We start from the raw sequence: 60,948 nt of genomic DNA, 5'->3' as shown, positions 1-60,948 counted from the left end.
AACGGAGGATGAGAGGCGACTTGATAGAGGTGTATAAGATTATGAGAGGTATAGAAAGAGTAGACAGCCAGCACCAGCACAATGGCCAATACCAGAGGACATCCATTTAAGGTAAGTGGAGGAAAGTTTAGGGGAGATGTCAGGTAGGTTTTTTACATACGAGTGTGGTGGGTGCCTGGAACGCATTGCCAGTGGTGGTGGTAGAGGCTGATACAATAGGGATATTTAAAAGACTCCTAAGAGCATGGATATAAGAAAAGTGGAGAGTTATGGGCTGTGTAGGAGGGAAGAGTTAGATTGATTGTGGAGTAGGTTTATAAAGGTCAGCACAACATCATGGGCCGAAGGGCCTGTGCTGTACTGTTCTTTGTTCCTAACAAAGTTCCCAGAAAATATTTCTTAATATTATTTTTCTATTTTCTTTAATAAAGTGATTCATTAAGGTGTGTGTTTTTTCTTCCCCCAATGATACAGCAAATATCGGTATGTAAACTGAACTCCAGTGAAATCTTTTTGCTGAGGTGTTGTTTTTTCTTGTAGTTTGCATAGATTTGCAATATAGCTATTGAGAGTTCTTTGATCTGATTGAATAGATGGGAAAATAACTATTGAAACTGTATGATGGCCAGCTGAACCATTTCTCGTGATTTCACACTCAATTACTATTAAGGGCTCTTGTTAATTTATTTATCACTGTAATGACAGCAAAGTTTCCAATAATCAGAAAGCTCGCTGTTACTGAAGCCAATTCCATTGAAAAGGATAGCACTTGTTAATTTTCTTTTGTGGTTTGCAAGATCATTTTTAAAACCAGAATTGTCAATAATGAGATTCTGATAAGCTGTCAATTTCTAATTTGGCAAGATTAGTGAACTAGCATCCTACTGTTCCAAGTTAGTAAGGTGCTTGGCCATTTAGTAGGACCGATTTACCTCAAACACCATTTTCTTGCCCTTTCCCTTTTTCCTTAATGTCTTCAATGTCCAGAGCCCTTGTTTTGAATGCAAATAATGTCTGACCCTCCATACTCTCTGGGCGTGGAGAATTCTAAAGACTCCTTGCCCTTTGAGTGAAGAAATTTCTCCTTATTTTAGTCCTAGATCACCCGCCCCTTATTTTAAGACTGTGGCCCTAGTTCTAGACTCCTTAACCAGAGGGAAGCATCTACCCTGTCAAGCCCACCAAGAGTTTAATGTTTCAATGAGTTCAAGCAAAATCAATTATATATAACTGCATATAGAACTTATGAGACATAAGTTATTCAGTTCATCCTTGTGTAGCACAAAATAGATCATTGAATGTTTTCTAAATATGGGCTCTTGCATTAAATAATATTTAGGATTAAAATAAATTTTCAAAAATCCTTTTAAAGTATATGTAGAATTTAGGAGAGCCAAATTCAAGAACCAGACCTCTCTCTGGTGCACATGAAAATGTGGTCTCTATTAAGTGGTTAACATTAATAGCACTGAAGACGGTTGTATTAATGAACCAAAAATCTTGTGTCTGAGGAGACATCAAATGTAGCTAAAATAAATTCTGAAAATCAAATGAACAAACAAAAATTTTATACAAGCACTGCTCACTGAAGAGGATTCAATTATTTGAACCCAAAAAGTAAATAGTTATAAGTAAATAAAAGGGAAAATGTGTAAAAGTATCTCAAAATGTGTTTCTTAACATTTAGCACAAGGAGGAATTCTTCCACCATTATTCTTGTGTTGTCTTAATGAATCATTCAGTGTCAGCAGTTATAGTAACAGCTACTGCAGTACAAATGACACTAGAAGTGTTTCATATTCCTTATTTATTACCAGTCTCCTTTCAAACATAGTGGAAATATAAAAATAGTCACAACTCAGTGCCTACACCATCAGAGGTAACCTGTATCTCCAACACAATTCATATGTTTCTCATATGTTTCACACACTTTATTCTTTGTATTGTTGTTAATCAAGTACAAAAGATGGGCCTTTATCAGGATTGACACAAAGAGCACTGCAATTTAGTGATGAACATAAAGGGCACCAAATCTACTCTGCCCCATGTTGGTATCTTAGAAGCCTACAACCAAAACATTCTTCAGAATCCCAAGATCTGGATGAGTTAAAAGTTACTCATGCCTAATGACTGTAATAGTGAAGCTGACTTCAGCTATGACCAACATTAACATGTCTGGTCTGTAAATCAAACCAATGAGTAGGCCACCTGACCCCTCATGCCTGTTCAACCATTCAATATGATCACTGCTGATTTACCCCAGGCATCAATTCCTATTCTGTGCCAATACCCCATAACCTGGTCTTTCAGAAATGCTTCTGTTTCCTCTTTAAATACCTCCAATAATCCAGCCTCTCCAACCCTCTGGACGAGAGAATTCCAGAAAATTCACCACACTGTGATAATTCCTATGCTCTTCAAATTTTAAATGATTGCCCTGACTCTTTTAACTATGTCCCCTCATTCTAGACTTTTCCACAGCATCTACCCTGTCATTGGCTCTTTATGAATCTTGCATGTTTCAATATGATCATCCCTCAATCTTTTAAACTCCAAAGAATACAGATCCAACTTTAGCCACGTAATAGGCTAATTCCTGGGATGAACCTCCAATGCCTCTAATGCTAGTGTATTTTTGCTCGTTAGGGGACCAAAACTGCACAGTCCTCCAGGTGTACTTTCATCAATACCTTGTACAATTGTTGAAAGCACACCTTTCTCATTTCTAAACTCCAAACCCCTTGCAATAAAGACCAACATTCCATTTGCCTTCGAAACCACTTGCTGCACCTGCCTGCTAACATTTTGTGATTCATGCACAAAAACACATAATCAGTACTCCACTCATCAGCAATTTCTCAACATTTAGATAATAGTCTGCCTTTCGATTCCTCTAACTGAAGTGAATGACCTCATAGTTTCCCACATTAAACTCATTTGCCAAGTTTTTGACGACTCAGTCTATCTATAACCTAATTATCCTCATGTAGCATGTCCTCCGCCTATTTTTGTGTCATTGGTAAACTTACACTCTGCCACCTCCTACAGGACATTAAATGAATAGTAAATAATTGACGGCCACAACCTAATCCTGAAGCACTTCACCAGTTATATACTTCCAGCCTGAAAAAGACCTATTTATTTCCGGAAAACCATAACTTCAGATTGAGGTACAAATTTTGGAATTTTACTGGCCTCAAATTCAGCTTCATCCCTAAACATCCATTAACAAAGTAACTTCAACAGTTATAATTATCTCATCCCTGTACTTTCTATATTTGTGCTTTATTACTTAAGACTTAGTTTTCCTAAATTTATGCCAATTGATCTTGTTTTCACCTATTATAAAGGTTCCCTCATCAGCAATAACTCCCCCTTCTTCCATCACCAACATACTTTACATAGGTCAGTAGTTTTTCTTGACCACTAAATTTCAAGTTTCCGATCCTTGCTCTCAAAGTTTAGTAAATTACTTGGGCTTACACTGTAAAAATACCCTCTGGAGCACCTCATCCTGCATGTTATCTTTGAGCATACCCAATCCTCTGGAACTGCTGGCTGATTCCTTGTGTCTAGGTACCCACCTTTCTTTTCAGCTATGTCTTTGGACTCCTGTCTTAACTTTCTCTTTATTTTTCCTTATTTTTATATTGCTTTTTCTTTTTGAAACACATAATGGCACAATTTATAATGCCAGAAGAATATCATTATTCTTTACTTTTGCTAATAAAATTACAATTTTATATTAAATGTTAGACTATAAGATATAGGAGCCGAATTAGGCTATTTGGTCTGCTCCACCATTCAATCATAGTTTTTTTTTCTCACAATACCATTCTCCCCATAACCCTTAAGCTGCCTGAAATATACCCAGTGACTTGGCCTTCACAGCCCTCCATGGCAACGAACTCCACAGATTCACCACTCTCTGGCTCCACAGATTCACCTCCTCATCTTGGTTTTAAAGGGACATCGCTTTATTCTGAGGCTTGGATCTTCCCTACTAATGAAAACTTCCCCTCCACATTCACTCCATCCAGGCCTTTCAGTATTTGATGGGTTTCAATGCGATTCTCCCTCATCCTTCTGAACTCCATCGAGTACAGGCTCGGAGACATCAAATGCTCCTCATACATAAAGCCTTTCATTCCAGGATCATTCTTATGAACCTCCTCTGAAACCTCTCCAGAGCCAGCACATCTTTTCTTAGATACGGGGCCCAAAATTGCTCACAATATTCTAAATGCGGTCTGACCAATGCCTTATAAAGCCTCAGTAGTCCATCCTTGCTTTTATATTTCTTGTCCTCTCAAAATTAATGCTAACATTGCATTTGCCTGCCTGACTACCAAGTCACCTGGAAGTTAACCTGAAGGGAATCCTGAACTAGGACTCCCTTTGCACCTCCGATTTCTCAATTCTCTCCCCATTTAGGAAATAGTCTACACCCTTATTCTTCCTACCAAAGTACATAACCCCACACTTCCCTACGCTGTATTCCATCTGCAACTTCTTTACCCATTCTCCTAACCTGTCCAAGTCCTTCTGCAGACTCCCTGTCAGAATTGTTTTTGTCTGAAATATTTCTGTAAATATTTAGAGCACTTTAAAAATCTTGAAACATAAAAACAAAAAAACCCCGCAGATACTGGAAATCTGAAATAAAAGCTAAAAGATGCTCAAAACAGTCAGTGGGTCAGGCAGCACCTGTGGAAAGAGAAACAGTTAACATTTCAGGTCCCAGACCGTTTGTCAGAACTGGGAAAGAGAGAAAGTGTAAGAGGGATGGGTAAAACAAAGGGACCATCTCCAATGAGACCAAATGAGTTAAAGTGGCAGTTAAAAGCACATTATGCTTCTTTGCCTATGCCCTGCACACTAATAGAAAGAGGAAAACGGAGGCAAAATGATGGCAAGCGGAAAGAATGAGCTACATAACGTCGGAGAATTCAAATATTGAATGTGGAAGGTTGCAAAGTACCCAGATGGAAGCTGAGGTGTTATTCCTCAAGCTTGTGTTGGCGTCATTGCAACAGTGCAGGAGGCCACAGATAGTTCAGAGTGGGAGAATTATCTGCACTGAAAATTAGAAATAGAAAATGTTGGAGATACTCAGCAATTCAGGCAGCTTCTGCAGAGAGAGAAACGTTTTAGGTGGATGACCCTTCATCAGAACTGGGGAAAAAAGATGTGCATTAAACTGGAGGGTGGTACTGGGCACGGTGATAGAGGATGGCTCGACCACAGTGCAGAGCCAGCTGGATGGGGGTGTGCTGGAGCCCACAGCACTGGGACCACTCTGCAGGAGGAGGGTTGTCCCTCCTCCGTCCGCCTCCCGCAGCTCCCCTCCCACCCAGGGGAGGCGCCAGCGCTGGGGACCAGCCGGCCGGAAGGCGACCGGATGCACTTCCGGTTCGGCGGGGGACGGCGCCGCGGAGCTGGGTGAGTGGCGGACATCTTGGAGCTGCGGTCGGAGGGAGAGGGTCTGGGGCGGCCTCGGGCACAGCGGCTCCTTCCTTCCTGCGTTCCACACGGCCGGCTGAACGGGTGAGTGTTCTCCCGGACCGGCTGCAGCACCTGCTCTGGCCGCTGTCACAGCTGGGAACCCCCTCCCTCTGCTCCAGGACCACCCCCCCCCCCGGCCCGCAGGTGGAAGCCGGGATCAGCTGGTTGTTGGGCTGGGGAGCGGGTGAGGGGTCCCGGGGGGGGGGGGGGGGAAGGTGGTCGGGGACAGGGGAGGAGGAGAGGGAGGGCGGATGAGGGGCCGGGGAGGAGGAGAGGGAGGGCGAATGAGGGGCCAGGGAGGAGGAGAGGGAGGGCGGATGAGGGGCCGGGGAGGAGGAGAGGGAGGGCGGATGAGGGGCCGGGGAGGAGGAGAGGGAGGGCGGATGAGGGGCCGGGGAGGAGGAGAGGGAGGGCGGATGAGGGGCCGGGGCAGGGGAGGAGGAGGAGAGGGAGGGGGGGGTGAGGGGCCGGGGCAGGGGAGGAGGAGGAGAGGGAGGGGGGGTGAGGGGCCGGGGCAGGGGAGGAGGAGGAGAGGGAGGGGGGGTGAGGGGCCGGGGCAGGGGAGGAGGAGGCCCAGGGTGAGAGGGGCTCATGGGGGGGGAAGAAGGGAGGGAGACTTGAAGGTATGGACAGGGTGGTTTGGTGAGAGTTCAGGAGTTGGTGGGAGAAGAGAGTCTGGAGGTACCAACAGAGATCGAGAGCAGGGTACTGGGGGAGAGAGAGGATCATTTGATGGCACTGTGGAAATGGGGGTGGGGGGAGGATTAGGTCAAAGGTTTTGAAGCAGGGATCTGGTTGTCATTGCGTAGCTAGGCTCTGGCTAGACTAGAGTAGCTTTGCTGTGACTGAGTGAGGGCTGCTTAGTTTACCAGATCTGTTAGTATACATTGCTCTTTTCCCCTCTAATCTTAAACGTGATTATTACATTCCCCCTACTTGATAGCCATAACCCACTTTAGGAATGAAACCTGCCAAGTTACTCCATGGTCATGTCTCAGCCCCTCATTGAAAGAATGGTTATGAATCGCTGCCTTGTCGACAAGGTGCACAGAAAGTTCATGGCTGATTGATTTGTGGGGATGGGGTTGTGAGATAAATGTTGAGAGTCAATGGTTCATTGGCTGTTCAACATTGAAATTCAACTGATATTCAAGCACAGATAAAATTGAGATATATAGGTACTTGCAAGTACAAGCTCTTTCTTCTGATTAGGTAGTTACACAAAATTTATGGTCTGCTGACCCTGCAAACAGTATTGGATATTAGATTCAATTGGTGTTCATGGTATTATGCCATCTCTTATCTTGGCAATGCATTTTGCTTTGCTTTCAGAAAGCCTGTAAATCTTCATTATACATTTTTTGAAAAGGCCAGAAGTTTAAATGGCTATCATGCACACTAAAATACTAAGGCTATACATGATTATACTTCATCTTTATGTAAAAACAAAACATTGCCAAAGAAGTTTCATACTTTGATATAATTGGCTGGCTCATTAAAAGAGCTAAGAGAGGCATGTTGGGGTGTGGACATTATGAATTTTATGTGATTCTATTAAGTGCAACATTTGTTGCACAGAAGCAGGTCATTCCACCTGGTGCACTTATGTCAGTATAATGCTACTTCTGATCCTTTTCCTAACTTCAACTCATTCCATGAAAATAAACTATTCTTTTCACTTGTGCTATTATCCAACTTCTGTGCATCTACATACTACAAGCTTCAGCTTCTCAGCTGTATTGGGTTATCATTTTCAGCACTCTGGCCTGAAATTATGATCAAATGGATTGGATGTATTAATGACTGTCAGGATTTTGGGCTCTTCCTTGAGTGTAAATATACTGTCTATATCATTAAACGATTTCATAATTCTAAAGCTCTCGGTCAGATGTTTAGAATGCTCTCTTTTAGATGCTTGTGGTTCTGGCATCAAGCATAATCGTTTTTTTACACTAGTATCTCTGTAGTAAAGTCATTACCAGAACTCTGCACAATATTGGGTGAATATTACCTAACCAAAATTCCAATATAATATGAATGATCCATTTGGGAATTCTTCTGAAAATAAAATGGTCCCTTGTACTTTGTTTTCCATTTTTATAGTGTTGTTGACAAGCATTGTTACAAGTAACTGTGTGTAACTGGTTTCCTATGTGCTACTACATCATTTCAAATCTACATCCCAGAAATGTGTGTTCTCCTTATTTCTCCTACCAAATGATAATATTTTGTGACCCATCTGAAATGAAATTACTTTGGCTGGTTCCAGAGTAGCCATATATAAAGGTAATTGCTCAGTTCGAAGTCTTTGAAATTTCTCGTTATAGTTGTCTATAGTATAATCTGAAGGGCTGGCTGGTTGCAGAACAAATTTCACAATGGCTCATGCAGCTCAAAGCTGATTAATCAGTAACCATGTTTTCCTGTTGGGAATGCCCATGTTGCTGGTTCAGCAGAAAAAAAATACGTTTTTTTTCTTTTTCAGGAAACTTGTTCCAGGATCACCATGACGGATTCTAAATATTTTACAACAACCAAGAAAGGTAGCTACTTTTGTTTTTTAATTGTAACAACTGTAAAATAGTTAAAGGACTATGAGTAAACTAACAGCTTTTCAACTTATTTACTATAATTGTTGCAAAGATCAATGTGCTTTTAAAAATCAGACTTCTTCCCCTTTGCCATCAGATTTCTGAACGGTTCATAAACACTACTTCGTTTTTCCTTTCTTTTACATATTTATTTATTTTCGTAATTTAGAGATTTTTATGTCTTTGCATTATACACCTGCCGCAAAACAACAAATTTCACGTCATATGTCTGATAATAAATTTGATTCTGATTTAGTTCTATATGGTGATGTTATGCCTGCTAAATATCCAAATTCCATGTTCTCTTGTCCCTTTTGCTCATCTGTACTTTTGTTTTGCAATGTTTCTTGCATTTAAGTGCAGGTACTTTCACTCTTGGAGAGGAGCGATTAAAACTACGTGACAGTTTTATGACTTCTTCTGCTATCAGTTTCTGACATATTAAGATTCCTACCATTGAATATCCAGGTTCAGAAATAGACAGTTCAGCCCTGTGAGTCTGTTATGCTGTTGATTTAGATTATGACTGATTTTTGCTTCATTTCCAATTATCTATCCTTGCTAGATTCTCTTAACACCCTTAGCGAAAACCAGTATAACTCGATGTGAGAAAAGTTTATATTGAACAGACCTTTTGAATGAGATAATTCTGCATTTCCAGTGGCCTTCGTGTTTAATAGTGTCTCCTGATTTCACTGATATGACTTGACTCATGTTTTAAGATTGTGTCTCCATATTCTGGACTTCTTTCATCAGAGGAAGTATTTTCTCTTTATACATCATATTTAATTCCTTTCTCAATTTAAACACCTCAGTCAGATCCCCTTTCAACTGAACGCAAGAGAAACAAATCAAGTTTATGCCCCTTATCCAGATATAAGGTGCATGTAAAGCCTGTTTAAGCATTGGCTCAAAAAGGTCTCTTCAGTGACCCAAGATGTTTGTGATTGCCAAATTATTTGGGAAATGCCAAATCTTTTGTGTTTGCTTTCGGTAGACAACCACAATGTTCAGAATGAAAATAATTATTAGAATTAGTTAGCCATAGTTACATTTAAAATATAATTACTGAGCAGTCATTTTTAAAACTATTAATCCACCTCAATTGTAACATCTTGGGGTCTGCATTGAGTATCACATTTGCGATCTTCGTAAGAAAAGCTACACTTTTTAAAGAAAAAGTTTTTAAAGACCAGAATTGCACACACTACTCCAAATGCAACCTAACCAAAGTTTTATTTAGCTATGACATAACTTCCTTGCTCTTATACTCAATGCCCTGACCAATGAAGGCAAGCATGCCATGTATCTTCTTTACCAACCTATCTACTTGTGTGGCCACTCTCAGGGAGCTGTGGACTTGGACCTCAAGATCCCTCTGTACATTAATGCTCTTAAGAGTCCTGCTATTAACTGTATTCTTTCCTCTTGCGTTTGACCTCCCAAAGTGCAAGACGTCACATCTGCCATTTCTCCACCGATATCTGTAACTGATCTATATTCTGCTGCATCCTTTGACAACCTTCTTCACTGTCCACAACTCTTGGTGTTGTCTGCAATTGTATCCACCTATATTTGCTTTCCTTCCGGCTGAAATCTTCAACACCACCCTCTGGTTTAAGTCCTCATCTCTAATCTTTCTTTGCCCTTAAGCCTCTGCTCCCTCCACTGTGGCAAATTGATTTTACCAGCACTTTATCCAGACAATATTAAAAGCATCTATTTGCAACTATTCCTAGAAAAAAGTTTTGTGAAATTTTGTATATCAAAAAGACTGGAGAAATAAGTTGAAATTATTTTGATGCTGCCTATTCCTAAGGGCTGAGGGTGGTGTGCTCTTTGTTATAGCAACATTAGATTTGTACCTCAAAGAATCAATATCATTATAGCAAAAATTCATAAATTTAATGTTAGTCAATTGAAGAATACCTCATCTCCAAAATAAAATGTCCTTGTATAGCCTGTTCTCCAGTACCAGCAAGGTTCTTGTAAACCTCCCCTGCACCATCTCTTACCCTTTCTTAGTTGTGTCAGTTATCCCTTCAAAGTCGAAAATTTGAACAAGTATTGCTTTTGATATTGAATGCTGTAATATAGAGTTTGTCTAAGAATTTAATCCGAGAAGATCAAAATTGAAGCAGAAGTCTTATGACTCTCCTGCATCTGGAAAAGTAAGTTCTGATGAGTTCTTTTTGTAAATCTCATTTCCTGATGCATGGATCATCCTCATGTAATTGGCAGACCAGAAGGTTTTGTGTGGTCTGCTTCTTACCACAATTTTGTGTATTGCATCACAGCTCTATTTCACCATGTCAGCTCTTGATTTACTGATGGGTACAGAGGTGATATATCTGTTGGCTTATTTCTTCACAGCAAGGGTCTCTGTTTGCTGTTTCATTTCTCCTTGACTGGTGACAACTCTCCTGCTGTTTGCTGGTGCTATTCTTGCAAAAATGGGCAAACTATTGGTATTTTTTAGGTTATGGTTGGCTTTATAATTCTACAGTTGTCGTTCAGCACCAGATTGTGTTTTATTCTGTGTGGGCAAAGTTTTCCCATTTCAGCAAAACTTACTTGACACTGGCTTTGCTTCTCATCATCTTAACTTGAGTCTTGCAAGGGAGTGCAGTCTAGGTTTACTCCAGTCATAATAGGAAAGACATGCCATGCCCTTGAATCTTTCTAACTGCTGATACTATCACCTTTCACTGAGTATCCCCAGCAATATTGCTAGAACAGATGTAGCTAAAGTTTCAGTTAAGCTGCTGTGACAGTATTCAATTTCAGTGTATGTTGACTGGAGATAAGGTTACTCCTTGTATGTGGCATATTTTACATTGTAAAATGTGGCACATTTTACATTGTAAAATGCTTAATCAACTACACTTGCTGAGATATGATAAAGTGCCCAACTTGGTGTTTTTGCCTTTTTTAAAGTGTTTCCTTTGAAGCTGCTAGATACACTCCATTAAATTATCAGAAGTTTGCTTGCCAAATTCTTTTCATGAGCGCAGTTTTGGTAATATTTCCTAATGTACTTGGGCTAATCTCCACTAACCAGATGTGTAGAATATTAAGGAACACAAATGAAATTGCAGTGTGAACTTTTACGTCATAATTAGATTGAAAAAAATGAGATGCTGGAGGAACTCAGCATGCCAGGCAGCATCCGTGGAGAAAAGCAGACGGTCAACGTTTCGGGTCAGAACCCTTTTTCATCTAGATTCCAGCTTCTGTGGTCCTTTGTTTCTCTATCATAATTAGATTGGGTTTAACTGTAGTGCACTTATTGCTTTTATATCTGCAAATTCCAGTTCTGTCACTGTTTAGTTTCCCAACTGTTAGGTTTGTCTACTGTTATTTGGTTATGAGCTTGTAGCAACCTCATTCCCTTCTATAGTCTATATTTAATGGCTATTTTTGTATTTTATCTGAAAGCGTAGAGTGCTCTTTATGCTCGAGGCCTGCAGTGTTTGTTAAACAGTACATGTCAGTCAATTTATACAGTGCCAAGGGCATTCAGTAGATTTATGATATGTTTTTGTGGGTGTATGATTTAGAGAACTCTTAAGGTATGATCTAATTACAAACTTGTGCTATGAAATCTTTTGCTGTGACTTTAACCTTTTGTGATGTTTGGTCTGCTTAAAAATTATACTGGCAAATGAATTAGTTCTCTATTCACTCCAGGATCTGCCTGGTAAGTGCATGCAAGGTGCACTGGTAGCTCTTGTAAGGAGAAAGAACAGTTTGGTGGGAGGGTTCGAAAAATTATTCTGGCAGACACATTTTTGGTGAGAACTCAACCTTTCATTCAGTGTATTAACATGTGCATTTCAATTGGGTAGTTAAGCTTGCCGTGGCTGTTTTATTTGAACATCATTAAAACCTAATATAATAGAAATGGCTTTCCATAAATAATGTTGCAATTTCTTTTGGGTAGTCAATGTCTTAATTTGCATATCCTTGATTTAGTCATTGCTCAGGTCATTGTTCATTGCTGAAGGTGTCTTTGATAGTATGCTCCATTTTGATTATCATTTTATTTCCCTTTTTTTGTGAGGATGCTGTATTTACTAGTTTGTTCTTTACCTGTATTTCTGCTACACAAACAGCCATAATGTGAGGATCACCTGTGTCATGCTCAACACATTGTAAAAATCAATGTAGAATAAACAGATACAGTGTTGCTAACAGTTTCTTGGTGAAAGAGGAGGTGCCTTCACCATCTAGAGAATATTGATATTACTGAATATTATGGACATCACAGTTTAGCTAGGATAACTACTGCTGCTGTGAAAATTTAGTCGATTCTAGTTTTCTAATTCCTGCATGTCTGGGACTCCAGTGATTCAATGTGGATGTTCCCCCATACAAAAGCAAAATTCAAGATTCTGGAAATCTGAAATAAAGTAAATTAGTAGATTTCTAATTTTTGCCAGTTCTGCTGAAGGGTCCATGGCTTAGAACGCTGACAGTTTCTCTGTACACACGCTTCCTGATAGGAGTATTTCCAGCAATTTGTTTTATTTAGGCCTTCACCTGTGTCCATTGTCACAATCAAACCAACATTGATGCTGAAGTTGATGCAGGCACAAGCCCTTTTCATTATGGCATATTGATCTTTACAATCTGTGTTGAGTATGATATACTGTATTTGACCCCCACATTACGGCTGTTCGTGTAACATAACTTCAGCCTTACAGAATTCACAAATCTCTACCCAAAAATTTGAGATGTGGAATAAAATTCACTCTCATGGAATTTACGTAGAGGGAAAACACGTAAATAAATAATTTTTTTTCAATTTGCATTTCTTGATGCATGCGCAGGTAATGTGGCTTCGCGTCACGGGGAAAATCACAATATGGACTATTTTCTAGGAATGCAACCCCCACCCCGATAACACCTGTAATGGGAAATCAAAGTGTGGCTAAAAGTAGAACTTTTCATGGTGAATTGTAATGAACAATTAACAATTTTCCACAGAGAGGACATAAAATATTCCAATTGGCTAACACTTCAAATGGAAGCAAACAAATATTCTAATTTGATGGCAATCACTAATGTTATAACTATTTCTGATATAATGAATATTTGTGAACCACTGATTGGAATTATAAAGTATATTTTTCTGAAAAAGGGATAACCATTAGGCACCATTTCACTTTGATCGTGGTGTATCTTTTCTTCAATTAAATAGTGCCATGTTTTATCAACTATAGGAGAAATCTTTGAACTCAAAGCAGAACTCAACAGTGACAAGAAGGAGAAAAAGAAGGAAGCAGTGAAGAAAGTGATTGCATCGATGACTGTTGGGAAAGATGTCAGGTAAGTCCAATATTATGAGTCTTAACAAATCAGCATTATGAAATTGGGCAGGAGAAAGTAAGTATGTATTGAAATTGTGCACTTAAATTGTTTTTCCAATAGTTCTTATCATAAAAGTGACAATGTTAACTGAATATTCTCCACTTTTGAAGCTTTTAAGGCTGGCTACCTAAGCACTAGTGTTACTCCTATTCAAAATTGCAAGAATCCTCTTAAAGCTTTGTATCTAGCTTTAAAATTCAAGATGTTTCAAATATTTTATGTTTTGGCATATTACATTGTTTGTGCTCTTGAGAGTTTTGTGAATATAAACCAATCAAAATAACAACTACAGTTCATAACTGTTTATTAAATCTACTCAAAATCTTGTCCGTGTGCTGTAAATTTGATGTGGTTTTCTTTCAGAATGGTGGTGGAATTTTCAGGTTGCTTTTTACATTGTATTAGCAACTGGTGACGAGTTTGATGCATTATTTCTTAATACACAGGGTGTTTAACTGCAGATAGGTGGTGTAGTGGAGTTAAAAATGGATTCAGGAAAATAACTAGCAATAGGTAAAGGAGGGAGAAAGTGCTGTATTATTGCTATTGTTAGGCTAACTGGCTTGCAGTTCCCAGGTTTATCCCTATTTGTATTTTTTTTGAACAAAACTGAAGCATTTGCAGTTCCTCCGATCCCCAGCACCATTTGCACTTTTGCATCTAAATGGACTGGTTTCCTTTTCCACTGAGACCTACCAGTTTTTTTAGTACTTCCTCTTTATTTTTATCTTATCCAATTTTTCTAATTTTTTTTGTGATATTAGCAGCATTCTCCTCAAAGGACATGCACAATACATATTTAATGATTCAATAATGTGCTTTGCTCAGAGTACCCCCTTTGGTTCATAATTGGCTCTATCCTGCTCTGAATACACTTTATGTATGTATAAAAAAGATGTTTGGGTTCCTTTTTGAATTACTAGTTATTCTGAAAGATTTGCAGCATTCTGTGCATTAAACTATCCCTTCCTATTCAAGCAGCCTTTCCTTAATTCGAGATTTTACCGCAAGATAAAACGTCCTTTCACCCTCTATTAATGATATCATCCCTCAGTCTAATAAACTCCACGGAGTACATCTCTTCACATTCTAAATAGTACTGAAAAAGCAGTTTTTGGTGATGTTTTGTGTAAAATAAGCAGACATCAAAAAGATAATCTGTCTGATCTTCAGAAGCACTTTTTCCATAAATGGAGGCAAGTATCTGGAGTAGCCTTTCGGGACAATATTTGAAATGTAATTCCAGATATGTTCCAAAGCTACCTCAACATTGTGCTTGTGGAGGAACTTTAATTTCTCTGCAAGGTGAAGGCATGAGATACCTGTTTTTGGTTTTGAGGGATTTATCAGCAATTGTGCAGTTGTAAAGCTTAGACAGTTTTCTCCAGGTAACATGGTAATTTTGGTTTAGAATATTGAATTATCCAATTATTTTATAGCAGCAAGATTACATATGCATCGAAGTGAGAGCTTAAAGTTTCAGTTATCAGATCATTTTGAATTAATCATAGATATTATGCTGCTGATTGTTATTGCAACTAACGTAATGTTCATCACTGGAAAATATAGAAAACTTTTTTGTCCAAATTGCTTCCCTTCTGCTTTTGTGGCAAACAGCTTTAAATCCAATGAAACTAAAGAGAATAACTCTTGCCAATCAAAGATAAAGATTGTGACCACAAATTTGATAAGTATTCATGATAAAGTATATAATTTGCATTCAGATTTTGAAAGCCCTGAAGTGCAGATTGTAATTTATTCATCAAGATCCATGACTTATTAACAGTTAGTGTGAAAATGCCTTCAATGCAATCTAATCTTTCTTGGGCTTTTTCTTTAAAAAATGATTGAATATGCTTACCTTTCATATGGTATAACCTTTCATATGGTATAACCTTTCATTGACTAAGAATTGTATGTTCCCTTCAGTACTAACAAATTACAAGAAAATTGTTGTCATTTGATGGATCTGAACACAGAAATAAAAATGAAGTAATTGAAATATGTCGCTTAGAACTATGGACAGAAACTTGCTGGGACATATTTCAGTTCTGCATTGGGCTGCCAACACTTAATCAGTATAAGTGCCACTAAATTTGGGATTTATACAGGACCAAGATGATCCAAACTTGTTGGCCACTCTTTGTCAGTTCCCTGACTGACTGCCATTAGACTCTTCATGGAGTCTGTTTGCAGAGTGTAAATTAGCTGCTGTTTCTCAATAGTCATGCTGGGAAATCTGCCCTTTGACCCTGAGCCAGATTAGAACTGGCACAAGGGGCATTGTGTTTACTCGTACAGATGGAGGGGAATAATTGCAAGGGACCTAGGTAAGCGTTAGACAATTTGCAATATTTTGAATTTTGAAGACTGGCAGGGTGGATTTGCCACCTGCTGTGAGGCTGCAGGCATCATCTGCCGCGTGGAAAATCGGTTCATGGCTGCATTTCCAACTTGTGAACTGTCAGGGTAACGAGCGGTTCATAGGAACAGAACCCTACCGTAAACTGTGGAGAATTGTTTTTTGTAGGTAGGACTAGTTCTTGACCACCCACATGACACTGTGTTAAGCACCCACTGCATAGGGCTTTCATACTGGGGATCAGGGTGATTTTGGACAACTGTTTGACCATGTAGATCTGGAAATATGTCCTTACTTGCCATATCCTGAGCCATTAAGCACACTTTGATTTCTGATGTATAGACATTGCTCAGATAATTGCATGTGGGCATTCTAGAGATGTATTCCTATGACCGTAGTTACAATGCAAGGATATAGATTGTTCATTGTCTCAACTTCTATAGTTCATTAGGAAGTTCTTTTTATATTTTCTACTTTGTCTTTTATTTTGTTCAATGCAGTGCCCTCTTTCCTGATGTTGTCAACTGCATGCAGACGGACAATTTGGAGTTGAAGAAGCTGGTGTACCTCTACCTAATGAACTATGCAAAGAGCCAACCAGATATGGCAATAATGGCTGTCAACACTTTTGTTAAGGTATATATTCTGAAGTGTTATATTTTTAATATATGTACAAAATGTTTTTCAGGCATCAAAAGTAAACAATTTAGTTACTGTCTGAAAAGAGATCTTAAGTGTAAGAGGGCAATCTATTATTTTTCCATCAAACTGGACCTCACATTTTTACACATTCCATTAACCCCATCTTTGCCCATTTGCTTAACTTAGCTGAAAAGTCTCTACATTCTCCCTCACAGAACACGCTGCAACCTAACTTTGACAGCAACACTTCCCTCCTAACAACAATACATTTCAAAAGTAAATTCTCGTGTAAAATTTATTTAGGCAACTGAAAAATGTGCAATTATTCAAGTTTTTTTTTCTCCAGAGTATTATGCATAATTCAGCACCAATTGACTGAAATTCTACCTCGGCTTGCTCGTACGGAAGTGGAAAATACATTGCTTAGACAAATTAGAGGGATCTTGACAGGGGCAAATAGTCATTATGATGCCTGCAAATCCTTTGACATTTATATGTGTATCCACATGGAAGTCCTGGAGTGCAGTGATAACTCCAATCTCTTTGCTACCAACTGTCCCTATTTTGTTGTTCTGGATTCTCCATAAGGTCCTGTGCAGAAATGGAGATTTCCCTGCTGGCTGCCTTTGCCGTGTAATTCTCCCTGTGCTGGTTAGAGTTGGTGCAGAAGACTTCTCCGGCAATGTGCAAGTGATTTACAAGCTCCTGAGGGATGAATAAGTTGTTAGGAGTGGGGTCAAGTTGACTGGGCTGTCAGAAAAGCAGCTGGGAAGGGAACTGCTCCCAGAAGGCACAGCTACAATACTTAGTCCAGCCCCACAAGGAGGTGATGTGGGAGTGGGTGGGATTTGGGAAATAAAATAATTTGTCATAAATTGTATTAAGTAGGAAACAATTCAATTCACCACAGTCCTTACAGATCCTATGTAGCATATGTGCTCTCTCAATACGAATAATCAGACGTGCCTCCTTTTGCACAGTTTCTCTTAAAGTTGTTGACCAGAGTTTAAAAAGGAACATTTTGAAGCAGCAAAACATAGTGTCTATACTGATGGCTACCAACCACTTAACTAGCAACTACAGTGCATTTAAATGACATTTGAGGCAGCTATGGCTACTATTACACAATGAGCAAGCATCAAAGCTTTTATAAGTGCAGCTAACTTGAAGTCCCATGCCTGTGCTGGAGTGAGGAGTAATCAGTGGGCAATCATACTGGAGAGCAGCATTTACTGGAGGCTTGTTTAAGATGCCAACAGAAGATTTGGTCCATTGTTTCTGAGGTATGCTTGATGTTACTTGTAGGTACCAAATGGGAATAGTTTCCATTTCTCAGCCTAGAGAATGTTCAACTGGAGTACCAAAATACTTTGCCAATGAATCCAATATTTTTAATGGTTACTGCCACTATTTTGGAGAGAATGAAAGTTAATAAGTGTTTGTAAGATTTTATAAATGATTTCACAGACTGAAAGGGAGAGTAGAGCCCACTGCTCTACTCTCTCTACACTCATGACTGTGTGGCTCGGCACAGCTCAAACGTCATCTATAAATTCGCCGATGACACCACTGTTGTTGGCAGAATCTCAGATGGCGATGAGGAGGCATACAGGAGCGAGATAGATTGGCTGGTTGAGTGGTGTAACAACAATAACCTCGCACTCAATGTCAGCAAGATCAAGGAATTGATTGTGGACTTTAGGAAGGGGAAGTAGGGAGGACACACACCAGTCTTCATTTAGGGGTCAGCAGTGGAAAGGGTGAGCAGCTTCAAGTTCCAGGGTGTCAACATCTCAGAGGATCTATCTTGGGCCCAACACGTTGATGCAATCATGAAGAAGGCATGCCAGTGGCTCTACTTCATTAGGAGTTTGAGGAGATTTGGTATGTCACCAAAGACTCTTGCAAATTTCTACAGATGTACAGTGGAGAGCATTCTGACTGGTTGCATCACCGCCTGGTATGGAGGTTCCAATGCTCGGGATCGAAAGAGGCTGCAGAGGGTTGTAGATTTAGCCAGCTCCATCACAGGCACAACCCTACCCTACCCTCCATCGAGGACATCTTCAAGAGGCGGTGCCTCAAGAAGGTGGCATCCATCATTAAGGACCCTCACCAACCTGGACATGCCTTCTTCTCATTACTACCATCAGGGAGGAGATACAGGAGCCTGAAGACCCACACTCAATGTTTCAGGAACATTGTTCCCCTCTGCCATCAGATTTCTGAATGATCCATGAACACTACCTCATTATTTCCTCTTTTGCACTATTTATTTTTTGTAACGTATAGTAATTTTTATGTTTTTGTCTTGCACTGTACTGCAGCCACAAAACGAGTTTCACGATGTATGTCAGTGATAATAAACCCAATTCTGATTCATGTCTGCAGCCTTAAGCATTTTCACATTTACAAAACTGATTGTAGTCTTCCCATTGGGAACTTAAATAATCTTGTTTGTTGAGATCAATAAGTACAGACAAAACACCAAAGAAACTTCTAAGCAAGCCATTACCTTATGATTTGAAACTGAAATTAATATTTCATTTGTTAGGTTGCAAACTTTAGTGTTGGGCTGACTATTGTACAGAGTGTCTGTGTTAAAAAGCCATAATCGTATTGAAACAAGAATTTATGGTTCGTTGGTTTATTTGGTGAATTAGACTCTCAATTTATTGCCTCCAGTAGCATTATGTTATGCTATACTACTGTGCATCCTGCAAGGTTATTTGGATTTTAGAAATCAAAAGTTGTTGCTTTACTAAGAAAAAATCTTCCTGAGGCAAATGTTGAGTTGAATATTGAATGAAAGTAGATGTCAATTAGTTCAAATGTGTTAGTGTTTTAATATGACTATGCATTAATTTTGTATACGAATGAGTCCCTGAAATCTGTTTTTCCACATGATCTGCAGTTACTAGGTACTTTTAGAAAAAATCTTGAGATGTGGAAACCGTGATTATGCATAATCATTTCCTTCATAGATTTAGATCCTTGGGCATTTCACTGAATTAGTTACTTCGGGTTCATTTTTCTTGCTGCCTGTGGCTTTTAATAATGACCCTTGGAGAGACTGGATTTCTTTTTAAACTGTTGTCACAGAGTTATGTTAATTTTACAGAGTTGTCATGAATTTAGCATGTAGGAAAGTCAAATGAATACTTGGTTATTCTTTCATTTCACACCTTAATGGCTTTGGGAAAATGGTCCTTTCAATGGCGTGTTTAGTTGTTTCTCTCTTGTTCCTGTCCGTCTGAAAGCATTGGGTACCATTTTGTACCGTGCGACTACTTGTGTATGACCCAAATGTTCTCCACCCTAAATATGCTAATTTCAAAAGGGTTTGCTGAATCACAGCTGGTATTGGGGACTTTGTCAAATTTATCTTCTAATCTCAATTGAAACTATGTAGCTTAACACAGCCAGGATGTCTGGGATATTATGGGTCTTTTGGGCTTTAGACTATCAGGGGAGTTCAGTAAACGTATTCATTTTCAAAGCCAATCTTTGAAAATGTTTCATTCCCTTCCTGGTCATCTTGTGTTGAACAGTTTCTTTCCTTTACTAAAAATGATTGTGTTGTTTGTTCAATTTTTAGGACTGTGAAGATCCCAATCCACTTATCAGAGCGCTGGCTGTGAGAACAATGGGCTGTATCCGTGTGGATAAAATCACTGAGTATTTGTGTGAGCCCCTGCGAAAATGTCTAAAGGACGAAGACCCCTATGTACGAAAGACTGCTGCTGTCTGTGTAGCCAAGCTACATGATATCAATGCACAGCTGGTAGAAGATCAGGGATTCCTGGACACTCTAAAGGATCTGATATCTGACTCCAATCCAATGGTAAATAAAATGTTGATATTACTCCTGATGTTTGTTGTCACTAATATGAAGATAAGTTAAAGCTGGTAAAGTTAGAAAAAAAAATTGCAGGGTAATGTGACCAGTACCTGAACTGTCAGAACTCTCGATTTATGTCTGCCAATTTTTATTTATTAAATGAAGCATTTGCAGTCCACTGAAGTGGAGAATGTCAATTCGGAAATGCTAGAAGCACTTAAAGCATATGTAAAGAAAAAAAGTTAATGTTTTAGATATACTTTCTGATGAAAGGTTCGACCAAAAATGTTAAGGTTTTTATTTCTGTCTTTACAAATGCTAGAATATCTGTTTGTTTTCAGCATTTCGGTTTTTTTCCCCCAGACTGCTAGCACTGGGGCATTCTGTTTTTGCAGGCTATTGTGTTTTTCACTTGGGTCTATTCTGTTGACCAGATCATCTAATTTGGCAGGTTTTCTTTCGCATCACCCCTCAGTTGGTGGACCAGTAATTTGACTCAATGTCCACTTATTTGCCGTTGCAGTATATGGAAATTTATTGCTTATTTTATGAACTCTAGTAGTTGGTAGCATTAAGAAGAAGGCACTGTGTATCACAAATCTGGTGCAAGTAAACTGATATTTAAAATTAAGCGCTGGTCTTGTGACAAGAACCTGCATAGTTCTGTATTCTTCATGATGCAGTTGAAAATATCAGGAATCCCACCTATTGACTTGGAGCTTGACAAAATCTGGGCTGACAACAACAGTGTTATATTGAGGAAATGCTGCATTATCAAAAATAGTTTCCTTTAGAAGACAAATTGTGACCCTAACATTTCATTCAGGCGCATGCAAAAAAATTCCTTTGTATTATTCAAAGGATAGACTGTGCCAAGAGTAGCATAATTAATCATTCATTACTTGTGTGATTGTGCTTCTCCCCACAGTGGCTGGCATGTTTGCCAATATTCAGCAGTATTTATCAGGCACCGCTTGTGAAGAGTGAAACAATTAACATTTCATTCGATCTGCTTTCCAATATTTTGCTTTTAGATGTTTACCTACTTGCCTGGAGTTCACAAGACATTTATTGGCTTTGAAATGATTGAGAAGTCCTGAGGTGGTGATGAGGCTTTATACAAATGAGTCTGTTCATTTTGCATGGATGACAAATGGGTGAAGTTTTTGTTATTCAGATTGGGATAGAAACTGGATGGCTAGTTACTATTTCAAATTCTCGAAATAGTTAGAATATGAGATAAATTATGCTAACTTAATCACTCATCTTTTCCTAGATGTTGTCTTTGCAAGTAGGAGTGTTGAAGGGTAAGTATTAGATAGCTAGTATACAAAAGGACATGGATGCTTTGAATGACATACTGACATTTTTAGGTAATAATAAGCAGTGCATTTAGGGTTGGGTGTAATTGTTTTACATATGATTAGATATGAGAGGAAAGTACTTGTGGAGCCCTGAGTTCTTCCAGTTTAAAATAGGGCATCCACGTAATCAGGAGTAGGGAGAACTTCAGGACATTTTGTAGCAATGTTAGTGTAAGTAATAACTCAGGATTCATTGACCATTACACCATTGTAAGCTAATGAGTTTTGCTTCTGACAAAACACTTTCAGTTTATGAAATGTTTGATTTTGTAATGGGGTCAGTATATTTTTTTCTGTATTGTATGTTCCAACAAGGTGAATTGAACTCAGGGACACCTTACCATATGCTGATGCAACTTAGCTTCAGTTTTTGTCAGTTGATAGCATCTGTGTTTATGCGTGATCTAAGCTATCAATCATTTTTAATAACTTCAGTCAAGGAGCACAGATATTAATTTCATTATTTAATATGGTAAAACTGAAGTATAACTGTGTACTTTAAAAATGGGATATTTATTAGTCACATGTACATCGAAACACAGTGAAATGCATCTTTTGTGCTTAAAAATATAGATTTCCATTTATGTAACCCATTTCTTTAAATAATTCTGAAAGCTGAGGTATTCTTCTAGATATTTTGGAAAGTTTGTGTTGAAGTCCTGACCTTCATGGTTATACACAAATTAAAAATATTTAAGTACATGACCTCTCATTTCCCTGCTCTTCAAGAGGAACACAAAACTCTCCTTAAGCTGCATGCTTGAGGCCTCAAGTTATATTTTTTTGAAGTACCATTATAATTAAAAGTTTCCAAAATGGAAACTGCTTCATTCTACTCTATATTCCTGTGGTAGCTCAGCTGAGATCAGAAACCTGCATGTTGTGAATGGTAAATGTGCATTGCATTATGTCACAGCACGTTTGAAAATTTTATGAACTCTCTTAAATCAAGTAATGTTGTCTAAAATCCAAAGCTTATGAGCTTATGTAGATGGGGATTCTTGTAAAAATGTCATATTTTTACTACTGATATGTTAACATTACCAGAGCTGATACTTAAACTGAAACATATCATACCAATGAAATTATAGCACTGTGCATATATTACGAAACTGTTGAGCAATTTGCTGTGGAAAAAACTATGTGCCAATGTCATTACCCTGTGGTTTGTTTCTGCAGGATACTTGCATGAAATTACATTTTATGGTTTCTATTATGCCTGGGAGAGCGCAAATTCAGTTGCTGATATCCAACTAGATTATAAAAAGGGCACTTGTATGAACAAAGAGATACTTATATATGATTTTATTTTTGATCTGTTCTGCATGAGCCTTAACTGCACATTCAAAATATGTTAATCTTACTCTGCAATAACATTTTGAAACTGTAAAGTTTGACTTCCTCACCCCCAAGAAGCTTAAGATTGTTTTAATTAATTCTGTTAATTAATTTAGCTGATTCATTTTGAAATTTAAGTCCAAATTTGACAGGCACAAGTAATTTTGGTTCAGTAATTTTACTTTAATATGGGAAGATAGAGTAAGTACATGAGCTTGGAAGCTATCTGTATGAATGTATTGTAATTATATTCCTTTCACTAGCTAGTACCCAAGCTTGTAATAACACCAAACGGGGAAATTTCATATCATTAAGACTGGGATATTGAAATATTCTTTGGCAGTTGACACCTGAGTTTTGATAACAACATAACCTTGAGAATGGTTGAAATTTTCTCCTGTGATCTTCTAATACCAGTTGTGCTGATTCTTTGGTCACTTATTTGGAGTTTATTGCAATGGTCTCACATAGTTTTTTTAGGAAGTTTGAAACAGGCAAAATTGCAATAAACCTCCTGGGTAAATTTCTTAATGAGTTGATTATAAATTGCTTCGTTCAGATGATTTAAATCATATTTTTAGATCTAACTTCCTACTTTAAGTTATTTATATTATTTAATAAAAATTATGGAACAGAGTGGTGAGTTGAAAGAAAAATTCTTAACTGGCAGCTAAGTGCATCTTGTGAATTTCAACATACACAAGCTGGAAATGCAATATGTACACTTTCTTAACTTTCTAACTGTGATCATGGCATCTTTTAAGTATTAACTGCCATTAAGACTTCAGGATGACTTGAATTGTATTTCCTTCTTTTCCATTGTTTATGAGTAGCATGGAGAATGAGAGGATGGAAAAAGATTTCATTCAGTATTGATTTTGCAGGTATAATAAGCAGTTGGCCTCAAATAGAGCATTATTGGAGAAGCTTGTTCACCAGCCTGTTACTATTCAGTAACACTTAGTTTATCTGATATGCAAAGTTACGAAAGACAAAAGAATCTTATTAAGATCTCCGATAGCTGCAAATAATATCATTTCAGGGAAATGTTAAATGAAATGTTCTGCTTCTCAATAGCAAAGAATCATCCTTTCCTCTAGTGGCTGATTTCTTTTTTGTAAGATCCAGTAATTTGAAGGATTTCTTGCATTGATGGGAAGCGGCTGAAATGCTTGGTAGTTTCTCTTCCAATATGGATCTTAAATGTTGAAAACAATATTATCCTGCTGTTATTTAATCTGCGCTTTTGTCACAAATTGCTACTGGAAGTTCAGCATGCAAAACTTTGGGGTGATGTCAAAATATTTCTGTTACTAGTAGCTGTATGGATGAAAAGTACATAATGATCCACTTGGGTTTTTATGCCTGACACTTCCTGTGACCAGTTAACAATTTTCAATGGTGTACATAATTATGGTACTTGCTTCTCTTTCAAAGTCTTTTGGGCAGTACTTAATAATTTAATCCGTCATTAAGATCTCATATGAAGCCGTTTTAATCCGCTCCAACATATATGAATTTAATACATTTAAATTGTTACGGATTTTCTAAGTTGTTGCTTGCATTCTTCAATCAATAGATTGGTATCAATAAAGTGAGATTGAGTGACAGTTTCAAAAATTGCAAGCAATAGTTAATGCAAGTATTAAGTCATTATTCATCAATGTAACAGAATCCAGTCTGTTTGCAGCTGTAGAATTTTGAAGGTTCTTGTTCTTGAGTGTTTTGCTTTATCTTTGTAGGGTAAAGTTAAAATAAGGTGCTGTTCCTATTTGACCCATATGAAAGTATGTCCTTGCTCAAATGTTTTAAAGTAAGAAACAACATAAATAGGTCTTTAATAGGGACTTTATAACCTCCTGGACTCAAACATCATTACATTTCGGATCTACCTTCAGGTAAATCAAAATTTTTAACCTTTTCCCTACAAATATCAAGAAACAACATCACGTCTTTTAATTAGACATTTCATATCCTTTGGCTGGAACACTAAATTTGCATTCCGAGGTTAGCATTAGATGGGCTTATGCCTCCTGCTTGAAACCCACAGCTCTTCTATCCTTTAGCAACTCCATGAGTCCAACTGAGCTGGCAGCTTGCAGTCTTCTTACGAGTGCTCTGCCATTCGCAAACAGGCCTCAGCCGATGGATACTGAGATCCAGCCCTGCGCCTTCCTGGTGGCCTTTGTACAGTTTGTACTGTCAAATGCCCTTTCATCTGTTTCTAAATGTCTCTGATGATCAGAAATAGATTTAAAATTTAACAGACTTATTTAAAAACAAATTTAACAGGTGTAAATTAATTAAAAGCAATTAAACTAGAAAAAACAAATCACTTGCCTTCAGTTCAGATCAGTGACTTCATTCAAACGAATAGGGCCACACTAGATATGTCAGCCATAAAGGTTAGGTACTCTGGACAGTGCAGAGTCCAGCAGCAGAGCAGAAGATCAAATGTGCATATCTGAGTTACAGCTGCTTCCATGCTTCTGCATTGCACAGGAGTGTAGACCTGTGCATTGCTGTTAGTGTGCGGTTCTCTCCAGATCTGCCAGATGGAGAGGGATATGATCTGAACCATTAATGTTAATAATTTAAGATTAGAACTAGTGTTTTCTTTTTTGTTGGTACTGATTCTGACATTCACACTTACACATCCATTAGACCCAAACTGTTTCTTGTCCTATGACTATTCCTTTTTGCCTTGCATTGTTATCCCTTTTGTTAATTTATCTTGCACTCTATAATGGACATGGTGTTCTTCACCTGTCCCTGTCTCAATACTTAAGACTTGTTGCATCTTTTTCTAGTTCTGACAAGATATTTAACTATCCCACTGATGTGCCTGAACTGCTGAATTTTTCTACCACTTCCCATTTTTGTGATATTGAACTGTTCATTACTACCTTGAGCCTTTGTGTTGATGACTACAAATGTTAGGCTTAATTTAAATGTCTAAATGCTGAACCCAAAACGTGTCTGGAGTAGTTTTATAAAAGATGTGTCATTTGGATATGTTATAGACTCAGAGTTGTAGCACAGAAACCGGCCCGTCAGTCCACCATGTTCACTTTTTGCCCATCTACATGAATCACATTTCCCAATACCAGGTCAGAATCTTTCTATACCTTGCCTATTTAAGTGCCTATCTAAATATCCCTTAAGCATAGTGATTGCATCTTACTCCAACACCTCCTGTGGCAGCAAGTTCCAGATATCAACCATTCTCTGCATTAAAAAAAATCTTGCCCCTCAAATTCTCACCTGAACCCACTACCTTCTTGTTTTTGATACCCCAACAATGTAAAAGATTCTGACTATCTACCTCTTATAATTTTATATATCTCTATCAGGTCACCCCCTCAGCTTCCTTCACTTGAGAGAAAATTAGCCAGCCTCTTCATTCTCTCCCCACTATTACAGTCCTCCAATCCAGGTAACATCCTGGTGAATCTCCTCTGCCTTTTCATCTAACTTTACCCTAAATCTTTAATTTACAGGTCATTGCAAATACTGTGGCAGATTTGTCAGAGATTGCAGAATCTCATCTGAACAACAACTTATTAGATCTCTAACCTTACCCCCAAATCTTTTTACAGGTCGTTGCAAATGCTGTGGCAGCTCTGTCGGAGATTGCGGAATCTCATCCGAACAGCAACTTATTAGACCTCAACTTTCAGACTATCAACAAGCTTTTAACAGCCTTAAATGAATGTACTGAATGGGGTCAGATATTTATCCTTGATTGTTTAGCCAACTATAGCCCGAAAGATGACCGAGAGGCTCAAAGGTAAAACTGTCAGAGCTGATGACATGAAATTTTTATTTAGCTTGGAAAAAATTTTAAGTACAAGTCAAATGCTAATTTATTTTTAATTATGTTACAAATAATGTTTTTATTCTTCTGTAACGTGTACTTTAATTATTTTAGGAAGACTTGTCCAAGATGTATTTAATTTTGTATTAATAGAATTTGCAACAATAATAATGTTATTTTAAATCTTGTAGTAATGTTGAAAGCTTTTATTCCTATATTTCAAAATAATGTAGTATATGCAAAATGTGCAATTTGAAGTACTGAGGGTATTAACTATAGTTTAATTTAAATGTCTTGCCCAATAGCATCTGTGAACGTGTGACACCACGTTTATCTCATGCCAACTCGGCTGTTGTCCTGTCAGCTGTAAAGGTTCTGATGAAATTCATGGAAATGTTATCAAAGGACTTGGATTACTATGGCACTTTGTTGAAGAAACTGGCTCCCCCACTAGTAACGTTATTGTCTGCAGAACCAGAACTCCAGTATGTAGCCCTCAGGAACATCAACCTCATTGTACAGAAAAGGTACTTTGAACTCTGTGATTGTAGGTCTGGTAGAAAAAGAATATTTCTACAGTAATATTAAAAAGCTACCAGGAGCATTTATTTTATCCAGAATGTCCATGTTTCATGAAATATCTCTCATCAGCTGTAATAATTATCTCTTCATAGAGTAATACAGCATAGAAATAGGCCATTTGGCCCGACTGGTCCATGCTGACCAAGATTCCCATCTAAGATTGTCCCATTTGCCCGCGTTTGACACTTATCCCTCTAAACCTTTTCTATCCATGTACCTATCCAAATGTCTTTTGTTATAGCACCCGCCTCAACTGCTTCCTCTGGCAGCTCGTTCCATAAACGTACCACCCTCTCTGTGGAAAAAGCTGCCCCTCAGGTTCCTATTAAATCTTTCCCCTCACATCTTAAACCTATGCTCTCTACTTCTTGATTCCCCATCCCCGGGAAAAAGACTGTGCGCATTCACCCTATCTGTGCCCCTCATGATTTTATACATAAGATCTCCCCTTAGTCTTCTATGCTGCTCGAAATAAAGTCCTAACTACCCAAACTCTTCCTATAATGCAGTCACTCAAGTCTTCGCAACATTCTCATAAATCTTTTCTGCATTCTTTCCAGCATCTGGCATCTTTGCTATAGCAGGGTGACCAGAACTGAACACAATAATCCAAGTGCAGTCTCACCAGCATCTTGTACACTTTGTGGTCTCGTGTTAGCATCCTGGATTCTTGATATTAGGGCTACAGCTGATTTAGCCATGCATCACTGGCTATGGCAAAAGCACTTCAGATCGTACAGAGCCACATTATCATCTGCCAATCTGCGCACCAACCAAATATGTTGGAAAACAGAGATATTGCAATCATTTCATTAAATACCTTTCCCATTTCCTTCATCTTCAACATAGGTGTGAGGAATTCATTTGTCATACCTAATGTTGATTGTTGATTTGTCACACAGCTAGAGTCTGTTCAGTCAGCTGGCTCTGCCACTTAATCTGGCTCTTGTACCTACTTCTTATGCTCACCTTGCCATTGAGCAGCACACCATCATCCTCTTACTAAACTGGTGATATCCATTTTTATTTTTCTTCTGCTTTGCTCTTCCTTTATTGTTTCAAAATTCTGAGGTGCTTCCTCTTACGGAATCTGGAATACATTGTGGCTCCCCATCTTTACACCTGTTCCACGTTTAAATCGCTACTAAATCTGACCTGCGCTTGCATAGTTTAATCTATAAATGTAATTGACCATGCCCCTTCATCCCTCAATCTCTGGTAGGAATGGTATGCCAGACACAAGTTTGGTAAATTTTATCTGAGTGTGCAAAAAATGTTCATAATACATTACAAAAACTGAAACTGCTCGAAACACTCAGCAGGTCAGGCAGCATCTGTGGAATGAGAAAGAGTTAGCATTTCAGGTGGAAGACTTTTTAGAAGTGGGAAAGAGAAAGTGAGCTAGTTTGAAATTGCAGAGAGAGTTGGGAAAGTTTGGATGGCACAAAGGGAATATCTGATGGGGTGAAACCAGGGTTGCCGGGGGATAAGCTATAGATGAAGTCATCCTGTTGATGGGTTAATGAGGGCAGTTAGAAGGACCATGAACAAAGGAAGGTAAAAGCTATGAAATAAGGGCAGTTAGAGAGAAAGACAATGCAAGCAAAGTGTCTAAAGTGAATACTTGATTGGGATTAAAAGAGTGTTTAAGATCTAGAAATACAATTTTTCTTTTACTTTTATATTACGAGTTTCTCTTTACTTTTTAGGCCTGAGATTCTGAAGCATGAAATGAAGGTTTTCTTTGTAAAATACAATGATCCAATATATGTGAAACTGGAAAAACTGGACATTATGATTCGATTGGCTTCTCAAGCCAACATTGCACAGGTTAGTTACTAGATGGCACCAATTCAGATTTGAATTAGGTTAACTTTTTTTATGCACCTTGAGTGACTGATCTGTAGCCAGTCAGCAAATGGAATACTATGTTTTCAAATTGAGTCACTTTATGAAGCAATTATATACTTTTTAAAATGCTTGCAACCAAAAGATGATTTTCAGACACAGGCATGTTTTGTGCATAATTATTGGAAACTGCTAATGTACACTAATTTGATCTTGATTAAAAAGGTTGTTTGTTTCAAATACTGAATATTCATCTAGTTATTGGAGATCAATAAATGTTAAAGCTGCTGGGAACTGTCATTTCTTCCCATTGTCCCTACAATTATTGTTCCAAAATCAATGTTCTTTGGAAAAATCAGATCTGTATGGATTACAGGCTATGGATTTTCTGAGTGCCTCATTTCCTCCGTGAAGTTAGTTTGCAATAAATAGTTATATTTGAGAGTTCTCTAATTACATACAGACATTTTTGGCTCTATAAAGTCGGTATAGAATTAGAGACCATATAGGTTTCCTAAAGCCAGTGAAGTCTGTCAGGATAAATTTATTGGGCACATTAGTCGTTCCAATACCTGATATGGATTTACAAGAAGACTGGATTAAGGACATATGATTGAATTGCATATTTCTCTGGGGGTACTGAGCTTGTTTGATTTTAACTGGCTAATTCTTAATTTTTATTTTATCATTGAAACTATGCATTTCCATCATACTGTTTGGCTTGGTTTTTTTTCTACCCAATTAAAGCTTGCAGCTATGGAAATCTATTCAGAGTGATTGTGCAATATTTAACTGAGAATGTCTGGAACTTACCAGTGGCATAAATTTTAAAACTTATGCAGCATAAACTTGGCACATTCAGCTTAGATCCTGCATTAGCCTTTATTGAGTAGATCCCTTCAACAAAGGCAATGGAAAACTACTGGTTCCATGTGTTGTAAACTATAATTTCTCAATATTACTTTCTCCAGCGGTTGAGTTTTATTTATCAAATGAATTCTTTCTTTTTATTAGTTTTCAAATTAATACAGATTAATATATAACATCAGTGTTTGTACATGTAATGTAAAGGGATTAGGAGAACAATCATGGCATAGATAATTATAAAGAACAATAAAATATAAAAAAAATCTGTAGATCCCACGATCTCTTAGTAAATGAATATAATATAAAAGAAGGGAAGGAAAAATTATTATATATATAAAAGAAAGAAAAAAAATCCCCAAATCAGTAAGAAAAATTATAAACAATATATCAAACCAAACTAAACTAAACAGAAAAATTTCAAAAAAAAACAAAAAAAAAGACTGGACTGAAATTTCTCAGTAGAAACAGCAATATTATGTCGTCAACTCCGTTCCTCTAAATTGGAAAGTTATTGAAAGGGGATCTATATCATGTAAAAATATTGAATAAATGGACTCCAAATATCTTCAAATTTAAGCGAAGGATCAACAGTACCACTCCTAATTTTTTTCCAAGTTTAAACATAATATAGTTTGAGAGAACCATTGAAAAGTAGTAGGGGGTATTGGATCCTTCCATTTAAGCAAAATGGATCGTTTGGCCATTAATGTAACAAAATCAAATGAATTCTTGTTGATCCCAGCTTGATCTATTTCATTATTATTTCTTAACAAAGGCAAAATATCCAGATTACTAAATTAATACAAAATAAGCTTGACATTTCAGAAGAGTTTTACATGTTCTGAAGAATTTTAGCAATCAAAAAATTGTAACTAAAAGGTGAAAGCATTTGTTGCTTTTATCAGTTAGGAAAATCCACTTGCAGGTGTTAGACAACAGTAATACCAGCAAATGAGCAGGTAAGGTTAATAAAACTAAATATTTTTAAAGAACTATTTGGGCTATATGCTTTTTAAAATTAATATAACTCAGGCCAGGTGAGGATAGATGAGTGTGTATGATTGGGAAAATAAATGTTAAGAAATGTTGAGTACAGTTATTTAGTCTTCTGTCAAATGCAATTTTGGAGGCAGTATCCCTGTTTAGAATGGACAGAATGAATTTCTGAGTGGAGAAAAAAGGGCAATTTATGACTTGAATCACAAAATAGTACAATTGTCATCTAGTTTGCTAAACTGTAAATTTTCCTGAATTAATACTGGATGCAGTTTTTAATCTGTTTATTTTACTTCACCATCCCAACTTGAAGGTTTTGGCAGAATTGAAAGAGTATGCAACTGAAGTAGATGTTGACTTTGTACGGAAAGCTGTGCGTGCGATTGGACGATGTGCAATTAAAGTTGAGGTAAAAATTGAATTTTAAATTATTGCTTGTACAAAAAAGTTTAGAATTCAGTTTATAATCTAAATCAAAATTTCAATGGATTAGAAAGGATTACTAGCTTACTACAGCATTATCAACCAGAGATGATTTTCTGTGGCTAGCTCTGACTAATTTGATGGCAAAAGTAGAATTAAATTATGCTCATTAATGCAGTACTAAAATCATGATTATGTACAGTAAAACTCCACTAATGCAGCATTTCTGGGATTTGGACTAGCAGATTTTCCAGACTATTCTATTAAACCCCAGTATACTTCTAATTTTTTTTTAGATGTTACACAGTAGTGAACTTGGTGAGCTGAAGGGAAGTGCAGGAACCAGGGACGTGTAAACTGATGCTGATCCAATGGGGTTTCTGATTAGTTAGATGGCAGATTATCGGCGTTTTACTTGTACTATTAACAGGGTTAATAAATTATTTATCTGCAAATTTTAAAGAAGTAATTGAATTCTGTTAATGCAGTAGAGTTGATATAAACTGCTCCTTATAAGTCAGAGCTGATAACACCTGTGCCAGAACTACTTGTTAGAGTTTAGATCAGTTTTAAGCCTGCTTGCAGAACTCCAGGGATTTTTTTTTAGTTGACTTCTGTATTTTAAAAAAAAACATTGATTGCAGTTTAAATTAACATTAATTGGCAGTAAATCTGGTAAGGATCTTTCCAATTGAAATAAAAATGCAATAAACTTAATGGATTGTTTGTTGCAGCAATCAGCAGAGCGCTGTGTGAGTACGCTACTTGACCTCATTCAAACAAAGGTAAATTACGTGGTCCAGGAAGCTATTGTAGTAATCAAGGACATTTTCCGCAAGTACCCAAACAAGTAGGTTCATTTCTGCTTTCTGCACGGATTTATTTATTTTGTCCTTCAGTTCGATTTAGGTCAAAAGCTGTATATGTGTAATTTTACGTATGTACTTAGTCAAATAAAGAAGAAATAAATATAAAGAATGATTGAGGTATTCAGATTAAAAAAGAACTGCTGCTTCATTCCAGATTGTAAAGATTTTTATAAAATTTTAAGTTATTCAGAAAGCAATATCTCTTCAGAAGAAATTATTAAAAGCTTTTGCATTTATATTCTTTTCTGAAGTTTGACAGAAATTACTTACAGCTGCTTCATAAACTAAAACTGTAGAGTGCTTGCTTCAATCATATTACCATTGGCTGTAGTTTAACCATGGTCATTTGCAGTTATAAACATTAAAGGTTATGATTCCATTTAAGGTAAATCTAGTCTAAATTTATTTGTCCTGATTTTGCCACCTTCAAAACTTTATATTTTTTCTTGTTTTGCCATTTTGTGGTACCAATGAGCGCACAGAGATCCTATTCTGATACTGCACCAAAAAGGCTGCTCTTATTGAATGATTATAGAATTATAAATTTATAATTAAGCTAATTTTTTTATCTTCATAAATTTTGTTTCATTTCCCAAGCCCTTTTTTCAACCCTTTTTAAATCCCAAAATCTTCTAGTTTTGTACCATTTATTTGAATCCTCCCTCTTTGTGTGATGAGTAGCTCATTCAATCAAGCAAAGAGCCATTGATGCTGTCATCGGTGAATGTTGTGACATTAGCTCAGGTCTGCATAATTAAATTCCTGAGCAGACTGTCCAGACCGTCTGGCAGAATGTCTCATCGCCAGAACTCACCAACAAGCACCAAGACCTCACTTGGCTGGCGGTGAGAGGGGCCCTCCCAGTCAGATCCTTCCTGTATGGTTGGAACCTCACTCCCAGTGCGCGCTGCTCCCGGGAGGACTGCGCTGGGGATGAGACGGTCGCCCACCTCTTTGCGGGCTGTAGGTTTGTGAGGAGGATGTAGCAAAAGATGCAAGGGTCCTTGTCACGGTTCATCCCCAGCAGCAGCGTAACAGAAGATTCTCTGATCTACGAGCTGTTCCCGGGGACACACACAGAGACGGACATCAACTGCTGCTGGAAGGTCATCAACTCGGTGAAAGACGCTCTTTGGTCTGCCCAAAACTTGTTGGTCTTCCAGCACTGCGAGATGTCCATAGGGGAATGCTGCTGGCTGGCACATTCCAGGCTGCAGGAGTACGTGCTGAGGGACGCACTGAAGCTGGGTGCAGCCAATGCAAAGGCTTGGTGGGGAAGAACTACAGTTTAGGGTTCTTCTGCCACTGGAGAGGGAGGGCTGGGGACAGGCGAGAAAGCCCCTAAATATTGTAAATACGGGACCAGGGAGCCGCATATGTGGCATCGGTGCTGTTTTCTTTATATATATTAGAAGGTAACACTAATGAATGATCTGTACAAGAACGTAAAGGTTTGCACTGTTTTGTAATTGTATATAGTTTGTCTTTTATTATGAATAAAGTTTATTTTGAATAAAAAAAATTAAATGAGCACACACATTTCTATGCATTAGAATGTATGAGAATGTTTGACTGCATAAGTGTGTTTACATTATGGATATGCTAAATTGCCTTGTAAATTCAGAGCCAAGAACCCACTTAACTTGCAGGTTGAGTCAGTAGTAAGGAAGACAAATGCAATGTTAGCATTCATTTCAAGAGGACTAGAGTATAAAAGCAAAGATGTAATGCTGAGGCTCTATAAGGTGTTGGTCAGACCACATTTGGAGTATTGCGAGCAGTTTTGGGCCCCATATCTAAGGAAGGATGTGCTGGCAATGGAGAGAGTCCAGAGGAGGTTTACAAGAATGATCCCAGGAATAAAAGGTTTAACGTATGAGAGGCGTTTGATGGCTCTGGTCCTGTACTCACTGGAGTTTAGAAGGATGAGGATGATCTCATTGAAACCTACAGAATATTGAAAGGCCTGGATAGAGTGGACGTGGAGAGGATGCTTCCAGCAGTGGGAAAGTCTAGGACCAGAGGGCACAGACTCAGAATAGAAGGATGTCCCTTTAGGACAGATAGCCAGAGGGGGGTGGTGAATCTGTGGAGTTTATTGCCACAGACGGGTGTGGAAGCAAAGTCATTGGGTATATTTAAAGCGGAGGTCAATAGGTTCTTACGCAGGAGAATGGGGTTAAGAGGGAAAAAGCCATGATCGAATGGCGGAGCAGACTCGAACGGCCAAGTGGCCTAATTCTGCTCCTATGTCTTATGGTCTTAACTGAAACATGGGGGATCAAATTTTCTGAAGTTTTGCTCCAATTCAATCTAGAGTTAAGCTTTCTCCACATTTACAATAGTTCATTGAATACATTGATTTAAAAATTGTTCTGCAAAAATAGCTAATATACTATGTTTTGGGGATATTGGCTATGTTAAAATCTTATTCCTGGTTGCCATCTTAATCTCTTGTTTATTGTTAAGGTATGAAAGTGTTATTGCAACACTTTGTGAAAATCTGGACTCATTGGATGAACCAGAAGCAAGAGCAGCAATGATATGGATAGTTGGAGAGTATGCAGAAAGAATTGACAATGCTGATGAGCTATTGGAGAGCTTCCTGGAAGGATTCCATGATGAAAGCACACAGGTAAGAAGTAGAGCTTACATTTTCTGGAAAAAGTAATTTAATAGATGATCCTAGGGAGACCACAGATAAGATTTGTTGAGAGCTTCTTATGAGATCGTAAAGCTCCAATGGCAGATATGCTAATACTGTGAATGGGAAAAATACATAAGGCAATGGAGCAGTTGAAAGACTGCAGTACAATGGAATAGAAACATTCAAACAAAGTAATAGAGTGAAATAACAATTCTGGAATGTTTTGGAAAATGTACTATGGAGATATTTAATGGACCTACAGTCCAAAACCTAGACTAGTAAGAGAAAGCAAATTAAAATCCCATAATATCAGTTGAAAATTTGAAATTTTTATTAATAGAAGTTAAAATAAAGCTGCTGGCTTGTCCTAAAAGTTCACTGATTTACTGATTTTTTTCATATGCCTACGCATGGGTGGCTGCCTTTGGCAATAGGAATTTCCACCAATAGTTGTCTGCAGAGTGGGTAGCTGAGTCATTCTGGCACCCTTCCATGAGTTATCCATTTTCAAACATCTTAGATATTGGCAAACTATGAAATGTACTGGGGGTAGAGAGGGGGAAAATTCCTACAATAGGTTTTCCAGGAGCCTTATCAATTGCCAAAAATCAGTTGGATTGCTGTACCCTTTTAAATTAAATTTCATTTGCAGCTAATTCTTGGATGTCTATTCCTTATGCATTATAAGGAAGAGTTATCAGAAAATGCTGTGTAAGGGAATTCTCGTCCAGAAGATTTGATTTAAACCCCTGACTCTGAGGCACATGGTTCTTTATACTGTTACTACATCCAAAGATTCACTTGATACAGATGTAGTTTGGCAAGCTCCTTCATTTCCAATGGTGTCTGTATGATTTTCCATAATTTAGGTGAAAATCTTTGGAAGATGCAGACTTTAGTGTTTAATAGAATTGATTATATGTAGTATTATATGTTGGTATTCAATAATTCTGAAGAAAATGGAGGAGGAAAAAGCCTGGAAATTGTATCTTTCAGAGGACTAGAGAGCAGCCTCTCTAAATCCATTTATAAGGAAATGCAGACCTAACCTGGTAATTATTGACCAGTAAGTTTATCATCTTCAATTTTGGAATTTTGTTGAAGGAAATAAAATCAAGGAAGAGAAAAGATTCAATAAAACTGATGATCTGCTATCTGCTTTTTCGGAAATCCCAATGGTTCAACATCTGGCTTGACAATTTTTTTGTTGCCCAGGGAGGATACTTGAGAGAGTTCTCTGCCAATGTGGTGCCTTCATTACTGTTATTGCAAAATCCCCTTTTAAGTGAAACCATTTTAAGTGCACCCACTAAAATGTGCAGAATATCACTAGAGTTCCCAAGGACTTGATGGTAATGTTGATGACTCATATATACATTTTCTGTGTTGGGAATGCTTTGTTCTGTGCATAAAAAGTTGCTTAGGCATTGAAAGAGGATTATGAATTTTAAGTGTCCAAAAATTGGCTTTGCTGTTCTGAATATCGTTTGTGATTGGAAAATGCAGTTCTTGATACTTAATGGCACTTTAATCTTTTGTAACAGGTTCAACTACAGCTTTTGACTGCTATTGTGAAACTATTCTTAAAAAAACCAACTGAGACACAAGAACTGGTGCAGCAGGTTCTAAGCTTGGCGACACAGGTTCGATAACATTGTTTTCATACGTTTGGAAAGTTAAACAACTGAAAGTGCACGAGTCCAAAGATTGTAACCTTGCTATAAATTACAGGCAGTACTGCATTATTTTTAAACTTCTAAAAATAACATGAATGCTTAAAGGTACCTAAGTAATTAAAATGCTTTTAAATAATTAAAAATACTTCAGTAAACTCAATTTAAAAAGACAGGTTGCCTTATACTTGGATCCATCACAGTTCTTCCTGCATCAGGTCGAACCTGTGAATGTTCAGTGGGCAGTTTCCCCAGTGTGTGAGAGAACTGCAGGAATTTGGCATATGGATGCTAGGCTTCAAGCCATGGAGTGTAGTTGGCAAGATGTCAGTGAGTGCTTATCAGGAAATTTAAGACTTCCATGTGATCTGCTGATATTTCTCAGGAAAAGTTTGGCCGTTACTCTAAATATCTGCACCCACCACATTTCTTTTGCTTCCACTTGTTTCTAAATTGAATATAAGTATATTGACTTGAGCATTTTGGAAACCAGGTTTGTTACATTGATATTTAGTTAAGGGGAAAGATGCCCATTTTAATGTTATTTCTTTATATATTTGCTTTTGCCACAAAATACCAAATACTTTCATTTGAAAACTATCTGCACATGCTACAAGAGATTTTTAACTCCTGGTGTTATAGAGTCATAGAAATATACAGCACAGAAACAGGCCCTTATCCATGCCAACCATGCTGTCTATTTGCGCCAATCCCATTTGCTTACATTAGGCCTGTATCTCCCTACTCCTTTCATATCCAAGTACTTGATCAATTTTTTTTTACTTAAAATAGATAAGCAACATAACTTTTAATTTTAGGAATTGCTATAGCACCATCTGCAAGGAGAACTTGAATTTATCTCTCTGCAACTATAATCTACCTAGGTACTCCAAAATTCTTTCTTCCTTGTGACATGACTGTTGATCTAATGTGTGAACAGTGCCACAAGAAATTTGCCAATGTTAATGAAATTATGTTGAAATAAATTGTCAGATGCATACACTGTTGATGTAGCACATTGCTGTGATACCACAAGATAGCAATGCTGCCCCCCACTCCTGACCAACCAAATCTTAATGAGAGGATAGATATTTCTTTAACTTCAGTTGCTGTGACCATAGTCTGGCACCTCTTAAGGATGAGTCAGTAGAGCTCAATGAATGGTACTTTGAAGAACCATCAAAAGCATCTTAAAGTTGGATAACAGAAGCTGTGAAGGCTTTATAATGGAATTCATGTACAAATTACTTTTTTAGTTTGTGCTGCAGACCTTACAGGAAGTGTTTTAATTAGCAAACATTTTGTGCTAGACAAAAACCATAACTTGTTATTTCTCTAGATTGCATTCTTTATTCAGTGTTTGTTAACTGGATGTTGGTATCAATAGCAAATGATTGTGTACTATTATCAGGAATAACTTGAAAATAATTTATGGAGTATCTTTCTAATATTGCAGGATTCTGACAACCCTGACTTGAGAGACCGTGGCTATATATACTGGCGTCTACTCTCTACAGATCCAGTGGCAGCAAAAGAAGTTGTATTGGCAGAAAAACCTCTGATTTCAGAAGAAACTGATCTTATTGAACCAACGCTCCTTGATGAATTAATTTGCCATATTGGAACACTGGCCTCTGTATACCATAAGCCACCCAGTGCATTTGTGGAAGGCAGCAGAGGCGTTCAACACAAGAGGCTACCACCACGATCTGGATCGTAAGTAAAAGTATAAAAGCTACAACCTCACTTGTTCCAACCTACCCAAAATAAAAGAAAAATCAAGAAATAAGCTGCTACTTTAAGGGTACTTGTTCCTGGTTTCTCAAAAGAGATAGATCTTTAAAGTTGAAGATACACCCAAGTAACCATACAAGTTTAGCTTAGTAATGTGTAGAACCTTGTCAATGAAAAAAAGCATACTGTGCTCCCTGTTATCTTGTGAAATAAAGCTATTTAATGCACAAAAATTCCATGTCTATTTTCCTGGGGGTCCTAAAGGATCTTAAGCTGGAATATTGATGAATAATAGCGCTTAGACTGTATTGTTGAGTTCTACCGGAATTTATTTTCCTCCCCAGTTTCTGCATTTCCCTTTGTTCCTTGAACTTCCCTAATATGAGGCTGGTAAACATTTCTCAAATCTTTTACTTAATCAAGCCATATTGGAGAAAATATTGTACGTTAGCTCACGCATTACTTATTTATTTAGGGTTTCTCTGGCCTGTATTGAATTTGGCCATTCTTAAACAATTGGATTAAGATCAGAAGATTGTGAAATAGGTTGAACACTTGGTGCCACCGAGGATCATTAATCCCAACTTTGTGACCTCATTTCCTCACACACTACATTTACATCTTTTGAAACCCCCACCCTTTACATCCCTGATTTGGCGATTTTTTTTTCCTTGCATTCAAAATTATCTGTTCTTTTTGTCCTATCTCTCCTCTGAGAAGTGCTATACAAATGTAAGTTACTGCAGTTACTGTTTTGTTCTCCAGTTATGCTAAAAGAATCAGTACAATATTTAATACAAATGACCTGCATTTTTCTCTCTTCCCTTAGAAATGAAAGTACCGAAAGTCCTGAAGCTGCTAGTTCAGCTGCACCACAGCCTACTGAGCAACAACCTGCTGTTATTCCATCCCAGGGTGATCTTCTGGGTGATCTTTTGAATCTTGACCTTGGTCCCCCTGTCAATGTTCCTCCTATCCCCTCTTCAACGGTTCAGATGGGAGCTATGGACCTTCTTGGTGGTGGATTGGACAGTTTGGTAGGCAAAGAGCTGAAAGGCTTTTCAATTATCAAATCTATTTAGAATTTGTGAATGTGCTTGTCAGATTTTGTTTTTACCCCCTTTTAAATTTTACCCCCTGAATTGCTGGCATGTATATTTGTATAGGGCTTAAAAACAGAATAACTTTCTTTAAATTTCACCAATCAAGCAAGGTTTTCTCAAGATTTTTGGTATAAGAGATTAGAAAACTCAAATTTTATTAATAAACTCATTTTCTCATGTTACTTTGTCTGAAATGAGTAACAGATTTTAATCCATTCTATGATATCAGGCTGCTTTAGCAAGTTACAGAAGTTTAACAATTCAACTGATGCACTGAAATAATGAGCATCCAGTTAATTTTGAGTTAACATTTTCTTTTTAGTGATATACTTTATCTGTAGTTCATGCACATACTCTGATGATGCTGTTTTCTCTTCTTCAAATTTATGCTGTTCTCTTTTTTCACTCCACTTCTGCTTGCATGTGAATGTCCTTGCATTGCCTCTGTCTTTGCATATTCGTGTCTGGAGATGGGCGATGAAACTGAAGGGGTATGATTCTGTCCTTTTGGGTGTTAGTATTTGCTTTCAAGTAAATCTGAAGGCTAATAGTTTTATAAATTTTATAATATCTGAATTGCTCTAGTTCCAAGTGTTTTAAGTTTAATGGTGGAAAACAAAATCAACATTTTGGCTGTTGTAAGGATAAAATTTGAACTTTTTTAACATTTATATTCAGAGTTTACTTTTCCATCTTTAAATTGTAACCCAACTTTTATTCCTTTTTAAAGCTTGGCGGTGATCTAGGTGGAAGTCCAGCAGTAAGTTGCATATCTGTTTCATAAATTGGGGGGTGGGGGTAGAAAAGTAGATGTTGCATTGATCTTTCAAAGACAAAAGGAAATTCTATTGCAATGCTGTTTGCTTCTCTCTCACAGCTGAAATTGGCATACTCTCCATCTGTGCAATACGCTGACTCAAAATTCAACATTATTTGCACCAGCTTTAATCCTCAACAATTGAAACTTCTGGCTTTCAGTGCTCATTCACTTCAAAAATAGCCAATCTGAACCATATTTAATGCAATCATTCATTCATGATTGCAGAATAGTTACATATTTACATACTACTACATTTTAGCAGCAAAAGCATGACATCTGTTACTCAGTGGTTCTTGTTATTCATTTTAAGTAATACCATGATAGAACTACTCATTTTTATATAATATGTGAATGATTATTTTTGTTATAAAGTGGCACCAATATGCTTCTAATGCATGAGAAAGCCCACAATTTAATCTGCCCATAGCAACAAAGTTAGTGATTTTATTCTTTTAACAATAAACTTTATACATCAATATTGTTGAAAATATTTTTAAAATGTTCTCTAACTGACAATGTTGTGATGGTAAAGTTACAGAACCAATAGGCAAAGTTCTAGGCCATTGATCCATAGACATGTATTTGAATCCCACCGTGGTAGGAGGGGAGTATAAATTAAGCTGTTAACTGAATCTGGAAGTTAAAATAAAAATTGTCTCAGCAATGATAACTGTGAAACTGCCAGATAGTCGTAAAAATCCATCTGGTTTATTGACATTCTTCAGAGGGAGATCTGCCGTTCCTTCCCAGTCTGGCTGGTATGCAACTCCAGACCCACCAATGTGGTTACACTTAACTGTCTCAGTTCAGGGGAAAGTACAGATTAACAAGAAAAGCCACGTCCACATTCCCTGTAAGAATAGAAAAAAGAACCACTGCTTTTTAATTTTTTTTATAACTAGATTTTTGCTTTTGTATCACGGTATATTCAGTCTAAATTACTTGTATGCACCACTGTTTATGAACTAATCAAATAATGTTCTCTTTAAAACTGTACACAAATAAGAGCAAGTATGCAATTAGTCTTACTATGTTTGAAACATGATGTGAGAAACTTATCTGTTGCTGTCGATGCAGATTGGTGCTGGTTATGGGACTCCAGCAGTGATGCCGACAACCTTGAATGCAACAGTGGGAGGCGGCTTAGGCGACCTGTTTGATCTTGCTGGTGGAATAGGCGTACCATCTGGTTCTTATGTGGCACCTAAAACTGTAAGCATTTAAATGCTCTTGATATTTTACCAACACTTAGATTATTTCCACCTCCTGACTACTTGCCCTACATGTCTCCCAGCTGAGATTAGTAGGTCTCCTGTTCCACCTCCACACCCACAGAAGTTAACCTATGAAGAAGTCATGAAGATCAAAGGAAAAGTGTCTGCCCAGATGTGGCTTCCCCTCGGATTTTTTTTTTCACTCTGCAGGGAGATTTCAGTCTTCCCCAGTTACCTTTCCACTTAGTATGGCTCTTATCAGGACCTCAGTAAAACAGGAGGCAAATTTGCCTTCATCCTCACTCTGTCTCTAAATATTAAGACTATAACACTCTGAATTACCGTTTTGCTTGTAAATGCCAAATATTATATAAGAACCATTGTGAATTAGCACTGATATTTTATAAATGCACAACATGGCTCTGTTTTCTTTGCACTCAGAAAATTTAGTAGAACCACAATGACAAAAGTCAAAAGTACCACAATTTTGTAGTATTTAAAATGCTCAGAGGCTGTTTGGTTCAGAGGATGTACGTGGCACAGTGGCACAACAATTAGTGCTGCTTCCTCGCAGCTTAAGCAATCCAGGTTTGCTCCTGATTTTGTGGATTGTCTAAGTTTGAAGGTTCTTCCTATGACTGTACGGGTTTCTTCCCATGTACCAAAGATGTACTGGTAGATTAATTGGCTACAGTGAATTACTCCTGGTGTAGGTAAATGACAACAGAATTAAAGAGGTGATGGGTAGGTGAACAATTTGGATCTCAACAGACCCACCTTACTTCTGTCCAGATTTGTAACTGCTTTTTAGTAAGTAAAACCAGCTCACAATTTGGACTGCTTACGTGTGGCTTATTTTGAGAAATTTTTGTTACTTTTGGTATGAGTCACAAAGGTGTGGTTCATCTACTGACAGGTATCGGGAAGCTTGAAGGACAGATTTCCATTCCAGTATATATACTGTGTTCTGTTTTATTCCAGGATGAATTCTTCTGAGCTGTATGATTAATGTTGTTATGCCATTCTTGCTATATATTCCAAATGATTGATGAGTATGAATGGCAAAGTGCTTATAGAAGATAAATGATTAGAATGAGAGGTATCCTTGCATAAATGGAAAATCTTTTAAAAAAATTGTCACTTTCAATTTGTTTTTGACTGTGTCAATAACCCAACAATCTGATTCATCTTGAGTCTCCCATTATAGCTATCCATTTTATAGCAAATAGTTTAAGGTTTGAAGGTCTCCATCTTCACTTGATAGTTTACAAAGCAGCTTTTGAATATGAAGGAAATCATATATTTTACATACTGATATTTTCACTTGATAAATCAACATGCTGCATAATTGAGCATTACTGACCTGTGCTGCATGTAATGTGTGACTGAGTTATTTATATTATTAATACTGACATTTTCTGAACTTGGCCCTCTTCTGATTTAAAAGGAACAAACAATCTGCTGGAGGAACTCAGCAGGTCAAGTAGCATCTGTGGGAGGAATTGCTGGTGTTTTGGTGCAGGGTTTTGACCCAGAATGTTGACAATTCCTTTCCTCCACAGAAGCTGCTTGACCCGCTGAGTTCCTCCAGCAGATTGTTGTTCCAGATTCCAGCATCTGCAGTCTCTTGTGCCTCTGATTTAAAAGAAATCTATTTTGTTGATTTGTTGCTGAAGAAATTTTATTTGAGCCTTTTCCAATCCAGAATACAATGCATATCATTTTTTCACATATTGTATTTGAGTTACTTCACACAATTTAAGATTTATTTGAAAATACAATTTTTAGTTTTCTTGTTAGTGTCCAGAAATGTCATCATCTGACTGTATTAACTAATTAAATCATCTTTGTTGCATTAGGTTTGGTTGCCTGCTGCAAAGGCCAAAGGTCTTGAGATTTCTGGCACATTTTCACGTCGCATGGGTCATATCTATATGGACCTCTCCCTGATGAACAAAGCCATGCAAGTAATGACTGACTTTGCAATCCAGTTTAACAAAAATAGGTGAGAATTGTATTTGGCTGGGCTTACAGCAATATTTTTGTATCTGGCGGGCCTTTACCATAGGATTGCATTAAATCCTTTTATTCACTATACCTTCTTAAAAAAAAATCATATTTAAGTCCTTTCTTCAGATTGCACTAGTTCTTAAACTGCTTTGTGGTAATCTCGCATTTTCTAGAGGGAATGAGAAGCGACTAAGCTGATGTAAGTACATTGCGTCAACTTGCCTCATTTTGTAATGTGTAAAACTAGTATGCAAATAAATTCTACGTGTTGGAAAATGTTTAGTAGTCCTGTTCTGAAATGAATTCGTTTATAGGAAAATGAAGTATCCACCAGCTCAGTTTGACTTGTAGATAGTGAAATAATGTAACATGTTGTATGATGAGGTATATTTTTAAATATTCCATTTTTTGGGTATTAAGTTGATTGTTGAATGGGGAATCTGTTAGGAACTATTGTCCCTTTTTACAACTAACATCTTAAAATTAATAACAATTTGTTACCTTTTAAAATTGTACTTTGCTCTCTATGCCAGTTTAAGAATAGTTGGTAATAGGTACTCCAGAAGACTTAGTTGTTCACTGTGTGTCAATAATTTGGATATGGCCCAGAGGGAGATGTGCCAGAATTTGCAGATTATATCACATAGGAGGTGTAATTAATTCCTTGGAAGTCCATTGGTGGCCACGAAGTGTTATTAATAAGGGTTTATAACCGTACAGTTTGACAGACTGCACCTAAAGTGCTGTGTTTGCTTTTGGGCATAACACCCTTAGGTATATCGGCCTTGGTAAGGGTGCATTAGCAACCAGATTTCTGGGTCACTGATCCAGAGAAATGAGTTTGATTCCCATGATGGTAGATGGGAAATTTAAATTCAAGTAATTAAATAAACCTGGGATTTAAAAAAAAATTCCAGTCATAGCAATAATAATCGTGAAACCACCAGACTGTCATGAAAGCTCATCTACTTCACCAATGTCCTTCAGGGAAGGAAATCTGCCATCCTTATCCAGTATGGCCTTTGTGATCCTAGGCCCACTAATGTGGTTATCACTTAACTTTGCCCTCAGTTCAGGGGCAATTAGGGATGGAAATTAAGTGTTAGCATTTCCAGGAACATCCACATTCCATAAACAAGTAAATTTAAAAAAAAAAGACATATTCACCAGAATGATAATCCGATAAAAGGATTAATGTTGACCCTAAATTACCTTTAATTATATTGTTCATCACTTTAAAACGGCTGGTACAGTGAGTAGTTTCAGTTTGTGGAAAGCAAAATGGAGCTAACACTTCAGTTCTGACACAGGGTTTTCGACCTGAAATGTTAGATCCATTTGTCTTTCATGGATGCTGCTTGACCTGCATTTTCCAGCACGTACTGTTTTTATTTCAGATTTCCAGAATCTGCAGGTCTTTTTTTAAAGTTCTGTTTTAGTTTGGGCTGAGTACAAACTTGAATGCATTTTTAGCAGTCTCTGATGATGATTCATCCATATATGACAATTATATGATAGTTCAAACCTCTAAGAAGTTGACTGAAGAGGCTGCTAATTTTTTTTTGCTGTTTATTTAAGAGATGAGTAAAGAGGAACTCAAGCAAACAAAAAATGTGGAACATTAAACTGAGCATGAATCAAAACAATTTTTAAAAGGGAATTGGGGAAATTGTCGAGATATGGGGAAAGTGCTGGCAAGTGGAGTTGCTTTTCAAAAGCAAGACATAAGCAGGCATAGTGAGCTGAATGGTCTCCTATGTGCTGGTATTCTGTGCTTCCATATGTCTACAAAACTTTTAAATATTTCAGTGAACATTTTGATATTCATTTGCAGTTTTAATATGCAGCATTCTGTAGGTGGCTGATATATCCCATCTTAAGCAAGTGGTAGCCCCATAAGTTTATGTAAGTGTGGGGCCTTAAAATAATATACAATTTTAACATGGCTTTTTCCAATCCATAGATATAGTGTCTTAAGATTAGAAGACTGCTAATATGGTTTCATTGTTTTAAAAACAGATGAAGTGTTCCACTGGATGATTACAGGCAAAATGCTAATTGTGGGCAAAGTATTGGGAAAAGATTCTGTTTAACAATATGAACCATTGATTAATTGGGGGCAGTCAGCATGGATTTAAGAAAATACACTCTGATTCAGAGATACAAGAATTTCTTTCTGCCCAGAGGTTGGTGGGGATCTGGGACTTACTGCAAGAAACACTAGTGGATCCAGAAATCCTTAATGCATTTAAAATTGCAATTGGATAAATAGTTGATGTGGTGTAACATATAGGCTGTAGACCAAGAAATGGACACCAGGATTGGACTGGAGAATTTTTTTTTGATTTAATGTAGATGTAATGAGCTGAATAGTGGCCATGCAGGCCCTTGTTTAGCTGGGAGTGGTGAAGCTATGTATTTTAGCATAAACCAGGGCCCGAACAAAGTCCTTGATGGCTTGAAGATGGTACTTATTTTCTTGAAGGACACTGCGAAACTACAAATGTTTTAACCTTATATTTTTTTCTCTGGTTTATAGCTTTGGAATGATACCAGCTGCTCCCCTGCAGGTCAATGCACCACTTACTCCCAATCAGACAATTGAGGCTTCTCTCCTTTTGCAAACAGTTGGTCCAGTTATGAAGATGGATCCGCTCACTAACCTACAGGTCTGAACTGAATTTTAGCTAACTTTTTGCTCACTCCAGGTTATTACAATTCCCTTTCCTTCCTATACTTTATTTCCCAAACTACATTATTTCAGTAAGAATGGAAGGTGATAGAAAAATTAGGCAAAACCTCATCTTTGATGCATAATAAGGAAACATCAGACTAATGCAAGTAAAACAATTTGAATGAAATCATTTTGCCCGGAAAAAAAAGTTAAGCTTTTATGGAATTTTTTTTTGTGTGGAGTTGGGGGGGGCGGTTAGTTAGGCACTTAGTTGTGGAGTTCAGTTCAATTCTGACTTGAAATGTTAATCATTTCTCTTTCCACAGATGCTGCCTGACCTGAGTGTTTCCAGCATATTTTCTTGTTTGTGAAATTTGCCTTTGAGTCTCATTCTAATTAGTTATGCAACTCCATTAATTTTAATTTATTCACTTATAAAATGTTCCTAAAATGGATTAATTTTGAGGGAAAAGGTAAAGCGCAACTTAAATTGTAATTTTGAAATGGCAAACATTTAGGTACACGAGTACTCTTCAGGAGGTGAATACTGGATGAAAAAGGATGCTTTTACTAGATTGCTATTTGATTTTGTGAAGTTTTGAAAGCACTTAATTTGATTTCCAAACAGATTAAATTTAATCTACATGCCAGCATTGCAGCTGGTGGCCAGCAGCCAACTTTATGGTGAAGTCGTATCTTTCAATATTAAACATATTGCTTTTGCTATAATTGAGAATTAGTTATAAACTTTTACCTGCAACTTAGTGTTTTACCTGAATCACTGAATTGCAAGACTTCAGTCCCACTCTATATAATTGCCACTTTGCAAAAATATTAAACAGGAACCTGCTTATCTACATGATTAAGTTTCTGTGAGGAGCACAGAGAGAAGCATGAATATCCTGATTTTTTTTTTGTTTTGATATACCTCTGCCCTTGTTTTTTAAAAAAAAAGAATCTGCCTGGACAATTCTGAATCCTTCAAATAGGGTATGAAATTTGTTACAAGTCCTGCTCGGTGAGGAGCTCTTATAGAGCATTTTTTAATAGCAGACTTTGTACAGCAATATTTCTGTAAGCAATTTATAAACTTCAAACATTCTACATTTTGATGAAATTATTGAAGGCTTCACTGCAGTTCTTGGTGAACTCGTACCTTTATTCTCCTAGGTACAAATTAAGTGAAAGGCAAGAAAAGGCCTAGAGACTCTTCCCAAGAGGTAGATATTGACCTGAATTTGCTAAAGTAGAATGTGCAATGCCCTTTGACATTACTTAGTCTTCTCCTTGCAGAATTAGATTTTTAAATTTTTGGTCTGGTTGGCTGCTGAAATGAGAACTGCCAACGTCTCGGCTAGGAAAGTTGGAGAAATGGGAAGTGAACAGCCCAAACACTAAGATGGTGAATTCAATGTTAAATCGGGTGCAGAACAAGAAGCAGAGGGAAAATAAGATGGAATAAGAGGCCAAAAACAAAGGTGTGTGTATGTAATATATATATATAAAAAAAAGTCCACCTTCTTTAACAATTCCAATAATACAATAAATTCCAGAAGTAATTACATTCTCAGGTGAATTTTCAGCATCAGAGAGATTGAATGTCAATAATTGATGTTTCATTTCATTGAAAGGGTACTTGTACTTGGCAAGGTCTAACTTCTCTTTGCATGCTCAGTTTGTATCTGTCATATAGATGCGATTTCGTAGCATTAGATGCTTCTCAAGAATGAGGTAGCAGTGAGGTACTGTTTTGCAAAGTTAGTGGGCAGATTAGTACACAGAAAACATTCAACTTTTAGATATTCTCCCCTTGAAATGCGGTGCCATTTGCATGAAAGTATGAGCAAGAATCAGTTTATTTTTTCAAATGCAAATATCTGACCCAATACTTGCCCTTCTTTTCTCCCACCTCCTCATAATGCTGTCTCCTACCAGCGGGAAAAATGAAATTCTGTACAACTCTATAAACCAAATGTGCAAACAACACAAGATCTCAATTTTCTATTGGGCAATGTAACTAGAGAGTACTCAACAATTGTAGTACATTCAGGTCATCAGTCATTCTAAGTGATGCTTTAAATGGATTTTCAGGTGATTGAAGTAATTTTGTATTACATTTATACTATAAACGTTATCTACAAGGACAGACAGAGATATTGCATGAGAGCTAAAACTAATTCTAATTTTTTCTTTTGTGAGTAGGTTGCCGTGAAAAATAATATTGATGTCTTCTACTTCAGTTGCCTATACCCAATTAATATCTTGTTTCTGGAAGAAGGAAAACTGGGTAAGTTAATATTCTTAGTGCGTTTACCTGGGATGACTTGTATTAGACAAATGAGTTGTATAAAACCATCCTCCCAAAGATAAAGATAAAGATAAAAATAGATGATTTGGGGATATAATGCACTCCACTTCTCTGCAGTGAATCTGAAAAAAGTGAGCAGACAGGAATAAAACTAGTTCTGAACTCTCACACATTTCCTGAGCCGTTATTAAAATATATCCTAATTTTTTGTTGCAAATTGATGCAAGATTAAAACAGACCTTACTATTATATTTAACTATTATTCATCATCTGCATTTCGTACTCAGAAAAAATATTCCATTCATTTTTCCCTTGTATGTAATATTTTTGCAAATTTATTTGTGCTAAGTTCTCTATTTAATAGATTGTGGATTTTAATTTAATGTTGGAATCAGTAAATTGTTCTTAACAGAGAAAAAAAAATGCTGTCCATTGGACAGTCTGAAATATCTTTCCATTGGATTCGATTTTCCCTGCCTTTACCTATACCCTATTTATTATTTTTTTTACAAAATGTTTTCTATTTTCCTTTAAAAGCTATTGCATATTCTGCTTCCACCATTTCATATTCTAACAGTCCTCCAATTTGGGGAAAAAAAATTCTGCTAATCTCTAATTTGTTTAAACTTTGGACTTCAATTGTTGACTCACTGACCAGTATAAATAGATTTTCTCAAAATAGATAATAAAGGTAAACTGAATTTGTGCCAGTATCTGGTTTAACCATAACTAAGTTGATCTTTCCTTGTAATCCTGCTTACCTGGGAGGGATTCTGGTTCTCTGTGGACTCAAGCAGGTCACTTAGTGACCATACTGTCATTCTAGTGGTTCAGTGGTTTTGGCTATTAGCATAAAATTCAAAAACATGTCAAACAGCTGTGGAATAGTGAACGATGTATATCTTTAAGGCATTCCTTGTGGATTAGTTTTAATAGGTACTCCATCTACCTATGTACACTACCAAGCATTTGGACCACTTTCAAAATAGCAAAGTGTACTGGTGAAATTTCAAATTCCAGTAAATCTATTCTATTATATATTTCACATGTCTAAATATAGACTTGTTGAGAAGTTTAATGATTAAAAATGGATTGACCTCTTCTTTCCCAAGTGTCCGGTCTAAGCTCTAGGACATGATGTCAACTAATATCCCTTCTGGAGATATACAACATAAGTTCTTAGTGCAGTTTTCCAAGTAATTTCTCCTTTTTTTTGGTGCTTAACAGCTAAATTAACATGTGGGCAGATGGGGCCTTCTGGACAGTCATTAGCACAAATGACCAAGTGTGGATGGTCCTTCAGTATCTCTAGGGTATTAAATTTTGATTGACAGCACAGCAGTAACTAGCTGGAGCCATTTAATGTCATGTACACTCTTTCACCTACTTGACACTTTCTCACTTAATCTCTGGAAACACCACTTTTTGCTGAAGAATGGTCCATGGGTATCAAAGCACCAAAACACCCAATCTTCATATACCAAATGTAAAATGCAGCAGCAGGAAAAACACTTGGGAAAGGCATTAAAGCAAATCAAAATTTCTCTTTTTGCTTGGACATGTTACTGCTAAATGACCTTTTAGTGTTACTGTAAGAGGACAAATATGATTTAATCTTGAATTCAGCACCTGCTTGCTGAGCTAACAGTTTAGATTCTTAAGCTCAAGTCTCTAGAGTAAGATTTGAATCCAGTCTTCTCAAAGGCAAGAATGTTACCCAGTGAGCACATTCCATCCTGGATATCTGTAGCTAAGATACTTCCTAAGCAACCTAGTGTAAAATTTTCCTAAACTCTGGTTGACAAATGTCTTCAGATTGAGTTTTGTGCCTGACTGTAAGGAAAAGGAGCAAGTAGATTGCCTGATTAATTTTAGATCCAAAGCCAAGACCTGTATAATCTGAGGCACTTTTTTTTTTGCAGATCGACAGATATTTTTGGCAACGTGGAAGGACATTCCAAATGAAAATGAAGTACAATTTCAAATCAAAGACTGTCACCTTAATGCAGGTAAAGTATTTGAGTTATTTTGGTCATTGTGTTAATTCAGAGACTTGGCATTTCTAATTTGTTTAAAGTAAGTTTAAGTTCTTACAAATTAGGTGACTTGTTGTCTTCAAAATGGAATCAACATATTCAGAATATTTGTGTGTTGGTTTGCACAATATCCAAAGCTGACCACTGTGTTAACTCATTACTATGTGACAACTAGTGTGTCTACTGCTCGGGAAGTCAGCACATAACAAAATTCCCCAGAAAGTCTTAGGGATGCAGTAGATTTTGAACCTCCACTTTATTGCTAGAAATATGTAAAAGTTCACTGTCATAAATGAGTATGCCATTTTCATACTTATACTAGTACTTTATACTTTAATTATATTATTGATTAACCTCCTGTAGTTATAAAATTCTGTCATGCCTGAAGAACTACAAGAATTCTTTTGTTTTTGTGCATCTCCCTAGAGCTGGTTAAGTATATGGTGGGGATAGAGTAGAGGGTTCCCTTACTTTATGGGATAAATTGCAGTTGGGATGTATGATCAACCTTGTCTGTCATTGTCTTCTGTGTTTATAACTTCATTGGTTTACAGGGAGCAATCTGCTATGAGATTGAATTGAGCGGATGTTCTTGTCAGAACCATTTTTCCGAAATCCTCCTGGATATCTGACTATTATGCACATGAATAGTGAGTGTATTATGTTACAGTTTTGCTTCAGTTGATCCAGTGGAGTTTCTGGTCAATGGAGTCCCCCATTGTTGATGCTGGGTGTGATGGTAAAGCCAAGGGTAGGTAATTAGACACTCTCGTTAGAGATGGTCATCGCCTGGCACTCGCTGCTTATCAGCCCATTCCTAAATGTTGTCCAGATCTTTATGAACGCTGGCATGGACAGCATCGTTTGATGAAGAGTTGTGAATGGGGTTGAGCATTGTGCAGGTATCAGCAAGCATCCCTTTTCTGACCTTATGAGGGAAGGGAGGTCGTTGGTGAAGTAGATGAAGATGATTGGGCCTAGGATGTTGCTCTGAGGAATTCTTGCAGTAATGTCCTGGGCTGGGATGATTGATCTCCGTTGTTCTGTGTGACTTCAACCATTGGAGTGTTTCCCCTTTGATGCCCATTGACTTCAGTTTTACCAGAGCTTCAGGATGCCACACTTATTCAAATGCTTCGTTAATGTCACTCCTCTGGAATTTAGAATCAGATTTATTATCACTGACATATGTCGTGAAATTTGTTGTTTTGTGGCAGCAGTACAGTGCAAGACATAAAAATCTATAAATTACAAAAATCTATAAATAGTGCAGAAAAGGAATAATGAAATGGTGTTCATGGATCATTCGGAAATCTGATAGTGGAAAGGAAGAAGCTGTTCCTGAATCGTTGAGTGTGGATCTTCAGGCTCCTGTACCTCCTCCCTGATGGTAGTAACAAGAAGAGGGCATGTCCCAGATGGTGAGGGTCCTTTTTGATGGATGCTGCCTTCTTGAGGTGGCACCTCTTGAAGATGTCCTCAATGGTGGGGAAGGTTGTGCCCATGATGGAGCTGGCTGAGTCTATAACCCTCTGCAGCAGCTTGCGATCCCATGTGTTGGAGGCTCCATACCAGGCTCTGATGTAACCAGTCAGAATGCTCTCCACTGTACATCTATAGAAATTTGTAAGAGTCTTTGGTGACACCAAATCTCCTTTAATTGCCACCACTATTTGCAAGTAGATGTGGTAGGACAAAAGAACTTTGATCTAATTGGTTAAAAAAAATCACTCAACTCAGACCACTGCATGCTGCTTTTGCTCTTAGCATACATTTTGTCATGTGTTGCAGCTTCATTAGGCTACACCTCATCATTTTTCAATATGCCTGGAGTTGCTCCCAAAATAATTATTTATTAGTCACATGTACATCGAAACACACAGTGAAATGTGTCTTTTTGCATAAACAACCAACATAATTTAAGGATGTGCTGGGGGCAGCCCACAAGGGTCGCCTCACTTCCGTCGCTAACATAGCATGCCTACAACTTCCTAACCTGTACGTCTTTGGAATGTGGGAGGAAACGGGAGCACCCGGAGGAAACCCATGCAGTTATAGTAAGAAGATTGCTAGGACATGAGCTTAGAGGCTGTGATAGTGTACAGTTCACCTGCTGTTGATGGTCCACATGCCAATTGAACCTACAGTTTTGATCTGCCAGATCTGTTCTTATTTACCACAGTTGTAGTGCCAGGCAACACAATGGTGAGTCTCCACAAGGACTGTGCAGTCTTCACTTCTACCATTGCTATTGTGGGCAGATGAATCTGCCACAAGTAGAATGGTGAAGATAAGCTCAAGCAGCTTTATCCGTTTTGTTAGTTCACTCATTACCTGTCCTGGACAACCTGGCAGGTAATTAGTGAACTAACAAAATGGATAAAGCTGCTTGAGCTTATCTTCACCAAACTATTCCAGATGCTGAAGTCTGAAGGTCCCCAGCCAGGTTATGTTCTGTACCCTTGCTATATTCGCTGCTATTCAGATTCCCTTTTCCATGTTTGATATGATGTCATGAGGCTTCATTGAGTCAGAGGTCAATGTTGAGGACTCCATGAGCAGTTACTTCCTGCCTGTATACCACTGTGCCACTGTCTTTAGTGGGTCTGTCCTGGAGGTGGGTCAGGACATGCATAGTAATTTTGATGGAGAAGTCTCGCACGTTGACTGTAGGGTATGATTCTGTGACCGTCAAATTATTGCTTGATTAGAGTGTCAGTTAGCAGCCCCTATTTAGACACCTGTCCCCAGATGGTTGTGAGGAAGACTTTGCAAGGTCTGCTTCTGTTCTATCTCTAAAAACTTTTCAAATGAGAGCATTTAAAGTCAATTAACATGTATGGCAACATCTGTTTTGACAGTTTACCAAGTCTGGTGCAGCACAAAGAAATGTGGCAATTCTTTTTATCTCCTCCTGGGAGATGATATGCAACTAAGTTCCTTTCCTTAGTTTAATCAAAGAAATTCCTGGGTTTCATCAGCATTGTAGTTGAATTCAATATTGCTTCAAGCAGATTGTATTCCTGAACTGACTCATTTGTGCTGCAGAAATCGCACTTCCTTTTATCTTCAACAGTATGTGCCATCTTGTCCATTCTACTTGTCCATTACGTTCATCCTTGAAAGCTTTTTGGCTGGGTGTTTAAAGCCTTTGACCTTAATTTGTAAAAGCTCTTTGTGAAGCAGCAAATGAAACAGAGTTTGGTAACCACTTAATAAATATTCAAACTTGACTGATTTGCTTTCATGCTGAAACATTCTCCTTTTAAAATCTACTTGGAGTACATATTCAGCTATTTCACTCTCTGTATGTTGGAACTTGAATGATGCTGGATCAAATATTATCAAGGGATTTGATATAATTACCTGATTTTTATTACTTGGTCTGTATAAAAAGCATCACACCCTCCCTGTTTACTGCCTTTAAAGTGCCTGAATAATAATTTGTTATTCAAAATAAAAGTTATTCTAATCAATGCTGTTAGACGATGGCTTTCTAGGCTATCTTTGTAATGCTTGGTATTATAAAGATGTAAAACACAATACAATTAAAATGAATGTATATGGAGGCCTCATTACCATATCAACAGTTTATGAATTGTTTTAAATTATTAACACTAAATTTCTGTAGCTTCAAGCTGTTACCATTTAATGTGTAATGTTATTTTTGATTGGGATAGATTACATGAGGTTTGGATGAAACGGGTATAACGTTATTCTTGTACAAAGCATTGTAAATATTATTCCGCCTTAGCAAATAAATAGATATATTAGCTTGTGGAGGATTTAACTTGGCCATTTGAAGCTTCACTTCAGTTGTCAAATAATTTTGTTTTCAGAGTCATCAAACACATTTGTAATGGATCAGTATAATCTAGAATCAAATTTAACAGAATATCGTATTTATAGATTTAATTTTTGAATTTTATTTAATTGTATTCCACTTTGAATTTTGTGTTTTAATCTCAAACCGCATTAAGTAGGGGAGCATGCTAATATCATGTCTTCAGTATGTGAAATTGATTGCTAAGAACTGTGCAGAAACAAACTTTGCCGGCTTGAGGTGCATTTTCCATATTCTGTGTAGAAGCTGTTCTTATATGTCCTAGTGTTTGTACTGATTTGACTAAAGATGCACTAAATATGTTTCTTACGTTACAGATGCTGTCACTGATAAACTCTTTAACAATAATATATTTACTGTTGCAAAGAGGAATGTTGAAGGGCAAGATATGTTGTATCAGTCCCTAAAACTGAGCAACGGAATCTGGGTTTTAGCAGAGCTAAGGATCCAACCTGGCAATCCTAATTACACGGTAAGTGTTGAACAGCCTAACGTCTCCTTTTATTGTCTCCATTTATGCCTTCAGAGGTTTCACTTTGATATTTGAAATTTGTATCTTGTTGTATTATAGTATTATTGGGAATGGGAAGAGAAGGTGATGTATGTTTTTCCTTTAATGGCGTTTTGTGTGTGGATATATTTTACTGCACTTCAGATACCACTATTGTTAACATTCATTTAACAAGCCAGTATAAATTTGCAAAAACCCTTCATATCAACTGTCCTTATTGGCAATGTTACAAACAGTCCCTTGAACATTTCTTGTATATTATTGAAATAAAATCAAAAGGATAAATGTTTCCTGTTAATAGATTTTGCACAATATTCAGAATGATGTTCCATTTCTAAGTTTTACATTTGTCATATACAGTGATGATTTTAGGATTACAACTTACTGTACTTTTAAATTGTGTTTCATTTAGATGTGAGCTTAATTGCTTTAAGTATTATATTTAGTATTGTAATGATGTAATTTAACTGTTTGGGTTCTCTGTTGCCTTATCTAATAAGTGTCATTGCGTAGTCTTCCCTATGTGTGTGTTAATGTTTTGCAGCATTATATCCCTACATGCTATTTCTATATATAAATCAAGATTAGATTTTTATATTTCTGTTGGGGGAAAGCTGTAGTATTTTATAGTTATGTTTTTTTTCCTTTGTTGCATGCCTGCCGTGATGGTTTTGTCCTACCGGTCAGGATTTGGAGGTTAGCAATTCATTTAATTTTAGTCAGTTGCAAACTTGCCACATCCATTCTTTGCCCTATGCTTATGCAGTGTCTTTGTTGCTATGCTTTGCTGGCTAGCTTTCTCTGGAGCTTGCTTTTATAGTCACCCACAATCTCATGACCAAACCAATCTTTCATTATCAACTTCCCAAGTAAATTGTTGGTTAGAACTTTAAATCATAAACTCAGGCTTTGATTTAATTTATATGTTAAAATTATTTTCTATTATTGATTCCCAACATAAGAGAAATTAGGAATATTATGAATCTTCAGTCGGTACTTGCAAGAGCCTAACTGTGAATTAAACATAATTTAAAATGTATTTCCAGTAAGAATTTTACAGTCTAGTTTGTGATTCTCAAAAATCATTAGTCATCATAAATTGAAAATTTTGTACAGTTGAAATTTGAACACGAGTAATGAAGGCTGTAGATATAGTAAATTAGTAACTTTTCAAGTACAATTCCATTATTATCAAACACAATGGATGATTTATTTTTGCCCAAACTGGTGTTATCTACTATGTTTTTATGTAACATATTTTGCTCTCAGCAGTTAACAATTAATTTTGGAGAGGGGAAAATTCAATCTCAAGAGAACAGTTGAATTTCTTGTGTTAACAGCATCATTATATCAGCATTAGGAACAGACCATAAAATACTCCTTGAGTTAGTAACGTGTTGAATACCTTGTTGCTAAATATGTATACAAAGCAATTTTATGTAATTGTAATTCAGAACCCATCAGGTAAAGTATGAATGTATAGAAATGGTTGTGCCAATAAAGCACCAGAGCCATTATAAGATACCCATAGTACTTATCCTACAACAGTGTCTTGTAAGGTATGTGTATATATGGGGATGAACATTTTATTCATAAACTTATTCATTTTCGGTTTACATGTCTTTTCTGCTTGCTAATTTAAAAACCACTCTGTTACATTTATTGTGTGAAATCTAGAGGGTGATGTCAGGCATTTATTGCTTCCTCCAATGGATTTCTATAATGTGTAAATTGAGCATTTGCTTCATCCCTTAAAAGGATTTGTTACACAGGCAATGCCTTTCACAAATGTCCTGCAATGTGTATTGCTTCAGTGAACCTGTGTCTGTGACCTTTACTGATTACAAATTGGATTATTCATACAGTTTAATGAAATAGAGTGGTTTTTGCCTTCATTGCTATTCAATTGAGTCCTGTGTTTGAAGAGGCCATTTCATTACTTGCTATTTTTGTACTTGTCTGCTTCTATGAATGAGCAGGATATGGCCAGCCAGTGATTTCCTGTGCAGTGCTCTGCTAATTTGATCAATGTTAAGTTCACAAAGTGCCAATTCTGTTTTTTCTTGAACAGATGGAATGGTAAAGTCTAAATATGTTCTTGAATATTAGGTTCATAGTAAATAAATTTATTAGGTATAACATACATGGCAATAATTGGCTGTATTTTCTTAAAAATGATGCACATTGAAATGTGATGTCCTCACCAAAATGGCTGTACTCCATTATACCAATGTAATCTTCAGACATGAGACGTTTGTGCAACATAACATATTTGGGGAACCCTAATGTCATGAGAAGCTTTATATGTCTGTCTTTTAATACATTATAAAACATCTGCCTTACACTGTTACTATTGGCTTTGTCTTTGTTGCAGTTATCGCTGAAGTGCAGAGCCCCAGGGGTAACCCAACATGTATTCCAGGCATATGAAATCATTTTGAAGAATTAAGCAATTTGATGACCTAAGTCTGGCAGAAGATCTCAGCAGTTGTGTGTTTAATTTTCCTTGTTTATTTCAGAAGCCTATAAGCACTGATAATGGACAGAATTTATAAATGTGACACCTTGGTGCCACTGAAGAAGTTGCATTATTGTGAAGGGTATTTATTGTATACTCAAGATCTGAGTATATTGACCCATTGACACTAAAGTCTATTGTACAATCTTAGTATATCTAAATCCATTATTCTGCTAATAACTAGCTTTAAATACAAGATTCAGATATTTGCAATGTTGATTTGTCTCAGAACCCAGTCATATGAATGTAATGTAATATCATGACATGGTGAATTGCCAGAGTATGTGAAGAGGCTGTGCTCAATACACCACCATTCCAGCTGTTGGGTAATTGTCCTTGTTTAAATTTGTATCTTCCTCATGATGTGTGATGTGACTTTGAAATTTTGTGGTATGACATTTTGTGTATTTGTACACTAGTAATATGGTTCATGCTGATAATATATTGCTTTGGGTCCCAACATTGCCGATATGGTGTTGATCAGTAGTCATATCAGAAATAAACTGGACTTATGGGGAAAAAGTTACCTAGGCGGCTGATATTGAATGTGTAACAAAATGTCATTTTTCATCTCTTTGTTTTATATCATGATTTACTAGATGGTGTATAAAATGTGGAAAGAATTGATGTTCAGTCTTGTTCCAAGCAAGCATTCATATTAGGCTCATTGTTCTTATCTTAAGATGCTTTGCACAGTAATGTACATTCTAATTACAAAGTTAATTAGATTATTGGAATGTAAGCTCGGGTAAAACAAGCCTAAATCCAGTACCATAAATTGAATATAACACTGAGCTGCTGTTATCTGCCATGCCACATTACTCCCAGCTGGTTGCCTCTTTTTCGTTTCTATTATTATGCAAAGCAGCATATCGCCCATTGAGAAGATTATTTCAGTTGCAATGTCCATTTGAACATGGAAGGTACTGAGAATACTCTGTTTAAGAATTCTGCACATGTTTTTTGTCACAAGAATCCTTAAAAGAGATATTTGACAAGTTTAGATCATCCTTGGCCAAATTATTGAACATAAATCTAGGGAGATTATTAACATAAATCTTGGAAATCTGTGCAAGATCAGCTTTTGTATGAGACATGAAACAATGGAAATTGCTAGTTTCAACAGGTACAAATGGTTTTTTTGAAATTCATACGTGTTATTTTGGCTCAAGACCATTACAAATCAGTTAGACAATTTTCTTGGAGGGCCAAAGTAGAAAACATTTTCAAGGAAGAATAATATTTATAAGTCTTAATTTAGTTTTGTGGGGGGGGGGGGTGTAGGGGGGCTTATTTTTGTAAAGATATGTAAATTTTCATGGCAAATAACCATTGTTTTTCTTAAATAGGTCAAATTACTTAAGTGCATAATCATAAATCTTGAAAATTAAAAACTAGTGATAGATTCCTATTCTAAGTATGCTTGTTATACCAAAACTAGCATTTGGAAAATATATTGGAAGGAAAATTAATCTGGTGAAAAATGTAAATTGTACATATTTTTGTATCGGCCAAGAGTCCAGTGTTCACAGTCTTAAAATATGTTTGACCAGAGCTGGTATACTCTGAGCCTGTTCTTTACCTAGAGAATAGCTTGAGTTTTTTTTTCCCTAGAGCATGGTGCATCTGTGGGACTGATTATTGGCTCCTGTGGGAATGCTAATTTGTTGAATTTCTTTAATGATAGCTGCATGTTTCAGACTGGGGTGGAGATAATATCATAAAGCTGGGTTCTGTATAACATTAGCTGAAATGATCCAAGATGAATTATCAAGATTTTTACCCATAATTGACCTGGGTTTTATTTTTTAACCAAGGGATTAAATGTTCTTTGGAAGGAGCATGAAGTGTGTATTTTGTGATGCATAAGGCGCATTACATTTGTGTGAGACCAAGCAAATCTTTTTTTTCAATCTGCATTTGTTCATTGTGTGCATATTTACTGCTGTTTGTCCTTTAACCTTGGAGAAACAAAGGACTGCAGATGCTGGAATCTAGTTGAAGAAAACAAGATGCTGGAGGAACTCAACAGGTTTCAGACCCGAAACATTGACCGTCTGCTTTTCTCCACAGATGCTGCCTGGCCTTCTGAGTTTCTCCAGCATCTTGTTTTGTCCTTTAACCTTAATCTACATCTACAACATTCTCTAATGAGTCCCTTCCATTGTCAACTTTGGTCCTCCCTTCATCGTACTCTTACCTGTTTAATTATAACCAAATCATTTCTAGCATGTCTTCCTCTAAAGTTAACTCCAAAGTTTTCCCAATTATCTATTTCTAGTGCCTTTTATCCTTCTCTCAATGCGGCAACTGAGGTTATGGGCCCATCTTCCATGTAAAGGCCGACAAAACCAGTCTAGTTTTCTGTCTCAACAGCTTCACTACCTTTTTGCTTCAGCTGAACATTGGGAAGACCAAAGTCAGACTTTGCATGCCTTCACCCAGATCTGCCTTCATGATGACAGTCTGGTTTGGCTCAAAACAGTTTGCAACCTTGGTTTCCTGTTCTACCTGATTGAGATTCCAACCCAGTTATCCTTTCATAAAGTCTGCCTACTTGAATGCATAGTTCTTCCTTGGCCCATCTACTCGTGTCACCTCCAGGCACACCTGTTGCACTCCCCTCCCCTCCCATCTGCTATCTCAGTCTCACTTCCTACCATTTTACAGTATCCTATTCCACACTAAGTACCACTGTCCTTGTTGACCTATTTGGCTGCTTTTTTCCCAGTACCTCATTTAAAATGTTCCTTATGTTAAATACCATTATGATCTTGCCTCTCCTGACATCCTGCAGTCAAACATCTTTTTGCATTACCATCCTGTCATATAGAACCAGTGCTATGAAATTCCTTAAATTCTTTCCTCCGCCTCCTTTGTTAAGGTCATCCTCAGTACCCATCTGTTTTTACAAGGACATTTAATATTTCCTTTGATTTGGTGTCATTCTTTTGAAGGTCCTTTGAATTTCCCCTACACACAGACGCACACAGTTTTGAAGTACTATTTTATGACTAATTTTTCAGATAGTGAAGTATTTTTCAGGGTTTGATTTTTATACTGTAATTAAATCAGTTCTGCAGAGCTGATTACAGGAATGTGATGTAAAATATGATTGAGCAGTAATATACCACAAATCCACTCAATCCTGTTTTGAAGATTGCATTTATGCAGTCACTAAAATAGGGAATCATAGTTAACAGATACCTCTCCATAAGCCAGCAGTGATTTTGATTAGGCAGAAAGGAAATCTATCTGTTATTTGACTGACTACCAAATTACACAGTCAGTTAGTGGCAAATAAAGTGCAAACTGAGTAGGATATCAATCTTGCATCTCACTTATGCAGTTGAAATGCTGCGTTTTAAAATTAGCTTGAGGCTACGAGCATAAATGTAAACACAGGATGATGTTTGAATCACCATAGGTTACATTACA

The 60,948-nt window shown here is 37.2% G+C and overlaps 1 protein-coding gene and 1 non-coding gene across 3 annotated transcripts; both read left to right on the top strand.

Annotated features, from left to right (window-relative positions):
* The first annotated feature begins 5,421 nt into the window (after positions 1-5,421).
* Positions 5,422-58,133, top strand: ap1b1 (adaptor related protein complex 1 subunit beta 1). 2 transcript variants are annotated; one of them, XM_052031928.1, is made up of 23 exons: positions 5,422-5,547; positions 7,991-8,048; positions 13,322-13,427; positions 16,332-16,467; positions 20,072-20,317; positions 26,616-26,806; positions 27,139-27,360; positions 29,125-29,245; positions 31,440-31,535; positions 32,284-32,399; positions 34,888-35,053; positions 36,610-36,708; positions 38,195-38,454; positions 39,302-39,509; positions 40,046-40,066; positions 40,306-40,335; positions 41,473-41,607; positions 43,469-43,614; positions 46,159-46,288; positions 48,496-48,580; positions 50,524-50,610; positions 54,799-54,953; positions 57,367-58,133. In XM_052031928.1, the coding sequence occupies exons 2-23, from the start codon at positions 8,012-8,014 to the stop codon at positions 57,439-57,441; spliced, it is 2,868 nt and encodes a 955-aa protein (XP_051887888.1). In that variant the 5' UTR covers positions 5,422-5,547; positions 7,991-8,011; the 3' UTR covers positions 57,442-58,133. The 2 variants fall into 2 exon arrangements, with proteins under 2 accessions (XP_051887888.1, XP_051887889.1); XM_052031929.1 differs by lacking the exon at positions 40,046-40,066.
* On the top strand, positions 45,085-45,177 carry LOC127579666 (small nucleolar RNA SNORD125). Its single transcript, XR_007957718.1, has one exon. It is a non-coding gene; the product is annotated as a small nucleolar RNA SNORD125 (small nucleolar RNA).
* Positions 58,134-60,948: the final 2,815 nt, after the last annotated feature.

The sequence above is a fragment of the Pristis pectinata genome, chromosome 17 (assembly GCF_009764475.1).
Source record: "Pristis pectinata isolate sPriPec2 chromosome 17, sPriPec2.1.pri, whole genome shotgun sequence".
Taxonomy (NCBI): domain Eukaryota; kingdom Metazoa; phylum Chordata; class Chondrichthyes; order Rhinopristiformes; family Pristidae; genus Pristis; species Pristis pectinata.
This window is presented reverse-complemented; position numbering and strand designations above follow the sequence as displayed.

What these genes read in the sequence shown, in the direction of transcription:
- ap1b1 (XM_052031928.1), top strand. Translation starts at nt 8,012, where the DNA reads ATGACGGATTCTAAATATTTTACAACAACCAAGAAAG. An exon ending in ACTGTTGGGAAAGATGTCAG is followed by an intron (nt 13,428 to 16,331) that starts GTAAGTCCAATA and finishes TGTTCAATGCAG; the next exon opens with TGCCCTCTTTCCTGATGTTG. An exon ending in AGACTGTCACCTTAATGCAG is followed by an intron (nt 50,611 to 54,798) that starts GTAAAGTATTTG and finishes CTTACGTTACAG; the next exon opens with ATGCTGTCACTGATAAACTC.